This window comes from Triticum aestivum, chromosome 5A (assembly GCF_018294505.1).
Source record: "Triticum aestivum cultivar Chinese Spring chromosome 5A, IWGSC CS RefSeq v2.1, whole genome shotgun sequence".
Taxonomy (NCBI): Eukaryota; Viridiplantae; Streptophyta; class Magnoliopsida; order Poales; family Poaceae; genus Triticum; species Triticum aestivum.
In genome coordinates, this window is record NC_057806.1 from 268,425,622 (window position 1) to 268,497,710 (window position 72,089).

Consider the following 72,089-nt stretch of genomic DNA (forward strand, 5'->3'; position numbering starts at 1 on the left):
ATATCAAATGGAGTCCAAACGGAATGAAACCTTCGGGAACGTGATTTTCAGAACGAACATGATCCAGAGGACTTGGACCCTACGTCAAGCAACCAACAAGGAAGGCACGAGGTAGGGGGCGCGCCTACCCCCCAGGCGCACCCTCCACACTTGTGGGGCCCATGTTGCTCCACCGACGTACTCCTTCCTCCTATATATACCTACGTACCCCCAAACTACCAGATACGGAGCCAAAACCCTAATTCCATCGACGTAACTTTTTGTATCCATGAGATCCCATCTTGGGGCCTTTTCCGGAGCTCCGCCAGAGGGGGTATCGATCACGGAGGGCTTCTACATCAACACCATAGCCTCTCTGATGAAGTGTGAGTAGTTTACTTCAGACCTACAGGTCCATAGTTATTAGCTAGATGGCTTCTTCTCTCTTTTTGGATCTCAATACAAAGTTCTCCCCCTCTCTTGTGGAGTTCTATTTGATGTAATCTTCTTTTGCGGTGTGGTTGTTGAGACCGGTGAATTGTGGGTTTATGATCAAGTTTATCTATGAACAATATTTGAATCTTCTCTGAATTATTTTATGTATGATTGGTTATCTTTGCAAGTCTCTTCGAATTATCAGTTTGGTTTGGCCTACTAGATTGATCTTTCTTGCAATGGGAGAAGTGCTTAGCTTTGGGTTCAATCTTGCGGTATCCTTTCCCAGTGACAGTAGGGGCAGCAAGGCACATATTGTATTGTTGCCATTGAGGATAACAATTTGGGGTTTATATCATATTGCATGAGTTTATCCCTCTACATCATGTCATCTTGCTTAAAGCGTTACTCTGTTCTCTTGAACTTAATACTCTAGATGCATGCTGGATAGCGGTCGATGTGTGGAGTAATAGTAGTAGATGAAGGCAGGAGTTGGTCTACTTGTCTCGGACGTGATGCCTATATACATGATCATACCTAGATATTCTCATAACTATGCTCAATTATGTCAATTGCTCAACAGTAATTTGTTCACCCACCGTAATATTTATGCTCTCGAGAGAAGCCTCTATTGAAACCTATGGCCCCCGAGTCTATTTTCCATCATATTAATCTTCCAATACTTAGTTATTTCCTTTGCCATTTATTTTACTTGCATCTTTATTTCTCTTTATCATAAAAATACCAAAAGTATTATGTTATCATATCTATCAGATCTCACTCTCGTAGGTGACGGTGAAGGGATTGACAACCCCTTTATCGCGTTGGTTGCGAGGAGTTTATTTGTTTGTGTAGGTGCGAGGGACTCGTGCGTGGCCTCCTACTGGATTGATACCTTAGTTCTTAAAAACTGAGGGAAATACTTACGCTGCTCTATTGCATCACCCTTTCCTCTTCAAGGGAAAACCAACGCGGTGCTCAAGAGGTAGCAAGAAGGATTTCTGGCGCCGTTGCCGGGGAGTCTACGCAAAAGTCAACATACCAAGTACCCATCACAAATCCTTATCTCCCGCATTACATTATTTTCCATTTGCCTATCGTTTTCCTCTCCCCCACTTCACCCTTGCCGTTTTATTCGCCCTCTCTCTCTCCATCCTCTCTCTCTTTCTCTATTTGCCTCTTTTTGCTCGTTTCTTGTTTGCTTGTGTGTCGGATTGCTTGCTTGTCGCGATGGCTCTAGATAATAACAAATTATGTGACTTTACCAATACCAACAACAATGATTTTATTAGCACTCCGATTGCTCCTCTTACCAATGCTGAATCTTGTGAAATTAATGTTGCTTTGCAGAATCTTGTCATGAAAGATCCGTTTTCCGGCCCTCCTAGTGAAGATGCCGCTACCCATATAAACACCTTCGTTGATTTGTGTGATATGCAAAAGAAGAAAGATGTGGAAAATGATATTGTTAAGTTGAAGCTATTTCCTTTTTCGCTTAGAGATCGTGCTAAAGCTTGGTTTTCGTCTTTGCCTAAAAATAGTATTGATTCGTGGAATAAGTGCAAAGATGCTTTTATCTCTAAGTATTTTCCTCCCGCTACGATCATCTCTCTTAGAAACGATATTATGAAATTTAAGCAACTCGATCATGAACATGTTGCACAAGCTTGGGAGAGGATGAAATTAATGATACGTAATTGCCCTACACATGGTTTGAATTTGTGGATGATTATACAAAAATTTTATGCCAGATTGAATTTTGCTTCTAGAAATCTTTTAGATTCGGCCGTGGGAGGCACTTTTATGGAAATCACTTTAGGAGAAGCTACTAAACTTCTAGATAATATTATGGTTAATTATTCTCAATGGCACACTGAAAGATCTACTAATAAGAAAGTGCATGCGATAGAAGAAATTAATGTTTGAGTGGTAAGATGGATGAACTTATGAAATTATTTGCTAATAAAAGTGTTTCTTCTGATCCTAATGATATGCCTTTGTCTACTTTGATTGAGAATAATAATGAATCTTTGGATGTGAATTTTGTTGGTAGGAATAATTTTGGTAACAACGCGTATAGAGGAAACTTTAATCCTAGGCCGTATCCTAGTAATTCCTCTAATAATTATGGTAATTCCTACAACAATTCTTATGTAAATTTTAATAAGATACCCTCTGATTTTGAATCTAATATTAAAGAATTTATTACCTCGCAAAAGAATTTCAATGCTTTGATTGAAGAAAAATTGCTTAAGATTGATGAGTTGGCTAGGAATGTTGATAGAATTTCTCTTGATGTTGATTCTTTGAAACTTAGATCTATTCCTCCTAAGCATGATATCAATGAGTCTCTCAAAGCCATTAGAATTTCCATTGATGAGTTCAAAGAAAGAACTGCTAGGATGCATGCTAAGAAAGATTGCTTTATAAAAGCATGTTCTTCTAGTTTCCATGATAATAAAGATGAAGATCTAAAAGTTATTGATGTGTCCCCTATTAAATATTTGTTTTGTAATATGAATCTTGATAATGATGGGACTGAATATGATGCACCTTTACCTAGAAGGCGTTCCAAAAATTTGGAGTCTTTAGATCTTGATGCTAAAATTGTTAAAAGTGGGATTGAAGAAGTCAAAAATTTAAATATTAATGAACCCACTGTCGGTGTCAAAACCGGCGGATCTCGGGTAGGGGGTCCCGAACTGTGCGTTTAGGCCGGATGGTAACAGGAGACAAGGGACACGAAGTTTTACCCAGGTTCGGGCCCTCTCGATGGAGGTAAAACCCTACGTCCTGCTTGATTAATATTGATGATATGGGTAGTACACGAGTAGATCTACCACGAGATCGGAGAGGCTAAACCCTAGAAGCTAGCCTATGCTATGATTGTTGTTGTGTATGTTGTCCTACGGACTAAAACCCTCCGGTTTATATAGACACCGGAGAGGGTTAGGGTTATACAAAGTCGGTTACAATGGTAGGAGATCTGCATATCCGTATCGCCAAGCTTGCCTTCCACGCCAAGGAAAGTCCCTTCCGGACACGGGACGAAGTCTTCAATCTTGTATCTTCATAGTCCAGGAGTCCGGCTGAAGGTATAGTCCGGCCATCCGGACACCCCCTAATCCAGGACTCCCTCAGTAGCCCCTGAACCAGGCTTCAATGACGACGAGTCCGGCGCGCAGATTGTCTTCGGCATTGCAAGGCGGGTTCCTCCTCCAAGTACTTCATAGAAGATTTTGAACACAAAGATAGTGTCCGGCTCTGCAAAATAAGTTTCCACATATTGCCATAGAGAGAATAATATTTACACAAATCTAATCTGCTGACGTATTCCGTAGTGTGACACACCACGGCCAAGCCTTTATCCGAGTCGTTTCATTATCCCACCTCAGCGCGTCATGCGAGGCGGTTTCCTTGGCACGTCTTGTTAAAGCAGAGATCGTGTCCCCTTATTCCGGGATTCTCATCAATACGGGCGTGGGTAACCCAACCGCGCCATTGATTACGGCGCTTGGAGATAAGCGAGTTTTACCAGGCTGGTGGGGACACGTAGTTGCGTCCACCCATATAAGGGGATAAGGATCCACCTTTTCACCTACGCCTTCTTCCTCCCTTGCTTATCCATTCTCGCGCACTCGAGCTCCAGCGCCCAAGTCCGCACTCCCCACCTCAACCTTCTCCAGCCATGTCCGGAGCGGGAGGCAAGTGGATGGTCTCCTCCGTCACGGAGGGACACATCAAAAAACTGAGGAAGGCCGGATACTTGTCTAACGACATTGCGTACCGGCTTCCCGAAAAGGGGCAGCTCATCCCCACCCCTAGGCCCCATGAGAGGGTGGTGTTCCTCCCCCATTTCCTCCGCGGACTGGGCTTCCCTCTTCACCCATTTGTCCGGGGGCTCATGTTCTACTATGGCCTGGATTTCCACGATCTGGCCCCGAACTTTGTCCTCAACATCTCGGCGTTTATCGTCGTGTGCGAGGCTTTCCTCCGCATCCGCCCCCATTTCGGCCTATGGCTCAAGACTTTCAATGTCAAGCCGAAGGTGGTGCGCGGCAACCAGGCGGAGTGCGGAGGCGCCATGGTGGGCAAGATGGCCAACGTCTTATGGCTCGAGGGCTCCTTTGTGGAGACCCTGAAGGGGTGGCAATCGGGGTGGTTTTACATCACCGAGCCGCGCGACCCCGAATGGGTCGCAGCCCCCGAGTTTCGATCCGGACCCCCTACGCGGCTCACCTCCTGGAAGGAGACGGGCCTGTCGTGGGGTAAAAAAGGAGAGCTGACCGGACTCCAAACATGCGTCCAAACCCTGGTGGACAAGAAGCTCAAACTTGTCAACGTAGTCCAGGTTATGCTCATCCGCCTGATCCTCCCGTGTCAACAACGGGCTTTCAACCTGTGGGAGTTCGACCCGGCGCGGCACCAAACTCTGAGCAGGCTCTTCGACACGACGTACGAAGATGCCTGGAAGGTGCTTTTCAAGGGCGCCGAGGCCCCCGCATCCGCTACCGAGGATCGCGGATTCAGTACGCAGCGTCACGCTCATGCGGTAAGCTGTTTTTTCCTTTTACAGGGTATCAGTTTTTCATAGTTTGACTCCATGCGGGATCTAAGCTCCCTTACCTTTGACAGGATTGGCAGGTGACGTCCGGACAGATCAACTGTCCGGCTCCTTTGCCCGAAGGCCCAGCGGACGCTCGCTTGGCGAAGCTGCTGGTTCCGGCACCCTATGTGGTGCCGGAGAAGAAGGCCGCGAAAAAGGCCACGGGGACTCGAAAGAGTGCCCGGCGCCAGGAGGTGTCGGATCCATCATCCGACGGTTCCGAGGCGCATTCCTCCCGTGAAGACGAGGAGGAAGAAGAAGAGACCTCTCCCCCTCCAGCGGGAGGAGAGAAGAAAAGGAAGGCCGCCCTCTCTGGGGAGGCCGGAGGGTCCAAGAAGGGGAAAACCCTTCCTCCGGACTACTCCACCGACGCCGACGACGGCGGAGAGGAGTGGCCGCCCAGGGCCAAGCCCCTGGCAAAATCGTAAGTATCCGGATACCAGAGTAATTCATAGTATTCGTTTATTGCACAGCTTTCCCTTATGTCGAATATGTTTATGCAGCCCACCCAAAGACCGGCTCGACGCGTCGTCGAGCGGCTCACTGGACTCGTCGGATGTGAACTCGCTTCCGACGGCTTCCTCCCCCCGCCCTACGGACGACACCGAAGTGTTGTCCCAACAGGTTCCAAGCCGGGAGGAGGTGGTCCTGGAGGCGCCGCAAGGCGACCTCCCGGACTCCAGGAGTAAAGGGGATGAAACCCCCCAGGGCTCCAAGTCCGGCTCTAGGCCGGACACCGCTCCGGAACCTTCAAAGGTTCCAGAGTCCGGCGGGGGACCTCCTTCCAAGAGGAGCAAGCCCACCGTGCCGGTGACCCCCGTCCAACCGGAGGCGCCGGACAATCTGTTGGAGGCGCTCCAAGGCGCCTCCATCGACGAGGAGCACCGCACCATTATGAGTGCGGTGGTCCAGAAGGTTCAGTCCGCCAAGAGCGGACTGACTGAAGCTTGTACTAGCCTTTTAACAGGCTTTGAGGTAAGTAAAGAATGTGTAAATAATATTACCGCATAGACAGTAGCCCCTGATGCTCTGTTTGGCGTTCGGGAAGAAAAGCCGAATAGAGGATCAAATAAAATTCGCAGGAGTCTAACAAAAAGGAGTCAATATGCGTATGCAGGCTTCTCTGCTTGCGTCCGCCGCACTGACTGCGGAAGTGGACACGCTAAAGCAGAACCTCGAGCGGTCCGAGCAAGAGCTCGGGCGTGCCAAGAAGCAGCTCGAGGACAATGAAGGTAAGAAATACCTTGTTTAAATATATATAAAAAGGTGCAATTGCAAAAAATGACAGGATTATCGTGGCTATTGTAGGGGCCACGTCTGAGGTGGCGACCCTTAAGCAAGCGCTGGTCGAGGCCGAGAAGAGGGCGGCCACGGAGCGCACCGAGCGGGAGAAGTATGAGGCCGAGGTTGGCAAGGTACGGCAAGAGCTCCAGGCTCTCATGGAAAAACATGAGAGTTTGGAGCTTGACTCAAAGACGCGAGCGTCCGAGCTCGCGGTGGCTATTGAAAATGCCAAGTCTGCCAAGGCCGAATCCCAGAAGACCCTCCAGGAGTTGGATGAGGTGAAGAAGATAGCGGCGGGTAAGGCATTCTTTATGCAAAGCAAACACATAAACGTGAGTTACTTGTTACTTACCCGAATCCGGAGCTCTCCAGGAGCGTTCGCAGATCTTCCCCGGAGTGTGTCCGATGCCGCCGCATTCTATCGAGCCGAGGAGGGCAGCTCGACAGAGAAGGTGTTCTGGTCTCAGTATGCTGAGGCCGGACACCCCGTGCCCCTGAGCGACCAGCTGAAGCAACTGGTCGAGCTCCACAAGGCGGCCGAACAGGCCATGAAGGGCCTCATAGTTCGGCTGTGGCCTGGAGGGCTCTGCCTGGGAGCTATTTCGGGCTGGTGCGGCGGCTGGTGGAGGCCTGTCCAAGGCTCGAAGTCATCAAGCGCTCCGTCTGCATTGAAGGTGCCCGTAGGGCCCTTGCCCGTGCTAAGGTGCACTGGGGCAAGCTGGATGCTGAGAAGCTTGTGAAGGACGGGCCACCGCCGGGGAAAGAGCATCGCAAGCCCGAGAATTATTATAAGGATGTTCTGAAGGGTGCCTGCCTTGTGGCGGATGAATGTTCTAGGGATGTAATTTTTGAGTGAAACTTGCTCGTTTTGTCCTGTGCGCTGAAAACTTGTTCATATGCGCTAAGCAATGCTGTTGGAATTTAAAATATTACCTTCTGTGCGGCTGTTTATCAATTCTGAGAGATGGCAAGTCGTCGGCTTCTGCCCCCGTGCCGCTAGTGCTGGGGTGTTCGGGGATAAACCTGAGCGCTCTTTTTCCCATGTTTGGGTCCTTCGAGGGAGGCGCTCAGCCCAACGAACAAGGCAATCGGACTATAATGCGTGAACACTCTCACTTAGCCATAGAATTCTATAATTTTAAATTTCGGCGAAGCCCCTGGTATTCGGAAGACCGAGTTCGGGGCGCTATCCACGCCTTGGCCGGACAGAGCCGGCTCCTCGCTCTAAGCGGCATAAGTCGTTAGGGACTCGAAAAACCTCTCGAACAGCGACCAGCTCTCACTTCATCATGACAGTCAGTTTTAGCTTTCTCCACTGAGGTGCTCGACCCAGCTCAACTGGGGCACAATCGCAGTGGTTCTCCTAGTGCTACCTTAGCCGATATAGCGGAACGTAAGGCACCAAAACATAGGAGCCGGGCAAACCCAACTATTGACCCAAGACATGATTCGGAGTCGATGCATATAATGCTATAAGTTCGGGGTGCCGCACTTGTTAAAGTGTTCGGACTTCTCACACCATATTGAGGGGTACTAAAGCCCCTGGCGTATTTAGGCCGTACCAAAGTGTACGGGTGCAATATGTCGTTAAGGAACATATATATATATATATATATATATATATAAGAGTAATGCAAAAATAGACAAAAGCTATGCACTGTTTATTAAAGAGGGCTGCGATCAAAGCAGAACGATACAAATAATGCGATAAGCAAAAGGTTGGACTATGTAACATGTCCGTTCCAGGGGCAAGCTGCGGAATAGTATGCGAAACAGGTATACTGCTCGTGATAGAGACCACCTGGGAGTTCCGTAATGCGGCGTGGCTTGTCTGCTTCCCTGGTTCTTGCATCGTTTGTGCGGCAATTGAACTGCCGAACAGGCCTTCCGAAGAGTGGAGTCCTGAAAGTAAGAGAAAATTAAAAAATCGGCAGCCCCTGGTGCGGTTTAAGCCGTGTTTCGGGCGTGCCGTGATGGTGCCCCTCCCCTGTACCCATGGTATTTCTAGAGCGTAGTTATGTACGCGAAGTACTGGTGTCGCATTTTTGCGAGGGCTGGGGTTGGGGCCGCATTGCTACGCCTGCTCGGATCGTGCCAGGCGGTCTTGTTGTAGGTTACTCCGGGCGCGCTTGACGGTGTCCGGTCGTTTAATGGCCGGACTGGAGAACTGCCTGGAGAGGCTGCTTTGTACTTCCGCTGCAAGGGCCGCCGTGTGCTCCTCCGTTCGGAGGGAGCGTTCGGTGTTTCCATTGACCGTAATTACTCCTCGAGGGCCTGGCATCTTGAGCTTAAGGTATGCGTAGTGCGGTACCGCATTGAACTTGGCGAATGCGGTTCGCCCGAGCAGTGCGTGATAGCCACTGCGGAATGGGACTATGTCGAAGATTAACTCCTCGCTTCGGAAATTATCCGGAGATCCGAAGACCACTTCAAGTGTGACTGAGCCTGTACAGTTGGCCTCTACACCTGGTATTACGCCTTTAAAGGTCGTTTTGGTGGGCTTAATCCTCGAGGGATCTATGCCCATTTTCCGCACTGTATCCTGGTAAAGCAGGTTCAGGCTACTGCCGCCGTCCATAAGGACTCTAGTGAGATGAAATCCGTCAATAATTGGGTCTAGAACCAATGCGGCGAATCCGCCATGACGGATGCTAGTGGGATGGTCCCTTCGATCAAAGGTGATCGGGCAGGAGGACCATGGGTTGAACTTTGGGGCGACTGGCTCTACCGCGTATACGTCCCTTAACGCGCGCTTCCGCTCCCTTTTGGGGACGTGGGTTGCGTATATCATGTTCACCGTCCGCACTTGTGGGGGAAAACCCTTCTGTCCACTGTTGTTCGGCGGCCGGGGCTCCTCGTCGTCATCGCTATGCAGCCCCTTGTCTTCATTTTCGGCGTTTAACTTGCCTGCCTGCTTGAACACCCAACAATCCCTGTTGGTGTGATTGGCCGGCTTTTCGGGGGTGCCATGTATCTGGCACAAGCGGTCGAGTATTCGGTCCAAACTGGACGGGCCCCTAGGATTCCTTTTGAATGGCTTTTTCCGCTGACCGGATTTAGAGCCTCTGAATCCGGCATTAACTGCCGTATCCTCAGCATTGTCGCCGTTAATGCGGCGCTTCTGCTTGTTGCGACGCGACCTGCCACTACTGTCCCTGGTATCCGAATTACCAGGGTTCTTGGTCATATTGTTGCTACGAGCAAGCCAGCTGTCTTCTCCCGCGCAAAAGCGGGTCATGAGTGTCGTGAGTGCTGCCATAGACTTCGGCTTTTCCTGTCCAAGGTGCCGGGCAAGCCACTCGTCACGGATATTGTGCTTGAAGGCTGCTAGGGCCTCAGCGTCCGGACAGTCGACTATTTGATTTTTCTTTGTTAGGAACCGTGTCCAGAATTGCCTGGCCGATTCCTCTGGCTGCTGAATTACGTGACTTAGGTCATCGGCGTCTGGGGGTCGCACATAAGTGCCCTGGAAATTGTCGAGGAATGCGGCTTCCAGGTCCTCCCAACAACTGATTGATCCTGTTGGCAAGCTGTTAAGCCAATGCCGAGCTGGTCCTTTAAGCTTGAGTGGGAGGTATTTGATGGCGTGGAAATCATCGCCGCGGGCCATGTGGATATGAAGGAGATAATCCTCGATCCATACCGCAGGATCTGTTGTGCCATCATATGATTCGATATTTACGGGTTTGAAACCCTCGGGGATTTGATGATCCATTATTTCGTCTGTGAAGCATAGTGGGTGTGCGGCGCCTCTGTACTGGGCTATATCACGACGTAGCTCCAATGAGCTTTGTCTACTGTGTTCGGCCCTGCCGAATTTGTGGCCGGCGTGACGGTTACCGTCTCGAGCCGTGGGGCGCCCACGCGATCCGTAGATCGATCTTGTTTGCCTTGCCTTGTCCTCCAACATATCTCGTAAGTCCGGCGCATATTCCCGTGCCTTGGTACGGGGTGCGGCTTGAGTGGAGGGCCGAGAGGCCTCTCTGTCGCGGCCACGAGGTGGCCGGTCGGCCGCATCAAGTGCTTCCTCCTCTAATCGGGGTAGCAACCTGCGCTTTGGGTAGCTCTTGGAGGGGCGTTCGAGTTTATGCTCTTCGGCCGCAAGGACTTCAGTCCATCTGTCGACTAGCAAATCTTGATCAGCTCTAAGTTGTTGCTGTTTTTTCTTGAGGCTTCTTGCCGTGGCCATAAGCCTGCGTTGAAAACGCTCTTGCTCGACGGGATCCTCTGGCACGACGAATTCGTCGTCGTCGAGGCTTGCCTCGTCTTCGGAGGGAGGCATATAATTATCGTCCTCGACCTCTCTGTCTGCCGCTCTCTCATGAGGGCTGGTTTCTCCATCCTCCTGTGCTAAATCTTGCTGGAGGGGGTTTTCTTCGGCACTTTCCGGAGTATTATTATCTCCCGTGCTGGAATCACCGTATTTGTTTTGGCGGGATTTTGAGCGGCGCCGCTGACGCCGGCGCTTAGGCTGTTTCTTGGAGGGGTCATCCTCCGCTGTTCCATCGCCATCTCCTTCTTTTGGGGTGTCCACCATGTATATGTCATATGACGAGGTGGCTTTCCAGGGCCTGATAGGCGCTGGTTCTTCATCGTCTCCTTCATCGGCGTCCATACCGTCGATGTCTTCGGAGTCGAAGTCGAGCATGTCGGTTAAGTCGTCGACAGTGGCTACAAAGTGGGTGGTGGGTGGGCTTTGAATTTCTTCATCGTCCGAATCCCAACCTTGCTGACCGTAGTCCGGCCAGGGCTCTCCTGATAAAGAGAGAGACTTCAGTGTCTTCAGAATATCGCCGAAAGGCGAGTGCTGAAAGATGTCCGCGGCAGTAAACTCCATGATCGGCGCCCAATCGGATTCGATTGGCAGGGGCGCGGAGGGTTCGGAGTCCGGAGAGGAGTCCGGCTCCTTGGGAGTCACGAGTCTCGCAGAGTGCGGGGCTGGTGTTCGGCTCGATCGCCGTTGGATCGCAGCCCCCGAGGCGGCGTCCAACCACCCATCCTCGATCGGCGCAGTTGGCTTCGAATTAAGGGTCGAAGCCGATGCGGGTGCGGCCTCCAGGGCACTGTTCGCGGCAGAGCTAGATCATGCTCGTCGTGACAGTGCGGCGCGCTCGGCAGTGGCTCGAATCCGTCGAAGATCAAGTCCCCGCGGATGTCAGCCATGTAGTTTAAACTTCCAAATCTGACCTGACGGCCAGGGGCATAGCTTTCGATCTGCTCCAGATGGCCGAGTGAATTGGCCCGCAGTGCGAAGCCGCCGAAGACGAAGATCTGTCCGGGGAGGAAGGTCTCACCCTGGACTGCATCGCCATTGATGATCGTAGGAGCCATCAAGCCTGACGGCGACGACACAGAGGAACTCTCAATGAAAGCACCAATGTCGGTGTCAAAACCGGCGGATCTCAGGTAGGGGGTCCTGAACTGTGCGTCTAGGCCGGATGGTAACAGGAGACAAGGGACACGAAGTTTTACCCAGGTTCGGGCCCTCTCGATGGAGGTAAAACCCTACGTCCTGCTTGATTAATATTGATGATATGGGTAGTACAAGAGTAGATCTACCACGAGATCGGAGAGGCTAAACCCTAGAAGCTAGCCTATGGTATGATTGTTGTTGTGTATGTTGTCCTACGGAATAAAACCCTCCGGTTTATATAGACACCGGAGAGGGTTAGGGTTATACAAAGTCGGTTACAATGGTAGGAGATCTGCATATCTATATCGCCAAGCTTGCCTTCCACGCCAAGGAAAGACCCTTCCGGACACGGGACGAAGTCTTCAATCTTGTATCTTCATAGTCCAGGAGTCCGGCTGAAGGTATACGCCGGCCATCCGGACACCCCCTAATCCAGGACTCCCTCACCCACTATTTTGGATTTTAAGGAATTTAATTATGATAATTGCTCTTTGATAGATTGTACTTCCTTGTTGCAATTCGTGCTAAATTCTCCTCATGCTTATAGTCAAAATAAATCCTTTACCAAACATATCGCTGATGCTTTGATGCAATCTTATGGAGAAAAACTTGAGTTGGAAGTTTCTATCCCTAGAAAACTTTATGATGAGTGGGAACCTACTATTAAAATTAAGATTAAATATCATGAATGCTATGCTTTGTGTGATTTGTGTGCTAGTGTTTCCACGATTCCAAAGACTTTGTGTGATTTGCTAGGTTTCCGTGATTTTGATGATTGCTCTTTAAATTTGCACCTTGCGGATTCCACTATTAAGAAACCCATGGGAAGAATTAATGATGTTCTTATTGTTGCAAATAGGAATTATGTGCCGGTGGATTTTATTGTTCTTGACATAGATTGCAATCCTTCATGTCCTATTATTCTTGGTAGACCTTTCCTTAGAATGATTGGTGCAATTATCGATATGAAGGAAGGGAATATTAGATTCCAATTTCCGTTAAGGAAAGGCATGGAACACTTCCCTATAAAGAAAATTAAATTACCTTATGAATCTATTATGAGAGCCACTTATGGATTGCCTTCCAAAGATGGCAATACCTAGATCTATCTTTGCTTTCATGCCTAGCTAGGGGCGTTAAACGATAGCGCTTGTTGGGAGGCAACCCAATTTTATTTTTATTCCTTACTTTTTGCTCCTGTTTAGTAATAAATAATTTATCTAGCCTCTGTTTTGGTTGTGTTTGTAACATCCCAAATTTCCAAATTTGGAATGTTATACACTAGATCATCATTGCATATCATATTTATTGCATTTTGGTTGATCCTAGAAATTTTTTGCAACTCAAGGACCCTCGGAGAGAGTTGGGGATTTCGTTATTTTCATATTTGAGTTGTCTCAAATTTTGAAAAATAGGATCATTTGATTTTATTTATTTATTCTTCAATAATTTCCATTGCAAAAATATGAGAGAGGGAATAAAATGACTTTCCCAAAATAAATAAATATTGAGGATTTAATAAAAAATTAAATAAGATTTTATTTGGTTTTATTTGCTATTTTATTTGAATTTAGGAAAATTCGCGTTTTTAAAAATTGCATTTAGGCCCCAAATAAATGTTCATCCTGTGCGGCTTGATTTTAGAAGCCGGGGAAAATTTATTTCGGAATTTTTGGAGTCCATTTAGTATTTTTTTTATTTGTTTTTCTGCGTGTTATTATTTAAAAAAACGCGAACCGACTCCGGGCTGTACCCGAACGGGACTCCGCCCGGGGCAGCCTTTATAAGGCGCCCGCCCGAGCCGGCCATCCCACCAGCGCCCAGCCCGCCTCGAGCCCCGCGTCGCGCCCTAACCCTAACCCTAGGCCGCCGCCGCCTCGCCACCCCGCGCCGCCTCGCCCAGCCGCCCCGCCGCCCGCCGGACCCGCCGCCGAGGTAGCCGCCATCGCCGGCGGTTTTCTTCCCGTTTTTTTAAAAGCCACGGTTTATTTTTTTTAGATCCGTTTTTTTCTAGAACGTTTTTTCGGTTTAGGCTAATTAGTGAGTGTTCGCTCATTCGTTCGTTTTAACGAACGTGTTCGCCGTTTAATCCAGTTAACGAATGTTCGTTCGTTAAACTGTTCGTCGTTTTTCTTTTTCTCGGATTAATCCGCGATTTTTCTGATCGCGATTTCTGATCCGATTTTCGTTTTAGTATAACTTCTCGCTCGTTTATTGGAATCAGGCGACTCAAGCGCCTGGAGTTTTGTCTCGAAACCCTCTTTCCGTTTAATCAACTCAAACAAGTTTTTTCCACTATAAAAATTGCCCTAGATCCAGAATAGTAATCGAAGCCTGTTTCTTTTGCCGTTTGTCTTTCGTTGCTTCGTTCGATTTGATTCTTTTTGCCAACTGGAGTTCTTAAGTTGAACATTCTGGTTAGATATCTTATTTGAGCTTTACCTGTGCATTAGTTGAGTACTTATTGTATGCTTGTTTGTTTGCAACAGAGTACCCAGAGTGCGTCGCTTGTTACTTTGAATCACTAGGTTTCCCGGATCATCAGCAAGGCAAGTAACACTTCGATCATACCTTCTACTACCCAGTTTTATTACATTAGATCAATCCCTACACATTGCATGATTAGGATCTAATTAAATTGTGGGTTTGGGAAGTAGTTGAGGTAGTACCTATTACCTATTTATTATCAAACCTTTGGGAGTTACTTCTACGTTTGCTTATTATTGCTATGCTATGCTAGTAGACGTGGATTGGGTGAGTGATATCCATGACAGATGTGAGATTTTTAAATCAATGGTTTATCTAAGGTGGCAACTTAAATACACATCTGGGTGGATTGAGGTACCTGGGTATTCCAGGATTGCCTGTTTTCTTTTGGACCGCCACCCAGGCTCAAAGGGATCATGAGATTTTTCATGCTAGAAACTTCCGTGTGCAGCCACAAGCTATTATGGGCTCTAGCATAGTTGACTAAGTCGTGTGAACTCTTACAGTGGTAGACTAGTAGATGTAGGGGATGTAGGTGGTATGGTCTACCCATCGTAAAGTGCTAGCGCTTCTGAAAGACTATGTCTCGGTCATCCGTTTCTCAAGCACCATGTAGTGCGAGAATCCCAGCGGAGGAGATTGAGTCTTGTGGGGAAAAGTGTGCAAACCTCTGCAGAGTGTATAAACTAATCATGGTTAGCCGTGTCCCCGGTTATGGACATCTTGAGTATCTAGTACCTGGATTATCATGTGAATCTCAACATGTTACTATAAAATTAATTTTGATGGGTTTGTTTAATGATGATGCTTAATTGGGATTGAGAATGCTGTCAGCCATTCTCAATGTTTAACAGCCACCATGATAGTTAAACAAATTTATTCCTTTGCAGTAGGGAAAAATTGGCTTTACGCAAAACTGTAACCATAGAGCTTTCCACCAGCCAAATATGCATATAGTATAGCTGTTTCATTCCATTACTCTCTATGTGTTACATTGCCAGCATATTCCATGTGCTGACCCGTTTTCGGGCTGCAATGTTAATGTTGCAGACTTTTCAGACGATGATTAAGGAGTTTTAGGTCGTGGTTCTATACTCAGTGATGCCGTTGGAGTTGATGGACTCACTTATCTTCCAAGCCTTCCGCTGTTATCGTTATTAGATGGCCTTAAGCCATATTTATTGTAATAAGATCTCTATTACGACACTCGATGTAATAAGTGTGTGATTGCTACTCTGTTATAAATCCTTCAAGTACTGTGTGGTGTCAGCATTACTGATCCAGGGATGACACCGGAGCACAGAGATTGGACCGTTTGAGGTCTGGTCGCTACAAGATGGTATCAGAGCACACGCTGACTGTAGGACACGACCACTAAGCTAAAGACCTAGATCACTACTCACTCTCTTCTCTTTTGACCTCTCATCTTTTCTACTCTTTAGGATGGCGGATGCAAGGAACAAGTTCACGCAACCAGATGAAGATACACCCTTTGGACATCACTTGAAGGAAGTCACTAGATACCTGAACATAGGAGTACCAAGCTTCACCGGAACCTACAATGCCACTTTACCTGAAGAAGAGCGCTGGATGATTCAAGTTCAAGTTCCAGGAAGGACATTTATGCCAGTCACTGAGCCCATAGAGTTTTCTTTTGATGCACCAACTTGGAGTCTAGGAAAGAGCATGGCAGCTCACATCGCCATGGGACACATTGGAGAAGCCTACCGCAATGATCTCAAGGGTACTATCTACCAGATTTGTGGGCGCCGAGATGAGCACTGGGAGATGATCAACACCAGAAAGGATAGATCAATTGCAGCTTTTATCCATGAGTTAAACCAGCACATTCAACGTCATGAGAACCAGATGTGCGCCGACATGATAGACCTGAAGAAGGCAAGGACAAAAATCAAGGAACTGGAGGAAGAACTCAAGGCTACACGTGAAGATTATGAAGAGGAAATTGAAGTATTAGTGGATAAGAATGCCGACCAAACAATGAAGATTGGAATATTTATGGGAGGCCCTACGCGAGTAGATGAAGATGAAGAACCCAAGGAGATTTGCCCGGAAGACTACATCATCATTGATGACACCGACTCGGATCCAGATGATAGCGATGATGACTATGTTGATGAAGCTGGAGCAGATATCATGGAGTCTGCAACCGAAGAATATTTCTCGTAGACCACCTCATCAGTAGTAGTCCACCATGTAAATATAGTAGTCCGAGCACTTTTGTGATAGTTAGATCGATTTTATGCCCTTGTTTGATTGAATGAAGTGAATTATTTGCTTTTGCCCCATGTGCATATGCGTAGTGTTTTCTCTTTAGACCCCCTCTATTCTTAAATCTCATATTTTGTAAACCCTCAGATGCCTCCGAGATGTGACCCCAAATTTACCTTTCCACCGGAGCTCACCCAGTTGATCCAGCAGCAGAACACGTTGATGCAGTTGCTAGTCCAGAATCAGAATCAGGGGAACAACAACAACAACCCACCACCACCTGTTGATCACTTAGCCCATTTTCTTAGGCTGAATTTGCCGGTGTTTTCCAGTAGCACCGAGCCAATAGTAGCGAATGATTGGCTCCGCAAGACAGCTAGAGAGTTGACCACAGCAGGATGCATGGATGCGGAGAAGGTGAAGTTTGCCGCACATCAGCTTGAAGGACCCGCAGCATCATGGTGGGAGAATTTCACAGCCACTTTCCCTGTCGATACTGTCACATGGGGCCAGTTTCAGCAGGCTTTTCAAACTGCCCATGTTTCATCAGGAGCTATGGCCATGAAGAAGCGAGAGATTTGCAACTTGCGCCAAGGAGGATGGACAGTTGGCCAGTATGTGGAGGACTTTAGTAAGCTAGCACGTTATGCCCCAGATGACGTTGCTACGGATGCAGCTAAGCAAGAGAAGTTTCTGGAAGGACTAAATGATGAGTTGAGCATGCAGTTGATGGTAGCCACCTTCAACAACTACCAGGAGTTGGTAGATCATGCTCTTATGATTGAAGGGAAGCAGCAGCAAATTGAAAATCGCAAGAGGAAGTATGCACAAGGAAAGTACAATTCAGGAGCTCAGCAGAAGCCACGATTTAACCCTAGACCGGGAGGACATTTTCATCATACCCATGGAGGAGGTAGCATGCACAATCACAATGGCCCCAGGAATGGTAATGGGAATGGAGGAAGCAACGGCCAGAACCGCACCAACCCATCAACCCCAGCCAAGAAAGACCTGAGCCAAGTCACTTGCTTTAAATGCCAGAAGACCGGACATTATGCCAATGAATGTCCTGAATCACAGAATGGAAATGGCAATGGAAGCTCTAGGAAGAAGCTGAACCCTTTCAACAGGGGACAGGTGAACCACGTTAGTGTGGAGGAGGTTGAAGAGCAGCCGGATGCAGTAATCGGTAAGTTTTTGGTTAAGTCATTTACTGCACTCATTCTTTTCGATACTGGTGCATCGCATTCATACATATCAAGGGGATTTGTGGATAAGTATAAACTGCCAACCCAAGCCCTTAGGTCACCCATGTTAGTAACCTCGCCTGGAGCAGAATATATGGCTAGTCTATGGTGTGATCGGTTACCATTAAGGATTGGTAACTATGTTTTTCCCTCAGACCTAATAGTATTGGAATCCCAAGGATTGGATGTGATATTAGGCATGGATTGGTTATCAAAGTATGAAGGGAATATTGAATGTGCTAGTAAGTTAATTTTGCTTACCACCCCAGAAGGGAGAAGGATCAAGTATGTATCCCGACATGTGCCAAAGAGGACTCAAGTAAATTTCTCAACAGGAGTTGTGCAGGAGGAAGTACCAGTAGTGAAGGATTTCCCCGAAGTATTTCCAGAAGAGTTGCCGGGCATGCCACCGGATAGAGATATTGAGTTTTTGATTGAGTTATTGCCAGGCACAGGGCCAATATCAAAGAGACCATATAGGATGCCTGCAAAGGATTTGGTGGAAATTAAGAAGCAAATTAAGGAGTTACTGGATAAAGGATATATTCGCCCAAGTTCTTCACCTTGGGGATCGCCATTACTTCTAGTGGAGAAGAAGGATGGATCGTTAAGGATGGTTGTCGATTATCGAGGATTGAATGAAGTAACCATCAAGAACAAGTACCCACTACCGATGATCAATGATCTGTTTGATCGATTGCAAGGAGCTAAGGTATTTTCCAAGATTGATCTGCGATCAGGATACCACCAGTTGAAGATTTGGGAACAGGATATACCCAAGACGGCTTTTACCACCAGGTATGGGCTGTACGAATATACCGTTATGTCATTTGGTCTGACTAACGCACCTGCATATTTTATGAACATGATGAATAAGGTGTTTATGGAGTTCTTGGATAAGTTCGTCGTAGTGTTCATTCATGATATCCTGGTTTACTCGAAGAATGAAGAGGAGCATAAGGAACATTTGCGTTTGGTTCTTGGAAAGCTCAGGGAACATCAACTATATGCCAAGTTTAGCAAATGTGAGCTTTGGTTGAAGGAAGTTGGATTTCTCGGACACGTTATATCCGGAGAAGGTATAGCAGTAGATCCCACTAAAGTTGATACCGTGACCGAGTGGGAAGCACCAACCACCGTGGGAGAGATCCGGAGTTTTCTTGGACTCGCATGATACTACCGAAGGTTTATTGAGAATTTCTCAAAGATTGAGAAGCCTACGACAGAGTTGTTGAAGAAGGATACCAAGTTCATATGGACGGAGGAATGTGAGGCTAGTTTTCAAGAGTTGAAGAAACGTTTGGTTACTTCACCAGTGTTGATTTTGCCAGACCAAACCAAGGATTATGAGGTGTATTGCGACTCTTCACGTCGAGGACTTGGAGCAGTACTTATGCAGGAAGGGAGAGTTGTTTCATATGCCTCACGACAGCTTAAGCCTCATGAGTTGAATTATGCTACACATGATTTGGAGTTAGCAGCCGTAGTGCATGCACTGAAGACTTGGAGACATTTTTTGATTGGAAACCATCGCGAGGTGTATACGGATCATAAGAGTTTGAAGTATATTTTCACACAGAAGGAGTTGAATCTCAGACAAAGGAGATGGTTCGAGCTCATCAAGGATTATGATATGAAATTGCATTATCACCCCAAAAAGGCTAACATAGTAGCTGACGCATTAAGCTGTAAGAGCCATGTCAACACCCTAATGACGGGAGAATTACCAAGGGAGTTAGCCGAAAATCTTCGAGAGTTATGTTTAGAAATAGTCCCGAGAGGCTATGTAGCAGCATTGGAGATTCAGTCTACATTGATGGATAAAATCAGAGAAGCTTTCTATTAAGGAGAAAATTAGCAAAGGAAAAGCTAAGGGATTTCGTGAGGATGAGCACGATACCATATGGTTTGAAGACCGTGTTTATGTGTCAAATGATTCGGAGATTAGGAAGCTAATTCTGCAAGAGGCCCATGATTCACCATATTCGATTCACCCAGGAAATACCAAGATGTAGTTGGATTTGAAGGAAATTTTTGGTGGACCGGAATGAAGAAGGATATTGAGGCGTATGTAGCAGTTTGTGATGTATGTCAGAGAGTGAAGGCAGAGCATCAGAAGCCAGCAGGATTGCGACAACCATTGCCGATACCCGAATGGAAGTGGGATAAGCTAGGCATGGATTTTATTACAGGATTGCCCAGAACACGTTCAGGCTATGACTCGATATGGGTTGTAGTCGATCGTTTGACAAAGGTAGCTCATTTCATTCCAGTGAAGACTACCTATACCAGTGCAAAGTTGGCAAAGATATACATGACCAGGATCATATGTCTGCATGGAGTTCCAAGGAGCATTGTACCAGATTGTCAGGACCCCGATTCCAAGCCACATCGATCTAGCCGGTAACACCTCATATCACTTTGCGGCCTCACGCATGGTATCCCACGGGTGTCGCCTTACCATGGCCCAGGACCGTTTGCACCTTTTGGCTCACGTATATGATAGTGTCGCTAGCATCCATATGACGGAGAACCCGGGCCGACATGGCTAGTCGTGAACCCAAAGCGGCACATACCTATGGAGACAGGCATACATGAATCACGTCGAGCATGTCGGTCATCAGCGAGTGATTCCGGGCTGTAGCACTGGGCTAACAGGACTCCGGGGAACCCGGGCTGTAGCAGGCTAGGCAGGACTCCGGATGTCACCGCGTGACATTTCCCCGAAGGGACAGACATAGGAACGACGTGAAACACATGCCGGCCGGTCAAGTGTCCTGAGCAGTAGTGCTGGGCTAGCAGGACTCCGGTGAACCGGGCTGTAGCGGACTACTATGGCTCGAGGAACACTAGACTACATTTCCCCATAAGAAAGGCTGCCAAGGATAAACAACTAGATTGTCGGATCCCACTCATACCATGCATTTCAATCATACACACAATATGCCCGATATGAGTACATACAACATGGCATCACAACAAAACTCTACAACTCAAGTACTTTATTTAAAGGCTCCAGAGAGCCATACATAACATGTTCATATAGATAGGGGTCACATGACCCGACACTCAAGTCATACAATCATACAAGCACAAGCGGAAGCAACTAGTCTGAGTACAGACACTAGAAAGAAAGAAGGCTTCTCGAAGCCCGTCTATCTACATATGGCCCTCCATGGCCAGGATCACCACCTGGGTGGCTAGTCACTCGTCGACGTCAAGGTCTACGTAGAATCCATCGGAGGGGGCGGTGTTGTCGTCTGAAAACAGTAATTAAGCAAACATGAGTACAAAAGTACTCAGCAAGTCTTACAACAGAACCTACTTTACATGCTTATTCTCAAGAAGGTGGTGGGGTTATTGCAGCAAGCCAGCTTTGACTCTTGGCTAAGCTATCCTACGGAACTACACTAGTAAAATAGTTTTCGCACACGAGTCCACTACTCACCAACACAATACTCCACCGGGGATCTTCTCTCGTCATCCTACGAGAGGGCCATCCTCGGTACTCACACTTATCTCGAGTCTTTTAGTAGTAATCATTAACTTGTCTATGAACTGTATAGGCAACCAAGTAGTCCTTTACTGTGGACGCGGCTATTCGAATAGTTTTATACCCTGCAGGGGTGTACTTCGTCATACATGCTTTCACCACTTACCACTGTTTACACGACATGTACTCGACAATCCTTCAAGCGGAAGCCCAGCAAGGGTGTCGGCCACTGTCACGACCGGTTTTCCAATAAAAATATTTATTGAGAAACCAATCTTTTGAGTCCAGTATGAGAGAAATCCTCCTCACTGGTAGACAAATTCTTGATACAATAAGTCAGTAGCATAAAATATATTACAGGGTCGAACTACGGTTGCTCAACCAAATTATTACAAGCACGCCAATAATTATACATAATGGCGGACATGACACAGTGGTGTGGAGGCATACTACTGACTCAAGGATAGGGCGGTGGTGGAAAAACATAGCGGGGAGAGAAATACAAGACTCTAAGTCTGTCATCTCATCGAGCGTCGAGGTGAGGCTCGATGAATTTATTTGGTAGCGGAAGCGGATGTAAAACAGTGACCAAATCCAGGGTCGCACGAGACTGACTAGGACTCCTCTAGGTGTCGGACTCGCTATCAAACTCTTCATCCATGAGATCACCTTCGTCAGCATCTGGCCAAATCAACAAGCCAGTGAGTACTTTGAAAGTACTCGCAAGACAGTTCGGACGTAAGATATAACAAATGCATGCATGGATGCGTCATGAATAATTCACCAATGTACATTTCAAAAATTAGCATAACAAGGTAAGTAAAAAGGGAAACGGCGGTAGTCCGCCTGAAATCCCAACAGAACATAAATAACTACCGATCGGGTGTCTGAAGCGACGCCTCGAAAGGTGAACAAATAAATATAAGGAAATGATGCCACAGTCGGGCGTCTTAGCGACACCACATAAAGGGCTTTAAAAGAAATACCACAGACGGATGTCGGGGCGACATCACAGAAAGGGCTTTAAAAGAAATGCCACAGTCGGACGTCGGGGCGACATCACAGAAAGGGCTTGAAAAGAAATGCCACAGTCGGACGTCGGGGCGACATCACAGAAAGGGCTTGAAAAGAAATGCCACAGTTGGACATCGGGGCGACATCACAGAAAGGGCTTGAAAAGAAATGCCACAGTTGGACGTCGAGGCGACATCACAGAAAGGGCTTGAAAAGAAATGCCACAGTCGGACGTCCGGGCGACATCACAGAAAGGGCTTGAAAAGAAATGCCACAGTCGGACGTCGGGGCGACATCACAGAAAGGGCTTTTATAGAAAAGAAAAATACAACAATGCCACAGTCGGATGTCTGAGCGACATCGCAGAAAGGGCTTTTATTCACAGGTAAATAATACTCATAATAAACATTTAATTCATAAGAATAAATGGGTTAGTCCATCCACAGGGATAATCATTTAACCGGAGTTAGCACTCAAGCGAATCACCGGAGTCTCTGCCATCAAAACTGACATTTGATTAGGATAAGATAATATCGACCTGGGACAGGGAATAGATGATTTGGAGGAATATATGACTCTGCAGAGTTTGTACAAAATTTTTCCCACAGCCAACGGATTTCCGTAGTCACGAAGGACTAGTTCCGTTTACGGTATTTCGGAAGAAAACACAGCTAACCAGTACACACCCATCCTACCTCTCGATGCTAGGAATCACCCTAGACATCGTCCAAGAAAAACTTTTGAGACGGGGAGATCACAATCTCGAATAGCATGGGATCAAATTTATATATGCGCGCTCTAAGGGGTGCCCCCCTCTCGGTCCCAACCGGAAACACCCATGCCCCCTGACCGGATGACTGGCTTTAATCCAGGGCCATGGAACCATCATCACGGCCTCTCCTTTTTGGTGTGTACCAGAAAAGCGGTTTGCAACTTACTAAACCATATTCCTAGCGGAAAACATGTGGTAGTACAGGGAAGGAAATGAGAGGAACTGGACCGATACGGTTTGACACTGAAGTCACATAGTCTGGCGTAAGACTGGCATGCTACGACACTGCCATCTCACCCATACTCATGCCAACACATGGCCATTCATCCTCACATCCATTCACATATGGATCATCGAACTCACTTACCTCATTATCACATAAAATAACGATCATCGATATGCTTCTCAATATGCCATAAAACTAACTAAGTGCAAAACATGCCAAGACACTCATCATATCAAAAGTTCAAACATGCTTGCCTGGTTCAGAGTAGTCGGAGCCTAGCTCGGTGAAGTTCGCGGCTCCGTCACCTCCTTCGGTATCTACGGTATAAAGAAAATATATGCGCTATCGTAAATACCAAGGAGTGCACAGAAAGTATACCAAATATTTTTCAAATAAATCTGATAAAAAACTAGACAAAATTTTAAAGAGAACAGAAAAAGAATCAATCAAAAATACTTTTCTGTTTAAAAGTTATAAGGGTTTTTGCCCAGGGACTCATCTGTAATGAAACAGAAGTTTCCAGGGGCTAGCTTATAAAAACAGAAAACGCTTCGGCAGAAACTACGCCAGCCCAAAGGGAAAACGTATTTGCCCGAAGGCGCTTCCAGAAAACGTTTCAACAGAGAGGGCAGAGAGGCTGACGGTGGGGTCCCACACGTCAGGTTTGAACTTTCAAAAAAAAGGGGAAACGAAGCTCGTCGGCGCCCGAGAGCCGCGGTGGTCGCCGGCGGCGATCCACGGCGAGGCAGGGGGATCGGAGGGTACCTCCGTGCTCAGGGCGCCATTCCGCGTCGGTTGGTGGTGGTGGTGGTCGCCGGCGAGTACCACGTCGACGGCGAGCTTTGCTCCGGCGGACGGCGGCTCGGGTGGTCGAGGGACTCGTCGGAGAGGGCTGCAGAGGTCAAATTGAAGAGGGGGTTAGGCTCCTGGTAGCTAGAGAGGGTAACGGACGGGGTTTGGGCGCCGGAGATGGCCTCACCGGAGCGAATCGTGGTGGAGGCCGAGGCGGATCGGGGCGGCCGGAGTTGGGGGAGGAGGCCTCCTCGAGGTCCTCCGAGTGGCCTGGCGTGGCGTTGGTGAGGAGTGGTGATGATGCGTGCACGAGGGTGAGCTCGGGGGCCCTTTTTATAGGCGGCCCGAGGCGGTTGCCGTGAACGGGGATCTCCGGCGAGTGATTACGGCGGTGCCGTGGATGTGCAGGGGGATTAGGGGCTTGGGCATCGCCGTTGAGGTCCACCGGTCCCATTTAGGCGCTAAACGGGCTGGGGTTTGGTGCTATGGGTGAGCTCGACGGAACGGGGGTGGCGCGGCCCGTCGGCGGCAGGGAGCACGTTCCGTGCTTGCCGGGCCACGGCGACGGTGCCACGGGCGTGCGCTGGCACGGCAGGGACACGCGGAGAGCCAGGGGGTGTTGGGCGGCGCCGGGTGGCGTGGCGAGAGGGCTCGGGCCCTTGTTGGCCGCCACGGGAGGTGCAGCCACCGCAGAAGCTCCCAACGCCGGCGAGGCTCGCTGCTACCGACGCCAGGAATCGGCCAAGCGTGCGTGCGGGGTGCTGGCCAGGGAGAAGAGGCTGCGTGCAACGCGCCAGGGCGCACTGTGGCCGCGTGACCGAATCTGACGAAGGAAGAAAGATAACTGAATCTCTGAACTTTCTGAATTTGCAAAGGGATAGTCCAGTTCAGGTGTTCGACAGAATGTTTTTGGCCTCTGGAGATTTTTCCTTGAGCTGTTTTTTGGTGGAGTGGCTTCTCATTGCTCAAGAAGGCTGCCTGAATTTTGGTGGAATTTTTGGAGTAGTGTAGATATGAATTTCATCAAATTTGGCAAATCTGGTCCAAACTTGCAGAGACTGAATTTTGAAATTTTTTGAAAAGAGGAGGAGTGGATCAAGATGGTTCTGGGTTGTGGGTACAAAGGACTATCCAGGAGAGTTGGTTTGAGGTCAAAACTCAAATGCAAAAGAGTACTTGCTTTGAAAATCCCTCAGGCTCCAAATAATTTTCAGAATTGATTTGAGAGGAAAAATAATTAGAATAAAATCCAAAACTTGTTTGGATTAGTTGGGACAGAGAACTTAGGTTGATCACAAGGTGTAGGGGAGGTTTTGGAGGGGTTTTACCACATGGGCAAAAATGCCAAGTCATGGGTGGTTTTCAAGATATGAAAATCCCAAGTTTTCATAGATTTCTTTTTAAAAGAAAAAGATTAAACTCCAAAAATGAATTTGAGAGGGAACCAACAGAGAAGAAGTTTCAAAAGATTCAAACACCAAAGTTTGAAAAAAATAAAATCCTTGCCAAAGCAAAGGATGTTTTTAAGAGGAAGGTTTTCTGAAAAAAAAATTAAATGGCCTCTTTTCAAAGAAAACCACAAGGTTTTTGATAAAAACCAAATTTAAATTTTGGAGTGTCACAACACCTACCCCCTTAGGAAAAATCTCGTCCCCGAGATTCCAGCTGATCCTTAAATAAGTGTGGATGCTCTGTCCGAAGAAAATCCTCGCTTTCCCAAGTTGCTTCACTGTCGGTGTGATTGCTCCACTGGACTTTGAAAAACTTGATGGTCTTCTGTCGGGTCCTCCTTTCAGACTCCTCTAATATTCTTACGGGACGTTCCCGATAAGTGAGGTCTGGCTGCACGTCAATGTTTTCATGGGATACTTGTTTCTCTGGGTTGCTTACGCACTTCCTTAATTGAGAGACGTGGAACACGTCGTGAATGTCGGACAAGTCTTCGGGTAAGTCTAGCTGGTAGGCTACAGTGCCTCTTCGTGCCACTATGCAGAATGGTCCAATGAATCTTGGTGCTAACTTTCCTTTAATCTTAAACCGTTGCAATCCTCTCATAGGGGACACTCTCAGGTATACGAACTCACCGGGTTCAAAGCTGACCCTTCGATGTTTCTGATCATAATAACTCTTCTGTCGACTTTGAGCGGTCTTAAGTCGGTCTCTGATTAGCTTGACCTTTTCCTCGGCTTCTCTGAGCATGTCTGGTCCGAAGATGCGGCTGTCTCCGGTCTCTGACCAATTTAACGGGGTACGACATCTTCGTCCGTATAAAGCCTCAAATGGTGCCATTTGTAGGCTGGCCTGGTAGCTATTGTTATACGCGAACTCGGCGTATGGCAGGCTTTCTTCCCAACTGGTTCCATATGTGAGGACACATGCTCTCAGCATGTCTTCTAAAATTTGGTTTACGCGTTCAGTCTGTCCATCAGTCTGTGGGTGGTATGCGGTACTGAAGGCTAGTTGGGTTCCCAGGGCCTGTTGTAAATGCTCCCAAAATCTTGAGACGAACTGAGTGCCTCTGTCGGATATTATAGTCTTCGGGACACCGTGCAGACAAACTATACGGGAGAGATAAATCCTGGCAAGCCTCTGAGTGTTGTAGGTCGTCTTCACTGGAATAAAGTGTGCCACTTTGGTCAACCTGTCAGTGATGACCCATATGGCATCATTCCCGTGTCGTGACCGAGGTAGTCCGACAATAAAATCCATCCCTATTTCATCCCATTTCCACTCAGGTATTTTGTTTGGTTGCAGTAGTCCGGCTGGTCTCTGATGTTCAGCTTTTATGCGTTGACATGAGTCGCAACATGCAATGAAGGTGGCTATGTCCCTCTTCATACCGTGCCACCAAAATCTTTCCTGAATATCCTTATACATTTTGGTTCCTCCAGGGTGAATTGAATATGGAGTGGTGTGTGCTTCAGCTAAAATTTGCTGCTTAAGGTCTTCTATGTTTGGCACGCAGAGCCTTTCTCCGTACCATAATATTCCTTCATTGTCTATTACGAATTCCGAGGCCTTGCCCATACTCAACTTTCTTTTGATGCCTTCGATGCTGGTGTGACCGGGCTGAGCTTCTTTAATTTTCTCCACAAGGTTGGGTTGTATTTCCAAGTTTGATATGGTGCCTTCTGCTACCATTATCAAGTTGAGCTTGGCAAATTCTTGTTGGAATTCGGGCCTCAAGCTGTGCAGATTGTTTTCGGCGGAGCTGGGGTTCCGACTAAGGGCATCGACCACTACATTTGCTTTCCCTGGATGGTAATGGATACCAACATCATAATCCTTTACCAACTCCAACCAACGTCGTTGCCGTAAATTTAGTTCTAGCTGCGTGAAAATATATTTGAGACTTTTGTGATCCGTATATATTTCACATCGATTCCCAAGTAAGAAATGCCTCCATTCCTTGAGTGCATGAATAACTGCTGCCATTTCTAAGACATGAGTGGGATAATTTTCCTCATGCTTGCGAAGTTGCCTTGAAGCGTAGGCGACAACCTTGCCTTCCTGCATCAATACGCATCCGAGACCCTTTCTGGACGCGTCACAATATACTTCAAAATTCTTGTGTATGTCGGGTACAATTAATACCGGTGCTGTCGTTAACTTCCGCTTTAGCTCTTGGAAACTTTTCTCGCAGGCTTCTGTCCATTCAAACTTCTTATCTTTCTTGAGCAACTGTGTCATAGGCTTGGCTATGGTGGAAAATCCTTCAATAAATCTGCGGTAATATCCTGCCATTCCCAAGAAACTCCGAATGTCCGTTACGCTGGCTGGTGACTTCCAGCCAAGTACGGCCTTGACTTTCTCTGGGTCCACTGCGATACCGTCTTGGGTCAGCACGTGGCCTAGAAAGCCTACTTGTCTTAGCCAAAATTCGCACTTGCTGAACTTGGCATACAATTGGTGTTTTCTTAGCTCTCCTAGCACAATCCTGAGATGTTCTGCGTGCTCTTCTGGTGTCTTGGAGTATACCAGAATATCGTCGATGAATACCACGACGAACTTGTCCATAAACTTCATAAATACTTTGTTCATGAGGTGAACAAAATATGCTGGGGCGTTAGTTAATCCAAATGGCATCACTGTGAACTCGTACAGTCCATATCTGGAGGTGAAGGCTGTTTTGGGGATATCTTCCGTTCGTACCTTCAATTGATGGTATCCTGACCTTAAGTCAATTTTTGAGAATACCTTGGCCTGAGCGAGTTGATCAAACAAATCGTTTATCCTTGGCATCGGGTATTTGTTTTTGACTGTGACCATGTTAAGTGCTCGATAGTCAATACACAATCTCAGCGTTCCATCCTTCTTTTTGGCAAATAAAATTGGTGATCCCCAAGGTGAGGAGCTGGCTCGAATGTATCCTTTTTCCAGTAATTCCTTTATTTGCTTCTTCAACTCGATCAACTCGGATGGTGCCATTCGGTATGGTTTCTTGTATATGGGGGTGGTTCCTGGTGCTAGCTCAATGCGGAATTCTATTTCTCGGTCTGGTGGCATGCCTGGTAGCTCTTCAGGGAATACATCTGGAAATTCACACACTACTGGAACCTTGTTTAGCTCAGAAACGTCCACCTTATTTAATCTCGGTTGCCGGGGTATTTTTCCTTCCTTGGCTGATACTCTTATTGTCTTCCCTTGGTGGTGTGTGAGAATTACGGTCCTGTTGAAACAGTCGATAAAACCCTTATTGGTGGTTAGCCAATCCATCCCTAGGATGACATCCAGTCCTTTATTTTCCAACACAATAAGATTTGCGTGAAACTCCAATCCTTCGAACTCAATGACCACATTCTGACAGTAATTCTGAGTAACTTGCTGAATCCCAGGGGACTTGATGATCATGGATTTCTCCAAGGGAAGCATCGAAAAATTATTTTGCAAAGCAAAACTTTTCGAAATGAAAGAGTGAGAAGCTCCAGAATCAAACAAAACCATTGCAGGTATTGTGTTGACAGGAAACGTACCGAGTACGATATCCGGAGCATTTTGTGCCTCCTCTTTGGTTACGTGGTTCAGATGACCCTTCCTGTGGTTATTGTTGGGATTGAAATTGTTTCGCTTGGGCGCGGAATTGTTGCCCGTTGTTCGGCTTTGGGGTTGAATTCCTTGGCTTGGGGCACTGTTTGGCATAGTGCCCTTCTTCTCCACAAGCGTAACAAGTAACGCCGGGGCGATAGGTGAATTCCTTGTCCCTTGCATGAAAATTCTTGATTGGGCGTGAGACATTGGATGAGGATTTGTGTGTCCCACCCTTTTGAAAATCTGTCTTGCTTCGGTGATTGCGAGCATGGTTAGTCTGGTCCCTTTTTCGCTTGCGGATATCTTCCAGACTGCGTCTCTCATTTTCCAGAGTAATGGCTTTGTCCACCAGTGTTTTAAAATCAGGAAAAGTGTGCACGACCAGTTGGCATTTAAGCGCGGGCGCCAGACCGTCAAGGAATTTCTCCATCTTCTTGATTTCAGTCATACGCTCTTCATTGGCGTAGCGGGACAATAGAGTAAATTGACTGTTGTAATCTGACACTGTCATGTTCCTTTGTTTGAGGTCATCGAATTCTCTCTTCTTGATTTTCATAATACTCTTAGGAATGTGTGCACCACGGAAACCTTCCTTGAAATCATCCCAGGTTATGTCATTTTCGTTGGGATGCATGTGCAGAAAATTCTCCCACCACGATGCGGCTGCTCCTGTGAGATAGTGCGGAGCATATAATACCTTCTCGGGGTCTGAACATTTTGCAATAATTAATTTTCTCTCCATATCTCGAAGCCAGTCCTCGGCTTCAAGAGGTTTGTCAGTGTGAGAAAATGTTTGAGGACGTGTCTTCTGTAGCTCAGATAACTTGGAATGCTGCTGATACTGTCCATGGTGATTTCCCATGTTGATGACTTGGTTCATCATTTCCCGATGTTGTTGCTGACTCTGCTCATAAAGGCGGCACATTTGTGAAAGTGCCGATTCACTGCCCTGTTGGCTTGACTGTCCCTGAGTGAACTCGTTGCTGGGTTGTGCATCATAATTTCCTCTGGTGGAGTTGGCATGGAGCGAGTCCAAGGACGAGACATTTTTCACTCTGGGGAATATTTTTGTAAAACTCATAAGAAAAGCGGAAAGAGTCGCAAAAACAAATCCATAAATGCATAAAGCTGGCAAATAAATTAAATAACTCAGCTTACTTAAGAAAAACAAATCGACTTGCGCACGGAGAAGGACTGCTCATTACATATCTTACACGCGGGCGGTAATTATACAATACATCACTCAGGATATGCGTACATAATCCTGACATGTTATTTAGGCTAGTGCACTTCTCCAGATCCTACATGATGCGCAAACAGGCTACTTCTCACAACCTATGTACATATCTTACAAAGCGGTACATTACATGGCAGCTAGGCGTACTCAGGCAGAAATGTTGACGACCTCCTTTGCCCTGCCGAGGGCGAGGCGTAGCGAGGTTGGGGACTCGACTTCCTCCTCGCTAATGGGCTCCATACGTGTAGTGTTGCGCAGAGTGGACGGAGCGGTTGCCAGGGGCGGAGCAACACGTACAGGAGTGGGCGCGAAGGGTGGTGCAGTGCGCGCTGAAGTGGGTGCAATGACTTGGTTGAATTCTTCGGTAGAAGGCAGGCGACGAGTAGGCGTAAAAGATGCTGATGACGAGACAAAAGTCAGTGGCGGTGCGATGGGTAGGAGCTCCCTCCTGTTGGCAGCACAGCCATGAACTGAGTCCATGCGGGTAGCTACGAAGTCGTCCACCAGGTTGTCGAAGGCTGCCTCCAGGGCCCGGAGATACTCAATGAGCATCTCAAAAGCCTCGTCTCGTTCTCCTCTGGGGCAGGAGTATGCGTAGTGACAGGTGTAAGGCACATGGCACGGAAGATAACGGTAACGACGAGTCTTCATCACGGGAAGGACATCCCTGAGACGAGCTATCGCCTCACGGGCTGCCATCTGCATAGCATGCCTCTCCGTAGGCATGGCTCTTCCCACGAACCGGAAGCGGCGTAACTCACCACGCCCTCCCTTGAACTGCACCGCGGCCTGGTGCATGGTCAGACTGTCGTTGACTCGGTGCTGGCAGAGTGTGAAGACTGGGCGCACGGATGGCCCCATCGCGACCTGAACGATGAAAGAAAGAAGCTTGACGAACCCATCGGGCACGTTGGCGAAGGTCTGAGACTCGCAGCTGTTGTCGGCCATCTACAAAAGTAGGCAAAAATTCTGCAGGGTCAGATCATAAATTTATGCTGACTGACAGAAAATGACTACAATTGCAAAAATATAATTTAGCTCTATCATGCTAATAACCAATTAGCGATCGCACCTAGTGGCTTCCTACAGTCAGCCTGGCTCTGGTACCAAGCTTGTCACGACCGGTTTTCCAATAAAAATATTTATTGAGAAACCAATCTTTTGAGTCCAGTATGAGAGAAATCCTCCTCACTGGTAGACAAATTCTTGATACAATAAGCCAGTAGCATAAAATATATTACAGGGTCGAACTACGGTTGCTCAACCAAATTATTACAAGCACGCCAATAATTATACATAATGGCGGACATGACACAGTGGTGTGGAGGCATACTACTGACTCGAGGATAGGGCGGTGGTGGAAAAACACAGCGGGGAGAGAAATACAAGACTCTAAGTCTGTCATCTCATCGAGCGTCGAGGTGAGGCTCGATGAATTTATTTGGTAGCGGAAGCGGATGTAAAACAGTGACCAAATCCAGGGTCGCACGAGACTGACTGGGACTCCTCTAGGTGTCGGACTCGCTATCAAACTCTTCATCCATGAGATCGCCTTCGTCAGCATCTGGCCAAATCAACAAGCCAGTGAGTACTTTGAAAGTACTCGCAAGACAGTTCGGACGTAAGATATAACAAATGCATGCATGGATGCGTCATGAATAATTCACCAATGTACATTTCAAAAATTAGCATAACAAGGTAAGTAAAAAGGGAAACGGCGGTAGTCCGCCTGAAATCCCAACAGAACATAAATAACTACCGATCGGGTGTCTGAAGCGACGCCTCGAAAGGTGAACAAATAAATATAAGGAAATGATGCCACAGTCGGGCGTCTTAGCGACACCACATAAAGGGCTTTAAAAGAAATACCACAGACGGATGTCGGGGCGACATCACAGAAAGGGCTTTAAAAGAAATGCCACAGTCGGACGTCGGGGCGACATCACAGAAAGGGCTTGAAAAGAAATGCCACAGTCGGACGTCGGGGCGACATCACAGAAAGGGCTTGAAAAGAAATGCCACAGTTGGACGTCGGGGCGACATCACAGAAAGGGCTTGAAAAGAAATGCCACAGTTGGACGTCGGGGCGACATCACAGAAAGGGCTTGAAAAGAAATGCCACAGTCGGACGTCGGGGCGACATCACAGAAAGGGCTTGAAAAGAAATGCCACAGTCGGACGTCGGGGCGACATCACAGAAAGGGCTTTTATAGAAAAGAAAATACAACAATGCCACAGTCGGATGTCTGAGCGACATCGCAGAAAGGGCTTTTATTCACAGGTAAATAATACTCATAATAAACATTTAATTCATAAGAATAAATGGGTTAGTCCATCCACAGGGATAATCATTTAACCGGAGTTAGCACTCAAGCGAATCACCGGAGTCTCTGCCATCAAAACTGACATTTGATTAGGATAAGATAATATCGACCTGGGACAGGGAATAGATGATTTGGAGGAATATATGACTCTGCAGAGTTTGTACAAAATTTTCCCACAGCCAACGGATTTCCGTAGTCACGAAGGACTAGTTCCGTTTACGGTATTTCGGAAGAAAACACAGCTAACCAGTACACACCCATCCTACCTCTCGATGCTAGGAATCACCCTAGACATCGTCCAAGAAAAACTTTTGAGACGGGGAGATCACAATCTCGAATAGCATGGGATCAAATTTATATACGCGCGCTCTAAGGGGTGCCCCCCTCTCGGTCCCAACCGGAAACACCCATGCCCCCTGACCGGATGACTGGCTTTAATCCAGGGCCATGGAACCATCATCACGGCCTCTCCTTTTGGTGTGTACCAGAAAAGCGGTTTGCAACTTACTAAACCATATTCCTTGCGGAAAACATGTGGTAGTACAGGGAAGGAAATGAGAGGAACTGGACCGATACGGTTTGACACTGAAGTCACATAGTCTGGCGTAAGACTGGCATGCTACGACACTGCCATCTCACCCATACTCATGCCAACACATGGCCATTCATCCTCACATCCATTCACATATGGATCATCGAACTCACTTACCTCATTATCACATAAAATAACGTTCATCGATATGCTTCTCAATATGCCATAAAACTAACTAAGTGCAAAACATGCCAAGACACTCATCATATCAAAAGTTCAAACATGCTTGCCTGGTTCAGAGTAGTCGGAGCCTAGCTCGGTGAAGTTCGCGGCTCCGTCACCTCCTTCGGTATCTACGGTATAAAGAAAATATATGCGCTATCGTAAATACCAAGGAGTGCACAGAAAGTATACCAAATATTTTTCAAATAAATCTGATAAAAAACTAGACAAAATTTTAAAGAGAACAGAAAAAGAATCAATCAAAAATACTTTTCTGTTTAAAAGTTATAAGGGTTTTTGTCCAGGGACTCATCTGTAATGAAACAGAAGATTTCCAGGGGCTAGCTTATAAAAACAGAAAACGCTTCGGCAGAAACTACGCCAGCCCAAAGGGAAAACGTATTTGCCCGAAGGCGCTTCCAGAAAACGTTTCAACAGAGAGGGCAGAGAGGCTGACGGTGGGGTCCCACACGTCAGGTTTGAACTTTCAAAAAAAGGGGAAACGAAGCTCGTCGGCGCCCGAGAGCCGCGGTGGTCGCCGGCGGCGATCCACGGCGAGGCAGGGGGATCGGAGGGTACCTCCGTGCTCAGGGCGCCATTCCGCGTCGGTTGGTGGTGGTGGTGGTCGCCGGCGAGTACCACGTCGACGGCGAGCTTTGCTCCGGCGGACGGCGGCTCGGGTGGTCGAGGGACTCGTCGGAGAGGGCTGCAGAGGTCAAATTGAAGAGGGGGTTAGGCTCCTGGTAGCTAGAGAGGGTAACGGACGGGGTTTGGGCGCCGGAGATGGCCTCACCGGAGCGAATCGTGGTGGAGGCCGAGGCGGATCGGGGCGGCCGGAGTTGGGGGAGGAGACCTCCTCGAGGTCCTCCGAGTGGCCTGGCGGGGCGTTGGTGAGGAGTGGTGATGATGCGTGCACGAGGGTGAGCTCGGGGGCCCTTTTTATAGGCGGCCCGAGGCGGTTGCCGTGAACGGGGGTCTCCGGCGAGTGATTACGGCGGTGCCGTGGATGTGCAGGGGGATTAGGGGATTGGGCATCGCCGTTGAGGTCCACCGGTCCCATTTAGGCGCTAAACGGGCTGGGATTTGGTGCTATGGGTGAGCTCGACGGAACGGGGGTGGCGCGGCCCGTCGGCGGCAGGGAGCACGTTCCGTGCTTGCCGGGCCACGGCGACGGTGCCACGGGCGTGCGCTGGCACGGCAGGGACACGCGGAGAGCCAGGGGGTGTTGGGCGGCGCCGGGTGGCGTGGCGAGAGGGCTCGGGCCCTTGTTGGCCGCCACGGGAGGTGCAGCCACCGCAGATGCTTCCAACGCCGGCGAGGCTCGCCGCTACCGACGCCAGGAATCGGCCAAGCGTGCGTGCGGGGTGCTGGCCAGGGAGAAGAGGCTGCGTGCAACGCGCCAGGGCGCACTGTGGCCGCGTGACCGAATCTGACGAAGGAAGAAAGATAACTGAATCTCTGAACTTTCTGAATTTGCAAAGGATAGTGCAGTTCAGGTGTTCGACAGAATGTTTTTGGCCTCTGGAGATTTTTCCTTGAGCTGATTTTTGGTGGAGTGGCTTCTCATTGCTCAAGTAGGCTGCCTGAATTTTGGTGGAATTTTTGGAGGAGTGTAGATATGAATTTCATCAAATTTGGCAAATCTGGTCCAAACTTGCAGAGACTGAATTTTGAAAAATTTGAAAAGAGGAGGAGTGGATCAAGATGGTTCTGGGTTGTGGGTACAAAGGACTATCCAGGAGAGTTGGTTTGAGGTCAAAACTCAAATGAAAAGGGTACTTGCTTTGAAAATCCCTCAGGCTCCAAATAATTTTCAGAATTGATTTGAGAGGAAAAATAATTAGAATAAAATCCAAAACTTGTTTGGATTAGTTGGGACAGAGAACTTAGGTTGATCACAAGGTGTAGGGGAGGTTTTGGAGGGGTTTTACCACATGGGCAAAAATGCCAAGTCATGGGTGGTTTTCAAGATATGAAAATCCCAAGTTTTTCATAGATTTCTTTTTAAAAGAAAAAGATTAAACTCCAAAAATGAATTTGAGAGGGAACCAACAGAGAAGAAGTTTCAAAAGATTCAAACACCAAAGTTTGAAAAAAAAATCCTTGCCAAAGCAAAGGATGTTTTTAAGAGGAAGGTTTTCTGAAAAAAAAAATTAAATGGCCTCTTTTCAAAGAAAACCACAAGGTTTTTGATAAAAACCAAATTTTAATTTTTGGAGTGTCACAGCCACGGCCTACCTAAACACTTAAGTCTCTAGTCCAGGTTTATCGCCTATCCAGGTTCCATACGCAGGGAGTCCGGCCGAGGTTTCCACATACGGCCCCGAATGATGTGAACAGGGTTCCCGAGACACCAAACGGGTGACTCGGTACACCGTGCCACGCTGTATCTACCGCAACATAGCCCACCCCTAGGGTCAGCGCTACGCACGGCCGCCAACACATAACCTACAAACACCATAAACTATTTGCAACTCCTAGACAGAGTACTAGGGTATTTAAGAAGCCGAGAGGGTCCATTGGTTTCGGGCCCAAAGTACGGTAGTAACTGCATCTTAAATCACACATACAGATCTTAGTTCTTATGGGTGGTCTCAATGAAACAACCCACCATGTACTCCTACATGGCCTCTGATCGATACCTTTACCAAAACATGTTTAACACATCCCTCACATTACCGACATAAACATTTCACTCTAGCCCATCACCCAGATGAACCAGACCTGATGCAACTCTAAGCATAGCAGGCATAGCAAGGTAGGAATCAAATACGTGGCTCAATCAACTCCTACACATGCTAGTGGGTTTCATCTAGTTACTGCGGCAATGACAGGTCATGCAGAGGATAAGGGTTCAACTACCGTAGCACACAGCAGTTTGAATCGCGTTGTCTTAATGCAGTAAACAAGAGCAGAAGCGAGAACATGGGTTTGTATCGGAATGATCAATGGGTTGCTTGCCTGTTGTAGAGGTAGTAGGGTACTGCCCTTCAGACGGATACTCGGGGTTATCCTCGGAGGCAGAACCTACCACGAAAGACACACCGAACATAATCAACCCATGGCAATATGCAACAATATGATGCATGCTATGACATGGCAAGATGAAAGTGTCTTGGCCTAATGCAAGCTAAAACAGAAGGGGATGAACTCATTTGAATCAAAGATTCAAATATTAGCTCATTAAACACGGCCTTATTAGTGCATCACCTTATTCTGCTTAAACAGCAAGGTTAACTTGTTTTGTCATGCATGAAACCAGTACAGATGGATATATTGAATTTTTTTGATCATTTTTCATATATAAATCTTTGCATTTGGAGCTATGGTTGATTTTCTATGATTTTTAGAAGTTTTGACTATTTTCTGGAATTTCCTATTAAAGAATAAATCCAGTAATTGAATTAATGCGTCAGCATGACATAGGTGTGACGTCAACGGGTCAACTGGGTCGGCCAGGTCAAACCTGACTGGTGGGCCCTCTCTGTCAGTGACTCAGCTAATTAACAGAGTTAAATTAACTCTAATTAACTGTTAGTGGGGCCTGGGCCCACATGTCAGTGACTGAACTAATTAAACTTAGTTAAAACTAATCCCAAACTAATTAGCTGTAACGCCCCATGACCGTTGCGCCAGGTGTCTTCCAGTTATTTGTTGTTGTTGCCATGTCTTCCGCTTGCGTGTTGCATCTTGTCATGTCATCATGTGCATTGCATCATCATGTTTTTCAAAACTTGCATCCGTCCTGGTCTCCTTGTTCCTTCCGTTGTCCGTTCTGAGCCCAGACACACTTGCACGAGCCCGCGGCATGTCCGAAATATTATTTTATAAGTGGCCGGAAAATGTTCACGGAATTGGATGAAAGTTGGCATGCGGTGTTTTTATGTTGTAGGTAGGCCGCCTGCCAAGTTTCATCGCGTTCGGAGTTCGTTTGATAGCCCAACCGTTAAACTATAGCGGCATTATAGCCGGTCTAACGTCGGACGTTTTCGGTCTCTGGAAATAGTCGCCGGGCCTCTCTTTCTCTGTTCTCTTTTCTCAGCCTGAAGCTTTCTGCACAGTCCGCTGTCAACCGCCAGGCCTCGAAACCCTCTCTGCACAGTGCATCGAACCCCTCGCGCGCGTCCGAAAGTTGTCCCGAACCCGACCTGGACAGTCGTTTCCGTTGTGTCCGGATCATCCCCAAACATCTACCAAACATCACAGTTTTCGTATTTGGACTCCCTAGCTATTTTATTCGCGGTCATTCGATTGGGATCGGAGGGACGATATACCCCTACCCTAACCTACATGCTATATATATAGACACCTAACCCTAAATGCCGTCCCATCCGTCAAATTTTCCCCCTGCCAAGTCGGCCGCCGCCACCCTCTCCCTTGGGATCGCTCCCGATCCAAAAATCCCCTCAGCCAACCACATCTCCTCGATCCAAATCCTCATCGTTTTCTCCACCCAACCAACCACCGCCGCAGCTTTCGACCACCTCCCGCAATTTTCGTGCCGACCACCCAAGCAGCAGCAGCAGTCTGGAGCGCCGCCCTCCACCCCGCATCTAGCCGGCGCTCGACCCAGTTTGAGATCGAGGCCACATCCTCGACGACCGAGCGCCCTCGACTCTCCCCGTGCGAGTTGTCGCCACCAGGCTGCTGCTTCCCCTGCCTCGCCAGCCTCCCACGCCGCCGGCCACCTCTCCAAGCAGAGCCGCCGGACCAGCAGGTCCTTGTCTCACGTCCTTTCCTTCCCTCCTGCTCCGTTTAGCTCTCCCTCCCTTAATTTCTTAACTCTCTCTCTTTGTTCGTCGACAGGACCACGCCGTCGCCATGGCCTTCATCGCCTCGCAGGCCCTCTGCTCTCCTGCGCCTCGCCCACATTGACCCGCGCCCGTCCGCCTCGGAGCCGGCCTCCTTCGCATCTGCATCGCCTCGCCGGAGCTCCGTGCGCGTTGCTGCCGTCATCTCCGTGCTGCAGTCCCAAGCGTTGCTCCGCACCGTGCTGCCTCCTTCTGTCGGGAGCAGACAAAGGAAGCCGCCCCCGCCGCGTTGACCGCCAAGTCCAATCGCCGCCCAGATCCGTCGAGTCCCGGCCATCTCCGCTATTCTCGGTCCTCCCCGTCACCCAAGACCCTCGCCGGAGTCGCGCCCAAGTCCCCTGCCTCACCATCCCCTGCTGCAGCCTCTGCTTCCTCTACAACGAGCAGGTCGCTCGTCCCGTGCCCGCTCGCGTTGACCAAGCCAGCGCCAGGCTCAGCCTGCTTCTTCACCAAGGCCCAGCGCCTCTACATCCCCCAGCCAGCCTCAAAGGCCCAACGTGAGCACCCCAGATCCAGCTAATCCGGCCTGTAGCATTTTTTTCTCCTTAGCTGCGATTTTATCCATTTCCAGGGTTTTGCACTTTTGCAGAAAAACCCTCTAACTTCATGCATATAATTACTCATGAACCATGCATCCATTTAAAACATGTCATATATGTAACTTGACTAGAATTTCATCTAGTTTAATAATTTACAACTTTCATCTATGTTTAAAATGTTTAAAATGATGTGTGTTTAAATTTGCTCCTATGCCATGCTAATATGATTTAATTCATAACTAAATAACCGTAACTCGGAATTCAATAAACTTTATATGTAAATGAGGTAGAAAAATGCCTAGTTCAACATGGTATACTTGTTTTGCATGCTTAACAACTCTAAAATTATGTTTAGGGCAGAACAGTACCAAACCTAATATATGCATATGAGGAGTTTCCGGAATTGTTGTTCGTTGTTTCCGTCCTCATTTAAACTTGACTAGATAGGTAGTTTTCATTTGCTTCACTCTCTTGCCATGCTAACAACATTTAATCTTGTTGGGTACATAAACGAGAGAGAACTAACTAAGTCCTGTGGTGTTTTCTTCAATATGTAACTCTGTTGCATAATGAGCTCCACTTAATTTGTAGTATTGTTTGTGCACTTTGCCATGCCATGCATATTTAAACCGGACATGCATCATAATTGTTTTGCGCATCATGCCATGTTATGTGATGGTTGTTTACCATGATTGTTTGCTTCTTTCTGGTGTTGCTTCTTCGGGTTGGTTCCGGTAACGTCGCGTTTGTGAGGATCCGTTCGACTACGCCCTTTTGTCTTCTTCATGGGCTCGTTCTTCTTCCTTGCGGGATCTCAGGCAAGATGACCATACCCTCGAAATCACTACTATCTTTACTTTGCTAGATGCTCGCTCTTTTGCTATGCTTATGCTTCGATACCTACCACTTGCTTATCATGCCTCCCATATTGTTGAACCAAGCCTCTAACCCACCTTGTCCTAGCAAACCATTGTTTGGCTATGTTACCGCTTTGCTCAGCCCCTCTTATAGCGTTGTTAGTTGCAGGTGAAGATTGGAGTTTGTTCCTTGTTGGAACATGGAGATGTTGTTCCTTGTTGGAACATGTTTACTTGTTGGGATAACACAATATATCTTATTTAATTAATGCATCTATATACTTGGTAAAGGGTGGAAGGCTCGGCCTTATGCCTGGTGTTTTGTTCCACTCTTGCCGCCCTAGTTTCCGTCATATCGGTGTTATGTTCCCGGATTTTGCGTTCCTCACGCGGTTGGGTTATAATGGGAACCCCTTGACAGTTCGCTTTGAATAAAACTCCTCCAGCAAGGCCCAACCTTGGTTTTACCTTTCGCCACCTAGCCTTTTTCCCTTGGGAGTCGCGCATCCCGTGGGTCATCTTATTTTAACCCCCCCTCGGGCCAGTGGTTGTCTAAGTGTTGGTCCAACCCAGAGCACCGTGCGGGGCCGTCCCTTGGCAACTTGGGTTAAGTTGGCTCCCGTACGCTTAGCTTATCCGGTGTGCCCTGAGAACGAGATATGTGCAGCTCCTATCGGGATGTCGGTGCATCGGGTGGTCTTGCTGGACTTGTTTTACCATTGTCGAGGATGTCTTGTAGAACCGGGATACCGAGTCTGATCGGAATGTCTCGGGAGGAGGTCTATTCCTTCGTTGACCGTGAGAGCTTGTCATGGGCTAAGTTGGGACACCCCTGCAGGGATTTGAACTTTCGAAAGCCGTGCCCGCGGTTATGGGCAGATGGGAATTTGTTAATGTCCGGTTGTAGATAACTTGAACCTTAACTTAATTAAAATGAGTCAACTGCGTGTGTAACCATGATGGTCTCTTTCCGGCGGAGTCCGGGAAGTGAACTCGGTTGTTGGAGTTATGCTTGACGTAGGTTGCTATAGGATCACTTCTTGATCATAGTTTCTCGACCACGCTTTGCCTTCTCTTCTCGCTCTCTTTTGCGAATATGTTAGCCACCATATATGCTAGTCACTTGCTGCAGCTCCACCTCTTACCTTTACCTTACCCATAAGCTTAAATAGTCTTGATCGCGAGGGTGCGAGATTGCTGAGTCTCCGCGGCTCACAGATACTTCCAAAACCAGTTTGTAGGTGCCGATGAGTCCGTGCAGATGACGCAACCCAGCTCAGGAGGAGCTCGATGAAGATCTTGTCCTTTGTATTGTTTCCGTTCTAGTTGATCAGTAGTGGAGCCCAGTTGGGGTCGATCGGGGACCTTTGTCGCATTTGGGGTTCTTCTTTTATTTAGGCTCCGTAGTCGGGCCCTGATTGTATTTGGTTGTTGTAATGCTTTATTCATGTATTTGTGTGAAGTGGCGATTGTAAGCCAACTATGTATCTCTTTCCCTTATGTATTACATGGGTTGTGTGAAGATTACCTCACTTGCGACATTGCTTTCAATGCGGTTATGCCTCTAAGTCGTGCTTCGACACGTAGGAGATATAGCCGCATTGAGGGCGTTACAAACTCGAGGGCTGGTTTTAGTTGTACGGATTGCTTATCCGATTGTGCCCTGAGAACGAGATATGTGCAGCTCCTATCGGGATTTGTCGGCACATTCGGGCGGTGTTGCTGGATTTGTTTTAACCTGTCAAAGTGTCTTGAAGAACCGAGATACCGAGTCTGATCAGAATGTCTCGGGAGGAGGTCTATTCCTTCGTTTACCGTGAGAGCTTGTCATGGGCTAAGTTGGGACTCCCTGCAGGGATTTGAACTTTCGAAAGCCGTGCCCGCGGTTATGGGCAGATGGGAATTTGTTAATGTCCGGTTGTAGATAACTTGAACCTTAACTTAATTAAAATGAATCAATAGTGTGAGTTACCGTGATGGCCTCTTCCCGGCGGAGTCCGGGAAGTGGACATGGTGTTGGAGTAATGCTTGCCGCAGGTTTGCCCTCTTTAGTTATGCGTTCGCGCTTTGCCTTCTCTTCTCGCTCTCTTTTGCGAACAGGATAGCCACCATATATGCTAGTCGCTTGCTGCAGCTCCACATATTTACCTTGCCATACCTATTAAGCTCAAATAGTCTTGATCGCGAGGGTGCGAGATTGCCGAGTCCCTGTGACTCACAGATTACTATTAAACCAGATGCAGGGCCTGATGATTCCGCTCCAGGTGACGCGCTCGAGCTCAAGTGGGAGTTCGACGAGGACTCTCAACGATACTATGTTTCATTTCCTGATGATCAGTAGTGGTGCCCAGTTGGGGGTGATCGGGACCGTGTCGCATGTTGGGTTATCTTTTATTTTGGCGCCGTAGTCGGGCCATGAGTGTTTGGATGATGTAATGTTATTTATGTATCTTGATTGACGTGGCGAGTGTAAGCCAACTATGTTATCTCCCCTTTATTATTTATATTACATGGGATGTTGTGAAGATTGCCTAACTTGCGACATATGCCTTCAATGCGATTATGCCTCTAAGTCGTGCCTCGACACGTGGGAGATATAGTCGCATCGAGGGTGTTACACACACTTCTAGGAATAGCCCAACGGATTGATTGGAAAGAATAAATTTGAGGTGGTTTCGTACCCTACCATAATCTCTTCGTTCATTCTCCGCTATTAGTGACTTTGGAGTGACTCTTTGTTGCATGTTGAGGGATAGTTATGTGATCCAATTATGTTATTATTGTTGAGAGAACTTGCACTAGTGAAAGTATGAACCCTAGGCCTTGTTTCCTAGCATTGCAATACCGTTTGTGCTCACTTTTATCATTAGTTACCTTGCTGTTTTTATATTTTCAGATTACAAAACCATTTTCTACTATCGATATACCACTTGTATCACCATCTCTTCGCCGAACTAGTGCACCTACACAATTTACCATTGTAATGGGTGTGTTGGGGTCACAAGAGACTCTTTGTTATTTGGTTGCAGGGTTGCTTGAGAGAGACGTTACATTAGCCGCATCGAGGGCGTTACATTAGCAGACCGGCCCCACCTGTCATAGACTCAGGGGGGTCTACCTGGGCCCGCATAGGGGTCAAACTGAGTCAAACTCGCCGGCGGCTTGACACCGGCGACGACAGACGCGGCGGAGGGCTCGGGTTTGCATCTCCGGTGACTAAATCGACGGCGGAGAGCAGCTACGTGACGCGGGGAGCGAGCCGCGTCGTTTGGTGGAGAGAGTGGAGCTCGGGGAGGCTTGGAACGACACCGGCGATGACCTTGGCGGTCGCCGGAGTTCGGGCGTGGATGAACCCGACGCTACGGGGCACGGCGAGGCACGGGGAGTGGTGCGTTAGGCTCCTGGGAGCGCGTGGAAGACGAAGGCGTGCTCGGATTCGAGCTTACGCACCTGTGGCCACGGCGGTGACATGGCCGGCGGGGCCGAGCTCTCGGCCTCGATGGCAGAGAGGGTTGGAGGACGCGGATGAGCGCGGGGAGAGGGGCGTAGGAAAGATGGGCTCACAGGGAACTCGCGGAGCAGGCTAGTGAGCTCGGGGAGGACTTGAGGCCGACGAATCGAACGACGGCATCCGGCGGCCGTAGATGGGGAAGAAGGTCACCATGTCGTCTTGGGGTCGTCCGAGCTTGCGTGGGTCGACGGAGAGGTCGAGGACGGCAGCGTGGACCTAATGGGCTTGTCGGAGAGGCGAGGCAGTGGCGGTGGGCACGGCAACGGCGTGCAACGGCGTGCAGCGGCGACAATGGCTCTCGGTGCATGCGAGAGGAGAGCCAGAGGAGGGAGAGGAGCACAGTGAGAGTGAGGGAGGGAGAGAGGGGGACATGGGGTCGGCGTGGCACCCCTAGACGCCTCCAGGGCGTCGGCAGAAGCAGGAGGTGGCCGGCGTGTGGCCGCGGGCACCGGCCACGCGCTCCTCGTCCTCCTGGCGGGAGGAGGAGGACGACTGCAAGGCCAGTCGATTGGGCCGAGCCAGGTGGGCTGGGCCGGCACAGGTGAGGCCCAGGTGGGTTTCCCTCTCTCTCTTTTTCTTATTTGTTTTCTGTTTTCTATTTTTTCTGCAACTGTTGGGCTTTATTAAAAATAATAAAACGTTTCCAAAAATCCTGAAAATAATTGTGGGCTCTGTTTAGAATATTTCCAACAGCCCACACTTATTACCAGAATTATTTCAGCATTTAAATTATTTTATAGCATTTAAATGCCCAAAATCAGATACTTATGATTTAATTCAGTGACCTTCTGTTGACCTAGAAAATTGTGCACCAATTTTGCCAGAGGTTCTAACCCAAGACAAAGAGAGTGAACTTTTTAGAAGGGCATTTCAGGTTCATTGAAAATAATTTTAGTAAACCCTAGTTGTTTCCAGGGGGTGTTGGGGTTTCTGTCTTCCCCATTTCAAATTTAAGAGGAATTTAAACATGATGCACACTCTAATGCTTGAACTAGCTAGGGTGTGACAACTCACCCCCACTCTAAAGAATCTCGTCCCGAGATTTAGGATCATCTGGGAAGAAGGTGGGGTACTCGAGTCAAAGACGATCCTCCCTTTCCCAAGTGGCTTCTTTCTCGGAATGGCGTGACCATTGAACCTTGAGAAACTTGATGTTATGGCGTCGAGTGGTACGCTCGGCTTGATCAAGGATACGAATGGGATATTCCCGATATGAGAGGTTATCTTGTAGATCAAGCGTTTCTTGGTCCACTCCATGGATAGGATCCGCGAAGCAACGCCTGAGTTGAGAAATGTGGAAGACATCGTGAACTCTGGAAAGATGCGAAGGCAGTTCCAATTGGTAGGCAACTTCTCCTTGTTTGGCAAGAATGCGAAAGGGTCCAATGTAACAAGGAGCCAATTTGCCTTTGATACCGAAACGATGGGTTCCCTTTAATGGAGTAACCCGAAGGTAGGCCTTCTCGCTGACTTCATAAGTCATAGGCTTATGTTTACGATCATATTGACTCTTTTGACGAGATTGGGCTGTTTTCAATTTCTCACAAATAACGCGAACCTGCTCTTCTGCTTCCTGAATCATATCCGGGCCAAAGAGTTGTCTTTCCCCGGTTTCTGACCAGTTAAGAGGCGTTCGACATTTTCGTCCATAGAGAACTTCGAAAGGAGCCTTGCCCAAGCTGGCTTGATAACTATTGTTATAAGCAAACTCCGCGAAAGGAAGACATTTCTCCCAACACATTCCGAACGAGATGACAGAAGCTCGGAGCATATCTTCCAAAATTTGATTGACTCGCTCTACTTGACCACTTGATTGAGGATGGAAGGCGGTGCTAAAAGAGAGACGAGTTCCCATAGCATTTTGGAAACTTTCCCAAAATCGAGAGGTGAAGAGACTCCCATGGTCTGAGTTAATTTCCAATGGAACACCATGAAGAGACACTATTCGGGAGATGTATAAATCGGCTAGCTGGCTAGCGGTGATACTCTCACGAACAGGTAGAAAGTGGGCTACTTTGGAAAGTCGATCGATCACGACAAAGATGGCATTATTCCCTCTTTTCGTCCTGGGAAACCCAGTGATGAAATCCATACTAATTTTATCCCATTTCCACTCGGGAATAGCCAAAGGTTGAAGGGTGCCAGCAGGCCGTTGATGCTCTGCTTTAACATGACGACAGACGTCGCAGCTAGCAATGTATTGAGCGATTTCTCTTTTCATCCTAGTCCACCAAAACCTCTGGCGTAGGTCTTGATACATTTTAGTACTACCGGGATGAATGGTGAGAGGGGATTCATGAGCTTCCTTAAGGATCAGCCGCCTCAGGTTTCGTGCCTTTGGAACCACTAGGCGATTTCCAAAGTATACGACACCTTGATCATCAATGGAGAAACAATTCGCGACTCCTTTCTTAATGCTTCTCTTAATACGGGAGATTCCCGGATCTACCTTCTGTGCCTTGATGATCTGATCCCTAAGGGTAGGTTTCGCCACCAGGGTGGATAGGAATCCTCGAGGAACAATGTGAAGATTAAGCTTACGAAATTCCTCATAGAGAAGTGGTTGACTTTGTTGTAACATCAGGTTGTTACAATAGGACTTACGACTTAGTGCATCAGCCATGACATTGGCTTTGCCCGGGGTGTAAGTTATTCCTAAGTCGTAATCCGAGATCAACTCGACCCAACGTCTTTGCCTGAGATTCAAATCCGGTTGGGTGAAGATATGTTTCAAACTTTGGTGATCGGTGAAGATCTCGCAACGATTACCGATGAGGTAATGTCACCAAGTTTTAAGTGCATGGACTACAGCTGCAAGCTCTAGATCATGTGTGGGATAATTTTCCTCATGTGGATGTAATTGCCGTGAAGCATAGGCAATTACCTGACGATCTTGCATGAGTATGCAACCTAGTCCTTGTCGCGAGGCGTTGCAATAGATAATAAAGTCCTTGGAGAAATCTGGTGGTACCAATACGGGAGAAGATGTCAGGCGTCTTTTCAGTTCCTGAAAGCTGAACTCGCACTGTGGAGTCCACTCGAACTTTTTATCTTTCTTAAGGAGTTCAGTTAGAGGTTTAGCAACCTTGGAGAAATTCTCGACGAAGCGGCGGCAATAGCTCACTAAGCCAAGGAAGCTCCAAACTTGCTTCACCGTCTCAGGTGGTGTCCAATCAAGGACGGCTTGAACTCGCTCGGGATTGACAGCAATACCCTTGCCAGAGATTACATGGCCTAGATAGGTCACTTCTGGCAACCAAAATTCACACTTGGAGAATTTGGCATAAAGGCGATGCTCTCGAAGTTTCATCAATACCAGCCTTAGATGTTCGGCATGTTCCTCTTCATTCTTGGAGTAGATGAGTATGTCATCGAGGTATACTACGACGAATTTATCCAAGTACACCATGAAAACCAAGTTCATTAACCGGGAGAAGGTAGCTGGGGCATTGGTTAAACCGAAGGACATAACGGTGTACTCGTATTGGCCATAACGAGTAACAAAGGCCGTTTTGGGAATATCCCCGTTTCTGATTTTGATCTGGTGGTAGCCTAACCTCAAATCCATCTTGGAAAAGACTGAGGATCCAGCGAGCTGATCATACAGATCGTTGATCCTGGGAAGCGGATACTTGTTCTTGATGGTGACCAAGTTGACAGGTCGGTAATCTACAACCATTTGATCTGTTACATCCTTCTTCTTGACGAAGAGGACGGGGCAAGCCCAAGGAGAGGAACTAGGACGGATGAAACCCTTTTTCAAGGACTCATCGAGTTGGTTCTTCAGCTCGGCTAGTTCTAAGGGTGCCATCTTGTAGGGTCTTCTAGAAATTGGAACGGTTCCTGGAACAAGGTCTATCACAAACTCGACCTCCCTGTCAGGTGGAACACCTGGCAGTTCTTCTGGAAAGACATCCAGAAAGTCTCGGACTACCGGAACATCTTCAAGGTCTGGAAGGGGGTTGGCATTTAGGGAGTAAAGTTGGCGCTTGGCCACTCGAGTTAAGACATTGACTGTCTTGCCCGATGGGTGAGTAAGTTGAACGGTTCTAGTGGCACAATCAATCTTAGCATAATGAGCTGACATCCAGTCCATACCCAAGATGATGTTTATGTCCGAGGACTTGAGAGCTATTAAGGGTGCAAGGAAGACAAGTCTATCGACAAGAATTTCTTTCCCATGGCTTACTCTAGAAGTTTGCCATTTGGAACCCGGAGTTTGAATTACCATGGAAGTGGGCATGTCACAGAATGTCGTGTTATGCAATCGAGCATAGTTCTCGGATATGAATGAATGAGATGCTCCAGTATCGAAAAGAACAGATGCCGGATGGCACTTAACAAGGAGCGTACCAAGGACGACATTAGGATCCTCATGAGCCTCCTTGGCTGAAACATAGTTGACATGGCCACGGGCAGTGGTGACCGGCTTGGCGTAGAATGTCTTTCCCGCGGGCTTACCACGGCCAACAGACTTTCCAGTTTGATTGGGGTTGTTGTTCTGGGGACACTCTCGGCTATAGTGACCCGGCTCTCCACACTTGAAACAAGTCACAACATTGGGGCGTGGAGCAGCATTAGCAGCGGGGCCGCCATAGGGCTTCGGCGGTGCAAACTGCTGGTTGGGACGAGGCGCCTCAAAGGATGGCCTCAGGATGAACCTGGGTGGCAGTGCCGTGCTTGGGATCCGCACCCGGCGCTTCTGAGCTCCAGAGCCGGATGAAGAGCCAAAATCACGGGAGTGCTTGCGTGAAGCGTCATAATCAGTCTGGCCTGTCTCAGCACTGATGGCCTTATTGACCAACTTCTGAAAAGAGGTGCACTCGTGCAGACGAAGATCGTGGCGAAGCTCAGGGCTGAGTCCCTTGCGGAACCTTGCCTGCTTCTTAGCGTCGGTAGATACCTCTTGAGGGGCATAACGTGCCAGATTCCCAAATTCTCAAGTATATGCATCCACAGTCAGTCTTCCTTGGGTGAAATTGTAGAACTCCTCCCTCACGCGATCCATGAGACCTTCCGGAATGTGATGCTCACGGAAAGCCTCACTGAATTCAGCCCAAGTAGTGATTTGGCCGACCGGGCGCATAGCTTCAAAATTTTCCCACCAGAGGCTAGCAGGGCCTTCAAGATGATAGGCAGCATAAGTAACCTTGTCGGCTTCGACTACGTTGGCAAAACGTAGCTTGTGGGTGATGCTGCGAAGCCAGTCATCCGCGTCGAGGGGCTCGACAGAATGGTTAAAATTTGGTGGGTACAGCTTGATAAAGTCATTGATTGACACCAAGTCATTTCGCGGATGGCGTGCAGTGTTCTGCTCAATCCGCTCCAGCAGGCGGTTAGTCTCACGCTTGTTTCTTTCCGCCTCCAGCATTACTTCGGCCAGAGAAGGCGGGTGAGGCAGATTTTCACCCCTAGCTGCACTGGCTTCCCCCTGCTCCGGGGCAGCAGGGTTGCTGCGGGTGTTGACCATCCTAGGGAAAAAACAAGACAACGGTTTAGATAAGGATGGCCCAAACTTAGCAAGGAAGTGCAGAATGTAATGGATAACATGGAATGCAGAGATGTTCATCGGTTTGTCATGGTAATATAATACTGCCATATATATACCAACGGTCATACACATCATACATAGTTTAGTACAAGCCCAGGCTACAATACAACTATGATGAAAGACGTTACATCTCATCGGAGGCATTCCAAGCTCCTATACATTATTTGTCTACACCTCCGGAATTGATTACACACAAAGTCATATTCCACAAGTCACGCAGGACAGTGAAGATACAACTCGTACAATACTAGTGGTACTACTACTAACTCAGACAGCTCCGTAGTAGTCCTCATAGAAGTCACCTCCATAGCCTGGAAGTTCAACGTGATCATCTGGGAATAGACGGTCCTGAGGAGCCTGTGCACCATAGGGGCTAGGATGAGGTCTTGCACCAACAAACGGTGGCCTGCGGGGACCAAGAGGTGGGGTGATGCCTCCCACATCACGCCAATCCACCATGTCTAGCAGAGCAAATCTCAAAGGATATAGATCCCTTGTATCCATACATCCAGCTTGCACCGCAGGTGCAAACCGAGTCAATGTGGCCAAATGATCAGCACGGGTATTGAAAAGCTCCAACCTCAAGGCCCGATTCTCTCGGTCCTTATCTTTGAGCATCTCGGCAGTGGTACGAGTTAATGAGTACTCCTGAGTAGAGTCAGCATAGATAGCCTGAAGATACCCTTGCACTCCTGGAAGTGAAGCTGGCATGTAACGGAAGTCGGTGTTCTGAAGCAGGCCAGTCCGGACTCGCATGATGGTCATCATGGAATAGGCAGCATCCTGCACAGCCATCTCAATAGTAACCCCGAGTCCATAGGAACAGTGAAGGGGCTCAGTAGATCCAGGATAAGAAGGAAATATCCTGATGGTGCAGAAATATTGGCTTTGATTAAAGTCGCGGAACTGCTCTTCGACAGTGTATTCGGGATACCAACGGTAACCCGTCTCGATCATTACCCGGACTAACATAGCAGTATGACTGGGCACGTCGAGGCACCGTGTCAGGCGAACCACTTGGTTTTGAGCACGGTTGGCCATCTGAAAGCACAACCACAATGCAAAGACATTAGAATTTCTAGGGAAAATTGGACAGCATAACAGCTGTAAACACTCAGAAAAAGATTTGAGACATCCACAACAATTTGTAATACCACTCAACAACATCATATCAAGGTTCTGATTCAATTTGCAACATACTAAATATAGTAGAAACTGTACTGAGGCTTGCAACACAATCCTATAAGCTACTACAGATTAGTAACACGTGAACCTAATAGAAGAAGAGAGCCTAGTCCTTAACCCACGTTGAATGAGAAGCGAATGACTCAGATCAGAGGGCATAAGGTAAAGTAGTAAAAGAGCCTTACGTTCCCTCCCACAATCAATTCCCCTACATATAACTAAAGCATTTCTAGACTCGACATCGACCAGTTTGGCTCAATGAACCTACAGGCAGTCCGGCTCTGATGCCAACGCTGTCAGGACCCCGATTCCAAGCCACATCGATCTAGCCGGTAACACCTCATATCACTTTGCGGCCTCACACACGGTATCCCACGGGTGTCGCCTTACCATGGCCCGGGATCGTTTGCGCCTTTTGGCTCACGTATATGATAGTGTCGCTAGCATCCATATGATGGAGAACCCGGGCCGACATGGCTAGTCATGAACCCAAAGCGGCACAGACCTATGGAGACAGGCATACATGAATCACATCGAGCATGTCGGTCATCAGCGAGTGATTCCGGGCTTTAGCACTGGGCTAACAGGACTCCGGGGAACCCAGGCTGTAGCAGGCTAGGCAGGACTCCGGATGTCACCGCGTGACATTTCCCCGAAGGGACAGACATAGGAACGACGTGAAACACATGCCAGCCAGTCAAGTGTCCTGAGCAGTAGTGCTGGGCTAGCAGGACTCCGGTTAACCGGGTTGTAGCGGACTACTATGGCTCAAGGAACCCTAGACTACATTACCCCATAAGAAAGGCTGCCAAGGATAAACAACTAGATTGTCGGATCCCACTCATACCAAGCATTTCAATCATACACACAATATGCCCGATATGAGTACATACAACATGGCATCACAACAAAACTCTACAACTCAAGTACTTTATTTAAAGGCTCCAGAGAGCCATACATAACATGTTCATACAGATAGGGGTCACATGACCTGACACTCAAGTCATACAATCATACAAGCACAAGCGGAAGCAACTAGTCTGAGTACAGACACTAGAAAGAAAGAAGGCTTCTCAAAGCCTGTCTATCTACATAGGGTCTTCCATGGCCAGGATCACCACCTGGGTGGCTAGTCACTCGTCGACATCAAGGTCTACGTAGAATCCATCGGAGGGGGCGGTGTTGTCGTCTGAAAACAGTAATTAAGCAAACATGAGTACAAAAGTACTCAACAACTCTTACAACAGAACCTACTTTACATGCTTATTCTCAAGAAGGTGGTGGGGTTATTGCAGCAAGCCAGCTTTGACTCTTGGCTAAGCTATCCTATGGAACTCCACTAGTAAAATAGTTTTCGCATACGAGTCCACTACTCACCAACACAATACTCCACCGGGGATCTTCTCTCGTCATCCTACGAGAGGGCCATCCTCGGTACTCACACTTATCTTGAGTCTTTTAGTAGTAATCATTAACTTGTCTATGAACCGTATAGGCAACCAAGTAGTCCTTTACTGCGGACGCGGCTATTCGAATAGTTTTATACCCTGCAGGGGTGTACTTCGTCATACACGCTTTCACCACTTACCACTGTTTACACGACATGTACTCGACAATCCTTCAAGCGGAAGCCCAGCGAGGGTGTCGGCCACGGCCTACCTAAACACTTAAGTCTCTAGTCCAGGTTTATCGCCTATCCAGGTTCCATCCGCAGGGAGTCCGACCGAGGTTTCCACATACAGCCCCGAATGATGTGAACAGGGTTCCCGAGACACCAAACACGTGACTCAGTACACCGTGCCATGGTGTATCTACCGCAACATAGCCCACCCCTAGGGTCAGCGCTACGCACGGCCACCAACACATAACGTACAAACAACAGAAACTATTTGCAACTCCTGGATAGAGTACAAGGGTATTTAAGAAGCCGAGAGGGTCCATTGGTTTCGGGCCCAATGTACGGTAGTAACTGCATCTTAAATCACACATACAGATCTCAGTTCTTATGGACGGTCTCAATGAAACAACCCACCATGTACTCCTACATGGCCTCTCATTGATACCTTTACCAAAACATCTTCAACACATCCCTCACATTACCGACATAAACATTTCACTCTAGCCCATCACCCAGATGAACCAGACCTGACGCAACTCTAAGCATAGCAGGCATAGCAAGGTAGGAATCACATACGTGGCTCAATCAACTCCTACACATGCTTGTGGGTTTCATCTAGTTACTGTGGCAATGATAGTTCATGCAGAGGATAAGGGTTCAACTACCGTAGCACACAGCAGTTTGAATCGCGTTGTCTTAATGCAGTAAACAAGAGCAGAAGCGAGAACATGGGTTTGTATCAGAATGATCAATGGGTTGCTTGCCTGTTGTAGATGTAGTAGGGTACTGCCCTTCAGACGGATACTCGGGGTTATCCTCGGAGGCAGAACCTACCACGAAAGACACACCGAACATAATCAACGCATGGCAATATACAACAATATGATGCATGCTATGACATGGCAAGATGAAAGTGTCTTGGCCTAATGCAAGCTAAAACAGAGGGGGATGAACTCATTTGAATCAAAGATTCAAATATTAGCTCATTAAACATGGCCTTATTAGTGCATCACCTTATTCTGCTTAAACAGCAAGGTTAACTTGTTTTGTCATGCATGAAACCAGTACATATGGATAGATTGAATTTTTCTGATCATTTTTCATATATAAATCTTTGCATTTGGAGCTATGGTTGATTTTCTATGATTTTTAGAAGTTTTGACTATTTTCTGGAATTTCCTATTAAAGAATAAATCCAATAATTGAATTAATGCGTCAGCATGACATAGGTGTGACGTCAGCGGGTCAACTGGGTCGGCCAGGTCAAACCTGACTGGTGGGCCCTCTCTGTCTATGACTCAGCTAATTAACAGAGTTAAATTAACTCTAATTAACTGTCAGTGGGGCCTGGGCCCACATGTCAGTGACTGAACTAATTAAACTTAGTTAAAACTAATCCTAAACTAATTAGCAGACCGGCCCCACCTGGCATAGACTTAGGGGGGGTCTACCTGGGCCTGCACAGGGGTCAAACTGAGTCAAACTTGCCGGCGGCTTGACGCCGGCGATGACAGACGCGGCGGAGGGGCTCGGGTTTGCATCTCTGGCGACCAAATCGACGGCGGAGAGCAGCTACGTGACGCGGGGAGCGAGCCGCGTTGTTTGGTGGAGAGAGTGGAGCTCGGGGAGGCTTGCAACGACGCCGGCGACAACCTTGGCAGTCGCCGGAGTTCGGGCGTGGATGAAACCGACGCTACAGGGCACGGCGAGGCACGGGGAGTGGTGCGTGGAAGACGAAGGCGTGCTCGGATTCGAGCTTACGTGCCTGTGGCCACGGCGGCGACATGGCCGGCGGGGCCGAGCTCTCGGCCTCGATGGCAGAGAGGGTTGGAGGACGCGGACGAGCGCGGGGAGAGGGGTGAAGGAAAGATGGGCTCACAGGGAACTCGCAGGCTAGTGAGCTTGGAGAGGACTTGAGGCCGGCGAATCGAACGACGGCATCCGGCAGCCGTAGACGGGGAAGAAGGTCACCACGTCGTCTTGGGGTCGTCCGAGCTTGTGTGGGTCGACGGAGAGGTCGAGGACGGCAGCGCGGAGCTAATGGGCTTGTCGGAGAGGCGAGGCAGTGGCGGTGGGCGCGGCAACGGCGTGCGGCGGCGACAATGGCTCTCGGTGCATGCGAGAGGAGAGCCAGAGGAGGGAGAGGAGCACGGGGAGAGTGAGTAAGGGAGAGAGGGGGACGTGGTGGTCGGCGTGGCACCCCTAGACGCCTCCAGGGCGTCAGCAGAAGCAGGAGGTGGCCGGCGTGTGGCCGCGGGCGCCGGCCACGCGCTCCTCGTCCTCCTGGCGGGAGGAGGAGGACGACTAGCAAGGCCAGTCGACTGGGCTGAGCCAGGTGGGCTGGGCCAGCACAGGTGAGGCCCAGCTGGGTTTCCCTCTCTCTCTTTTTCTTATTTGTTTTCTGTTTTCTATTTTTTTCTGCAACTGTTGGACTTTATTAAAAATACTAAAACGTTTCCCAAAATCCTGAAAATAATTGTGGGCTCTGTTTAGAATATTTCCAACAGCCCACACTTATTACCAGAATTATTTGAGCATTTAAATTATTTTATAGCATTTAAATGCCCAAAATCAGATACTTATGATTTAATTCAATGACCTTCTGTTGACCTAGAAAATTGTGCACCAATTTTGCCAGAGGTTCTAACCCAAGACAAAGAGAGTGAACTTTTTAGAAGGGCATTTCAGGTTCATTGAAAATAATTTTAGTAAACCCTAGTTGTTTCATGGGGGGTGCTGGGGTTTCTGTCTTCCCCATTTCAAATTTAAGAGGAATTTAAACATGATGCACACTCTAATGCTTGATCTAGCTAGGGTGTGACACAGATAGAGGAACCCAGTTTACTTCAAAGTTCTGGAATTAGTTGCATGAGACTTTGGGAACCAGACTAGAGTTTAGAACAGCTTTCCACCCGCAGACAGATAGACCGACTGAGAGAGTCAACCAGATCTTGGAGGATATGCTAAGAGCTTGTGCGCTAGATTATGGATCTAGTTGGGATGAGAATTTGCCATATGCAGAGTTCTCTTACAACAACAGCTACCAAACCAGTTTGAAGATGGCCCCTTTCGAAGCCTTGTACGGAAGGAGGTGCAGGACCCCATTGTCCTGGGATGAAGTTGGAGATCGCCAGTTGTTTGGACCGGATCTGATAAAGGAATCTGAACAGAAAGTGAAATTAATTCGCGATAGGCTAAAGGTAGCTCAATCCAGGTAGAAGAGTTATGCAGATTTTAAACGCAAGGAGACAGTTTACGAAGTCGGAGACTGGGTTTATCTTCGAGTATCACCACTTCGAGGAGTTAAGCGCTTTGGAGTTAAGAGAAAGTTAGCGCCACGTTTTGTAGGCCCATACAAAGTATTGGAACGTATGGGAGAAGTAGCCTACAAGTTGGAATTTCCCGAAGGATTGTCAGGAGTTCACGACGTATTTCATGTATCCCAGTTGAAGAAGTGCCATGCGGAGATGGCTGACATACCACTGAGAGATACGGTACCACTGGAAGCAATTCAGTTGGACAGTGATTTGACCTATGAGGAGAAACCAGTTAAGATTCTAGAGTATGCCAGTCGAGTCACCTGCAACAAGGTTATCAAGTTTTGCAAGGTTTAGTGGAGCCACCACACGGAGGATGAAGCCACCTGGGAATGAGAGGAAGATTTGCTGAAGGACCACCCTCACCTATTTTCTAGCCAACCTGAATCTCAAGGGCAAGATTAATCTTAAGGGGGATAGGTTTGTAACATCCCAAATTTCCAAATTTGGAATGTTATACACTAGATCATCATTGCATATCATATTTATTGCATTTTGGTTGATCCTAGAAATTTTTCGCAACTCAAGGACCCTCGGAGAGAGTTGGGGATTTCGTTATTTTCATATTTGAGTTGTCTCAAATTTTGAAAAATAGGATCATTTGATTTTATTTATTTTATCTTCAATAATTTCCATTGCAAAAATATGAGAGAGGGAATAAAATGACTTTCCCAAAATAAAGAAATATTGAGGATTTAATAAAAAATCAAATAAGATTTTATTTGGTTTTATTTGCTATTTTCTTTGAATTTAGGAAATATGCACATTTTTTAAAATTGCATTTAGGCCCTAAATAAATGTTCATCCTGTACGGCTTGATTTTAGAAGCCGGGGAAAATTTATTTCAGGATTTTTGGAGTCCGTTTAGTATTTCTTTTATTTGTTTTTCTGCGTGTTATTATTTTAGAAAAAACGCGAACCGACTCCGGGCCGTACCCTAGCGGGACTCCACCCGGGGCAGCCTTTATAAGGCACCCGCCCGAGCCGGCCAGCCCACCAGCGCCCAGCCCGCCTCGAGCCCCGCGCCGTGCCCTAACCCTAACCCTAGGCCGCGTCGCCGCCTCGCCGCCCCGCGCCGCCTCGCCGGAGCCGCCCCGCCGCCCGCCGAACCCGCCACCGAGGTAGCTGCCGTCACCGGCGGTTTTCTTTAGAAAACCGCCTAGTTTTTTTAAAAGCCGCGGTTTTTTTTAGATCCATTTTTTTCTAGAACGGTTTTTTCGGTTTAGGATAATTAGCGAGCGTTCGTTCGTTCGTTCGTTTTAACGAACGTGTTCGCCGTTTAGATCCAATTAATGAACGTTCGTTCGTTAAACTGTTCGTCGTTTTTCTTTTTCTCGGATTAATCCACGATTTTTCTGATCATGATTTCTGATCCGATTTTTGTTTTAGTATAACTTCTCGCTCGTTTATCCGAATCAGACGATTCAAGCGCCTGGAGTTTTGTCTCGAAACCCTCTTTCCGTTTAATCAACTAAAACAAGTTTTTGCCACTGTAAAAATTGCCCTAGATCCAGAATTGTAATCGAAGCCTGTTTCTTTTGCCGTTTGTCTTTCATTGCTTCGTTCGATTTGATTCTTTTTGCCAACCGGAGTTCTTAAGTTGAACTTTCTGGTTAGATCTCTTATTTGAGCTTTACCTGCGCATTAGTTGAGTACTTATTGTATGCTTGTTTGTTTGCGATAGAGTACCCGGAGTGCGCCGCTTGTTACTTCGAATCACTAGGTTTCCCGGATCATCAACAAGGCAAGTAACACTTTGATCATACCTTCTACTACCCAGTTTTATTGCATTAGATCAATCCCTACACATAGCATGATTAGGATCTAATTAAATTGTGGGTTTGGGAAGTAGTTGAGGTAGTACCTATTACCTGTTTATTATCAAACCTTTGGGAGTTACTTCTACGTTTGCTTATTATTGCTATGCTATGCTAGTAGACGTGGATTGGGTGAGTGATATCCATGACAGATGTGAGATTTTTAAATCAATGGTTTATCTAAGGTGGCAACTTAAATACACATCTGGGGTGGATTGAGGTACCTGGGTATTCCAGGATTGCCTGTTTTCTTTTGGACCGCCACCCAGGCTCAAAGGGATCATGAGATTTTTCATGCTAGAAACTTCCGTGTGCAGCCACAAGCTATTATGGGTTCTAGCATAGTTGACTAAGTCATGCGAACTCTTAAAGTGGTAGACTAGCATATGTAGGGGATGTAGGTGGTACGGTCTACCCATCCTAAGGTGCTAGCGCTTCTGAAAGACTATGTCTCGGTCATCCGTTTCTCAAACACCATGTAGTGTGAGAATCCCAACGAAGGAGATCGAGTCTTGTGGGGAAAAGTGCGCAAACCTCTGCAGAGTGTATAAACTAATCATGGTTAGTCGTGTCCCCGGTTATGGACATCTTGAGTATCTAGTACCTGGATTATCATGTGAATCTCAACATGTTACTATAAAATTAATTTTGATGGGTTTGTTTAATGATGATGCTTAATTGGGATTGAGAATGCTGTCAACCATTCTCAATGTTTAACAACCACCATGATAGTTAAACAAATTTATTCCTTTGCAGTAGGAAAAAAATGGCTTTACACAAAACTGTAACCATAGAGCTTTCCACCAGCCAAATATGCATATAGGATAGCTGTTTCATTCCATTACTCTTTATGTGTTACATTGCCAGCATATTCCATGTGCTGACCCGTTTTTGGGCTGCAACGTTAATGTTGCAGACTTTTCAGGCGATGATTAAGGAGTTTTAGGTCGTGGTTCTATACTCAGTGATGCCGTTGGTGTTGATGGACTCACTTATCTTCCAAGCCTTCCGTTGTTATCGTTGTTAGATGGCCTTAAGCCATATTTATTGTAATAAGATCTCTATTGAGACACTCGATGTAATAAGTGTGTGATTGCTACTCTGTTATAAATCCTTCAAGTACCGTGTGGTGTCAGCATTACTGATCCAGGGATGAAACCGGAGCATAGAGATTGGACCGTTTGAGGTCTGGTCGCTACAGTGTTTTTTGTGTTTAATTAGTGTTTGTGCCAAGTAGAACCATTGGGAAGACTTGGGGAAAGTCTTTTTAATCTTGCTGTAAAAAACAGAAACTTTAGCGCTCACGAGAACTGCTGCCATTTTTATTTGGAAAGTGCTATTTAGTTAATTCTTTTTGCAGATGATTAATATATAAATTACTCACGTCTAGAAATTTATTTTAGAATTTTTGGGGTTCCATATATTGCGTTAGCTACAGATTACTACAGAATGTTCTGTTTTTGACAGATTCTGTTTTTCATGTGTTGTTTTCTTATTTCGATGAATCTATGGCTAGTAAAATAGTTTATAAACCATAGAGAAGTTGGAATACAGTAGGTTTAACACCAATATAAATAAAGAATCAGTTCATTACAGTACCTTGAAGTGGTGTTTTGTTTTCTTTCGCTAACGGAGCTCATGAGATTTTCTACTTTAAGTTTTGTGTTGTGAAGTTTTCAAGTTTTGGGTAAAGATTTGATGGATTATGGAACAAGGAGTGGCAAGAGCCTAAGCTTGGGGACGCCGATGGCACCCCCAAGATAATCTGAGGACACCTAAAAGCCAAAGCTTGGGGATGCCCCAGAAGGCATCCCCTCTTTTGTGTACTGTTATCGGTAACTTTACTTGGAGCAATATTTTTATTTACCACATGATATGTGTTTTTCTTGGAGCATCTTGTATTATTTGAGTCTTTATTTGTTAGTTTTCCACAATCATCCTTGCTGCACACAACTTTTTGAGAGAGACACTCATGATTCGGAAGTTGTTAGAATACTCTATGTGCTTCACTTATATCTTTTGAGTTATATAGTTTTTGCTCTAGCGCTTCACTTATATCTTTTAGAGCACATTGGTAGATTTGTTTGTTCTCTCATGCTTCACTTATATTATTTTGAGACTCCTACAAAACAGCATGGTAATTTGCTTTAATTATGTTAGGCATTCAAGATTAATAATAAAATTTTCTTATGAGTGTGTTGAATACTATGAGAAGTTTGAAACTTGATAATTGTTTTGAGATATCGAGATGGTGATATTAGAGTCGTGCTAGTTGAGTAGTTGTGAATTTGAGAAATCCTTGTGTTGAAGTTTGTGATTCCCGTAGCATGCACTTATGGTGAACCGTTATGTTAAGAAGTCGGAGCATGATGTAATTGATTGTCCTCCTTATGAGTGGCGGTTGGGGACGAGCGATGGTCTTTTCCTACCAATCTATCCCCCTAGGAGCATGCACGTAGTACTTTGCTTCGATAACTAATAGATTTTTTCAATAAGTATGTGAGTTCTTTATGACTAATGTTGAGTCCCTGGATTATACGCACTCTCACCCTTCCACCATTGCTAGCCTCTCTAATACCGCGCACCTTTCACCGGTATCATAAACCCACCATATACCTTCCTCAAAACAGCCACCATACCTACCTATCATGGCATTTCCATAACCATTCCAAGATATATTGCCATGCAACTTTCCACCGTTCCGTTTACTATGACATACTCCATCATTGTCATATTTCTTTGCATGATCATGTAGTTGACATTTTAGTTGTGGCAAAGCCACCGTTCATAATTCTTTCATATAAGTCACTCATGCATCATTGCTATCCCGGTACACCGCCGGAGGCATTCATATAGAGTCATACTTTCACTACAAAAAAAGACACATCCGTGACATTTTGGACCGAACGAATTTTTTTTGTCATACATATGACATTTCTATGATGATAATTGTGACAAAACCCGGTATCATCATAGATGTGGTGGGCTCCTACTTCTATGACAAAAAAATCATGACAGAAAATGGGCTTTTCGTCCTGGGCGGGCCGGAGACGCAGCTGCATGACATTCTTTGGGCCGTCCATGACTGAAAAAATCGTGGTAGAAGCGAGGGGGAGGAAAATTTTGGGGAGTTCCCGGTTATGGTGGGAGGTCGGGGGCCGAGCGATGCGCGTTTCTCTCGTACACATACGCGCGTGTGTGCGAGGCGTTGGCTCTAACTGAACCCGAGCGAGGCGTTGGGCTCTAACTGAACCCGAGCGATTGAACTGCAGGCTACGCGTTACTAAAGCCGAGCGATCGATCGATGGCTGTTAACTGAACCCGGTCGATGAACAGTGAGTGGTGGCATTGCCTCTGGATGAACAGGACCCTGTGGTGTGGTGGAGGGCTGGATGAACAGTAGACGGTGGAGGGGTGCCCGTGGAGGGGTGGATAAACAGGACCCCGTGGTGTGGAGGGCTGGATGAATAGTAGACGGTGGAGGGGTGGTTGAACAGGACCCCGTGATGTGCAGGGCTGGATGAATAGTAGACGGTGGAGGGGTGTCCGTGGAGGGGTGGTTGAACAGGACCCCGTGGTGTGGAGGGTTGGATGAACAGTAGATGGTGGAGGGGTGGTTGAACAGTAGCCGGTGGAGTAGCGCACGGTGGAGGCTGGATGAACAGGAGCCCGTGGACGAACAGTCGCAGATGGAGGCTGGAGGAGGTCGACGGTGGATGAACAGTAGCTCGTGGAGGCTGGAGGGGGTCGACGATGGAGATGAACAGTATCCCGTGGAGTCCTGTTTTGCGGTACGCCACACCCCTCCCGATGAACAGAACCCCCGCTTCGACCGTAGCGCTCCAACACAAGTCCGTTTCGTCCATTTTCCGGTACGCCACACCCCTCCTGATCAACAGGACCCCCGTTTCGACTGTAGGAGGTCAGTTTCCTCTGTTTTGCGGTACGCCAGACCCCTCTCGATGAACAGGATCCCGTTTCGTACGTGGCCGGTCGAACACAAGGCCGTTTCCTCCGTTCTGCGGTATGCTAGGCCTCATTTCCATTGCCTGTTCTGTCCAAGCCCTCCCGATGAACACAACGCATTCCATTGCCTCCCCATGAACACGACGCATTCCGTTGCCTCCCCATGAACACGACGACGACGCTGTTTCTCCGTTCCGACCCAGCCATGTACACGAGCCCTGGCCGTACGTATGCGCAAGTAGGCGTTCATGACCCCACCCGTATGTACACATACGTGGCCGTATTTTTTTTCTTGCACCCTGGCCGCTATACGTACGTGTACATGCTACGTGCGCGCCTCTACTACGACACGTGCGCGCCTCTACATCAACCAGTATATATGTACGTACACGTTCACGACCAGAATGACAACGCTACGTACGCTTCGACCAGGTGGGTCCCGACTGTCAGGCACTTCCTTGCGTGCGAAGATGTAGCTGGAGGGTCCCAACAGTCAGGGGGGCGAATCGTTTTGTTTTTTTGCCCGGATGCACTTCCTTGCGTGCGAAGGTGTAGCTGGTGGGTCCCAGCAGTCATGGGGGAAATGTTTTTTTTCGCTAAATACGGTGGCCCGTCCGGTGGGTCCCCGCTGTCAGGTGGAGGAATAATTATTTTGCACGTAATAAGGAGGCACTTCCTTGCTGCGGCCGTGGACCAAGCTGTCAGCCTCTCCACGTACAGTCCACGTCCGATGGAAGTCGTTCCTTGACCACGCTGACCACGCCGCGCCGAGAGCACCAGGGCGGTGGACGACGGCGAGGCCTAGGAAGGGGACGACAGGGAGCCGGGGAAGACACGGTAGTGGAAGCCCGCGCGGAGAGGAGTACGAGGGTTCACCGGTTTGGCTGCGGTGTGAGGCTACCGTCGCCGCAGGGCCTGGCCAGCGGTGGGAATAGTAGGGGCGGTGAGGCCTCCACGGCAGCACAGCCGGCCACGGGAGGCAGGAGCATGCGACACGACCGGCGCTGCTTTGGCCCGCTGGAGCAAGAAGATCAGAGGTTGAAGAAGCACTATGACCGTTGGATGGACATCGTACGGTCACTGGAGCTAGAATCGTTGATATTGACTAAAGTTGACAAAGGCCCCCGTCCCAGTCAACTTAGTAGGCCCACAAGTTAGCCTCCCACCATGGTGGGTCCCAGCTAGCGGGGCGAGTATTCATTTTTTGTGCGTAATAAGGAGGCACTTTCGGTGGGTCCAAGCTGACAGCAGGGGGAACGTTTTTTCACGAAATACGCTGGCCCGTCCGGTGGGTCCAAGCAGTCAGGGGGAAAACGTATTTTTCGCGAAATAAGGTGGCCCGTCCAGTGGGTCCCTGCTGTAAGGTGGAGGAATAATTATTTTGCGCGTAATAAGGAGCCACTTCCTTGCGGCCGCCTGGACCCAGCTGTCAGCCTCTCCACGTACAGTAATCTTCCGATGGAAGTCGGTCATTGACCACGTTGACCACGCCACACCGAGAGCACCAGGGCGGTGGTCTGTAGGATGGCGAGGCCTAGGAAGGGCATGACACGGAGCCGGGGAAGACGCAGCAGCGGAAGCCCGCGCGGAGAGGAGTACGAGGGTTCACAGGTTTGGCTGCGGTGTGAGGCTGCCGTCGCCGCAGAATAACAGGGGGTCTAGGTGAGTGGAGGGATGACCTGGCCACAGCCCGCCCAGTTAATACCCTGCTCTCCTGTGAACAACAACGAAATCATCGCCAAGAAAAACTCTGCAGTGCTCACGCCTCAAAAACACAAATACTGCTCGAGCTGCTTGGTCCCTGCTGTCGGCCGCACCTTGTGCAATTCTCTCGTTTATATTGACTACATAGGTTGACAATGGTGTGGGACTGTGATGTCACGAAACCAGGAGAAAGCAAAGAAAATATAGTTGTATATAATAAGGAGGCACTTGCATACGTACGGCTATGGCCCTAGTGGGTCCCTAGTGTCATCCAGTCAAAATAAAATCATCTCCTGAATCCTCATGTTCGTTGACGATGTTAATAATGCTCGGCGCCACGGCGAGCGCAACAACTCGAAGGACAACGGAGAGGGCCTCGCGGGCCCTATGGATGGTCTGATACAGCGCCCGCTACTCATTCAGGAAGCCAGGATCATCGGACACCTATGAGCATCTTCGAGAAACTGAGACGGCATAAAACGGTTTATTTCAAACCTGTATTAACATACAAGTGTAATTTACTCGTCATCAAAAACAACACATAAAATACAGGTGTAATGAAACCAAGGGCTCGAGGTCTGTAAGTAAAACCGGCGGGTTACGCGTGTAATTTGAGAGACCAGTGTATATTTTACGAGCACTGCTATATGGACGACATTACCAGACGATACATGCACGATGTGCGTATCATGCCATCGATGGGCAAGGCTGAAATAGCAGCTAACATCTGGATTAGCAATCGTCCGAGTGTCGTTCAGCGTTTTTATCATGTGTCAAGTACTTCCGATATTTTACTAGTCGAAATCGACCAACCAAGCGCCTTCGCCCGAGACCATCTGCTTTAATTTACAAGCGACAGTTTTACAAGCGTCTTTGGTTGGAAAACGATGATCCAATCACGGCCTAATACTATGAGTTGGTCAGAAGATCATATGGTTTCATGTCTAACCTACCCGACTTGTCGTATAGGCTATGAATGAAACATCGGACAATGAACTTCTTAAGCACAGAAACAACAGAAGAGGATGATCTTCTTAATAAGCAAATCACTGGCATTAGATCGACATGAAAAACAATACAAAGCATTATTCTCAGGAGGCATGGTGAACAGCTCATGATGCCGCATGCCACAACATTCCAAGCTCAACTATGCAATCAAACACAAGGCATGGCATTATATAGACAATATTCAGAACAAACTCTTAAAACAGGAATATCTCAGCAGAGTAACTATTTACTTATAAATTGAACACAGGAATAGGAAAAAACACTTGACGCTGCTCACAGCAAGGGCGTCCCACTCAAAAATATCAAATGCATGTCTTCTGGCTAACATCAATGAGCAAATTTTGACAAGGTTTTCCAATTCCAATATATTAAACTAACGTCTTCTTGCTAACATCAATGATTAAACTTTGACAAGCTTTTCCCATTCAAAATATGTAATGCCTATGATCGTGGAGTCCTGTCGTAGCTTTTATACTTGTTTGGGCACTTTTTGCCCAGGGCACTCTATGTATTGTTAAATTGCCAATGGTCTCTGCAGACTAGTCATGTCACCGGTGTCTAATAATACTCTGTAAAGCTTCTCGGTCATTCCTTCTGTAATGTAGTGCAAACAGTGACTGCTTCTTTCTGCAAAGTGGAACAACCAACTAGACCCAGTAATGCAGCAGTTTGCCTTACACATTGGCTCCTTTTGTGCAGTTCAACTAAAATCGAAGTCGGAATAAAACCGAGCTTTAATTTTGATATCCCTGTAAGCAACAATAGGTATAAGGGAAACAATTACTAAGAAATAACGCTTGATGACTTGTACTCCCAGAAGAAAAGCATCTAATGATCTACTTTATCTTAATGGGAAACAAAGCAGGAGAGTAGCAATTCTCCATCAGTATGATTCATTCATATTGACTGAAACATTATCTTAACAATGCCTTGTTTCAACATGTATAAAGAACGACAAAGCTTATAAAGGGGGTGATGTTGAATTTGTTGTAACAAAGCAACAAGCATCATGTCTGGGTTGGTCCCATTTTTGTTCACTATTTAATGGGAAAAGACAGCAATACAATATCTTCAATTCATCATTTATTTAAAATAGTACCAATACAAGTAGCACAACATCTCAAAACACAATGCACGATCATGTGGATGAAGGCAAGTACCAACCTGTCATGACGCACACAAGATCACGTACGAATCTGCCAACACGAATAGGAAATCCAATCTCGTTTTGTGCAGTTGCACTGAAATCAAGCAAAGTGTTTCGCGTAGCGAAGAAAAATGTCACAATAGCAATAAGTTGAATAGATATCCCTGTATAAACAGAGGCAAAAAAGGAATCAATTACTGGCTAATAAAGGAGGATGAAACATGCGGCCACAAAAATGGTAATCCCGCCAATCCCTAACAAGTGTTGTAGTTTTGAAATAAGATTCAGTAGTTAATTCTGAGAGTGGCATCAATTACTGGCTTATAAAGGGGGTGATGCTGAATTTGTTGTAACAAAGCAACAAGCATCATGTCTGGTTTGGTCCCATTTTTGTTCACTACTTAATGGGAAAAGACAGCAATACAATAGCTTCAATTCATCATTTATTTAAAACAGTACCAATATAAGTAGCACATCATCTCAAAGCACACTGCACAATCATGTGGATGAAGGCCTGTACTGACCTTTCATGAGACGACCAACATAAAATACGAATCTACCAACACAAATAGGAAATCCAATCAAGTTTTGTGCAGTTGCACTGAAATCAAGCAAAGTTGCCGGTGTGACATTTAAGTTTTCTATAGCAACAAGTTGAATAGATATCCCTGTTTTAAGAGGCAAAAAAGAAAACAATTACTGGCCAATAAACGAGGATGAAACATGCGGCCACAAAAATAAGCATCTACCTTATCTTGATGGAAAACAAAGTATAGGACAGTGGCATTTCTAAAATGGTTGCATTGATTCATATTAACAGAGAAATTCTTTTAAAACAGATCAGTAGTTAATTCTGAGATTAACAACAACAAAATAGCTGCATGGGACATGCCAGCACCATGTGTGTCCACACATATAAATGGGTGAGGCAGAGTATGTAGCCAAGCAGCATATATGCGCTGGTCCCATATTTGTTCTCTTTGAACCTTCTTCCTATGTGAGGGAAACAAATCTAGTCGTGCACAAACTACCCGACCCCCAAGTTTCTTTCCCTTTTCAACAAAGAGATCGGTTCCTTACAGATGTGTGTATTGGGTTACCCCCTTTTTCCCTTTTCGACCTACAAAGCGGTTGGATAGTCAGTCTATACTACTTTCCGCCCCTCCTTTCCTCATTGAACCACGTCCTAGATTCTTGCTCCAGCCCACCGCACCCTTCATTCCTCTTTGAACCAAGACCTAGATTCGACTACAGATCGAAAAAGATCCACATGCAGCTAGAGCAACGACGGTTTCAAATAAACTTATACCTTAGGGTCGTCGGGATGTGGCAAGGCGTGCGGCGGGAGGCCGGATCTGCCCACACTAAGTACGGCAGCGAGGAAGAAGGGGTCGGTGGCCCTCCCGCACAGGCGCTGGGTGAAAGAGAACAGCGCAGCCGACAGTCGATTGCCTCCCTCGCCGAAGGCGATAGAGTGAACGCTGCACCTCCTCCCCTTCCCGGTGCGACGGGATACGGACGCCTCCTTCACCAGCTGTGAGGGGGGAGAGAGAGACAAGAGGCCAACACAGTCTTGTTTAGATCTGGTGAAGAGAGGGTGAGAGACTGTGAATATAGCAAACCCTAGCAAATGTATATAGACTCATTTTAGTGCTAGATACCTCCGTATCTAGACAAATCTAAGACAAGTAATTCGGAACGGAGGAAGTAACATATATGTAGTGCGGCAAGCGTGTGGAGAGTGCAAACCCTAGCGAACAAGCATTGAGGCTCCCACTTATATATATACTACTGTAGTACGGACTGAGCTCCGGTGCCTTCACTGCACCAACTTTTGGCTATATGACAGGTGAGCCAGCCACATTTTGGACCCACCTGTCGTAAAACCCTAGCGAAAATTGCACCAATGTGAAAGACGACTGCGTCTCCAACGCAACCAAGGTGAACTGATGAAGGATATCATCTTTGTGCGTAACAAGCAAAGAGCACTAATGGAAGACAGCTTGTTTTTCGTCGAAAATCGATCAGCTTCACCATCCGACGCAACCATGAGGCACAACCATGAGCATCGATAGGTCATCGTGGTGATGCATCATCCATTTGGCATCAAGTTTGGGTGAGGCACCTAAGAAGTTCGACAAATCGTCACTGTGGTCTGTTTCTTCTCAGTAATCAAGCTCGAGGAAGGAAGAACCACGTGGCAGAGGTCAGTGAGGCGGAACAACAATGGCCATCCAATTTTGTGCAGTTCCACTAAAATTGAGGAAGACATGCCCGGGTATGGAGACACGCATCGCTGTTTCCAAAAATATAAAAAAGGGTTAGCAACGACATCTCAATTGTCAATAAGAATTAATGAAAAGTACACCAACAAACAGAAGCATCATAATTATCTTGATGGGCACTAAACCAGGATACCCGAGAAAAAAAGCATTTCTTCATTTAACCAGTGATAGTACTACCACCATATGGAGAATGACCGCACAACCACCATGTACTTTTTATCGAAACAACATGTATACCTTCACCGAGGCATAAATCAGGACAACTTTTTGAGTGGCATTTCCTCTGTAATAGTACTAGTAGGTGATGTTGGATCAGCCGACGAACCCTAGCTACTATGCATGGGGAGCTGGGGAGTAGTCACATAAAAGAAAACCCGCACGCAGTGACCTGGGGAACTGGACCAGTACAAGAAGTTATGCCTCAGGTGAGCGAGATGTCGTTTAGGTGGGCGGGCGGGATCTGCCCACACGACGGCAGCGAACAAGGGCGCGGAGGATCTTCGTCCGCGCCAGCGCTGGCTCCGAGAGGACGGTACGCATCGGCTTCCTCCGTCACCGACGGTGACAACATCAATGCTGCACCTCCTCACCTCCCGCAGCGGACGGGATTCGGCAGGATCTGTGACCACCGGTGAGGAGAGAGATATAGTGGACACTGTCATCTTGTTTTGATATGGAGAGGGTGAGAGAGCGAGACGCGAGAAACTCTGTCAAACAAGAGTCTATGATGGAGTAAAAAAATCTCTCCATAGCAGTGGTTTTAAATAGAATACACGTGTTCTCGGAAAAAAGAAATGAAAACTGGCGGACAATTTTTTAAGAGTATGTCTAGGACACATCTAGATGTGACATAGTTATGTCACATATAAGTTGATGTCCACTCTGTTTGTGGTCTTTTCCTAGTTTTTTTTGTTTCTTGTTGCTACATTATATACTTGTGGGAGCTTAGATGTGATATCCTTAAATAACATCTAGATGTGAATTAGACAAACTGATTTTCTAACGTACCAAGAAAGAAAACTCAATCAAAAACACGCCACTGCTTCCAGGTCGCGAGAGTCGTCGCGCACACACACATAGACATAGACATGCATATCCGTGTTTACGTAAAATTCCATTTCCATCTCCATCTCCAATCATATTTGTCCAACTGGCACATTATTTACGTTGTTAATTATATATGCAGCAATATTAACGTACAACAACTCTTGTTTGCGCACGTTTGGACCGCTACCACGGCCGGTCCTGACCAACCCGAACCCTCTTCATCACCCGCGCGTGCTTCCCGCCCGAAACGGTCAGTGCCGCATTCATTCCCGGCCAGAGCGGACGCGACCTCTCACTGGCGTCAGCATTGATTGTAGCGCGTTGGCCGAGAGAGCGTCGCCCGCACCGCTTCCGGGTGCCCGCGGTTGCTCCGCGTTCAAAGGTCGCAATAGCCGACTACAACATGCGCGATCTCTTCCAGTAGTAAGTTCTTGGGAGTCCGTGCTACAGCTAGCTGTCCTCCCCCAACTCGTCAATCTCTTCCAGTAGTGCTAGTACTCCATGGCGTGATCCATCGACAAGCAGGCGGGAAAGTTATGGTATACTACTCGGTTTGCGGTGAGTGGCATGCCAAGCGACCGTGTGGGGTTGAGCCGTGGAGGAGGGTGAGACACGAACACGACAGACGTGATTTAAACGTTGGTTTTGCTCGATGGCATGATCCAACGAAACCAAACATTGGTTTCTCTCCGTTTCCATTTTTGCTCCGGAAAAACGGAAACTTTTCCACTCCATTTTCATTCCTATTCCAAGGTTGCCCCGTTACAACATTCCATCAAATACAAAGGAAAAATAACACGCATGCTGATGCATCTCAATGATTCACAGATCATAGCCAATATTTACTTCACAACTAAAGAAAAAAGTTGTGAGAGCGTGTACGATAGAAAAACTACTGATGGGGTCACTATGACTTAAACCCTAAACCGTAAACATGATTTAATTTCCTGGCCAGGTAGAACCTGTCGAAGGAAAGATGGCTGGCACCCTCGGATCATACGATGCTTTTGTGCAGTTCCACTAAAATCGACCTGAGCATCCCTGATGGCAAAGATATTGAAGAAGTGTGATTAGAATAATACTACCGGCACTAGTTCATGAGACATAAAATCATCAAAAGTAGAAGCCGGTAGAAGTAGAGAAAGATCGACATGGAGATGGAGCTACGGCAGTGGAGCAAGCCGGCTCCAAAAGGAAGATGGACTACCTAGGACGTCGGGCTGTAGCTAGAAGGGCGGTTGGGACGCGGCATCGGCCCATACCACGGTGACCCCCTGTCGGTGTACTAGAGTAGGGGTACCCTATTACCCTGAACTCGTGCACGGGCAGTTGCAGCGCCCCGCGGCAAGGCTCGCCGGGTGACCACCAGGACCCTCCGTGGTTCCCTTGAAGACCATTCAAGAACAAAGTATTCAAGTCGAGGCCCCGGCAAGAGGAGCTTGCCGGGAAGGACAACCGAGGCCCCGGCAAGAGGAGCTTGCCGGGAAGGCCAACCAAGGCCCCGGCAAGAGGAGCTTGCCGGGAAGAGACAAGACCCCGGCAAGAGGAGCTTGCCGGGAAGGCCACTCAAGACATACTAAGAAAGCTTGCTGCGACGCGCCCTGCGTCCCGGCAAGATCCGGCGAGCGACAAGCTTCCGGACGCGACAAGACGAAGGCCGCGGCAAGGAGCTTGCCGCGGGAAACCCCACTGCGTGCCCGCGCTCCAGCTCACCTGCTAACGTGTCGCTCTGGGACTCTCCTAGAGCGCACGTGGCGGGAGGCCGTGCAGCTAGGGGTACGTGGTGGCAAGCGGAGATGAAGAGAAGCCCATCGTGGCAAACGGTGGCACTCCTAATGGTCACCTTTTGCACTGTTTAGGAGACTCAGATAGGCATTTAATGCCCTTGTCCCCTGCCGTCAGAATTAGGTAGGGCGCACTGTATCCACAGTAGCGGTAGCTATACCTACCATATCCTTTTCCATTTTTACCCTTCTTGTCTACGTTGCCCCCTGTCGGTGACCCCTTGAGTATAAAAGGAGGCCCAAGCGCAACGTAGAAAAGGTTCCGCAGGTCGGGGAGTTCAGAGACTCGGCTAGCTCGGCTCGTTCAACCCCAAAGACACTCTTACGCTCAGTCTGGCAGCGTCCATCGCTCCTGAGCAAGAATCCAATATACACAAACAAGCAGCAGTAGGGTTTTACGCATCCGTGCGGCCCGAAGGTGGGTAAAAATCCCCCCGCGTGCACTGCCTCGATCCGCTCTTTGTGCGCTCTCCGCCCCCCACCGAACCGAAAAGGGGCCCTGTCCCCATAGGTGTTGGCGGGAATCAGCATCGCCCCCGGCACCCCCGATTGGGATGCACCGACTGTGGGTTTTCTCACTCGCCGGTGTCGACCGCGTCTACGCAGAACATTGTTCCCTTCCCCCGGCTGCGGAATCAGGCCCGTCGTTCTATGCTTGTGAAGAGAGCAACCTAAGCAAGCAGGCTTGTAGCTTAGGCTCCTGCTAGTGTATATATAGTGGTTTTCTTTTTCTCTCCATATGAACCATTTTATATTGCGTACGTGTCATTCAAGAGTGAAATGATGGTTGCTTCTTCCGACTAACTTACTGTGTGATTGAACTGCTCCTTAGTGGCCCCTACACGTACTCCCCCCTATGTGTATGCAACAGTCACACGTACACATGGACGCAAAAATGCGCACGACGCCCTAATGCATGCATGTCCGAGCACACGACGGAACACACACGGTCACGGTCAAGTGCTCAACCTACACGTGCATGCACACACATACTCAGTCAGGGTGAGCTAGTGACCGTATGAACACCGGAAAATATATATATTGAGCGCAATGAGCGTATTATGAAGTCCACTAACCGTATTTTTACAAATATACAGTGATAGACAGTGTATTTATCTCGTCTGAAATTAAACCATATTAACCGAAGAGGAGGCAGCATGGACTAGCATTATTTTGCTGTGTCCCGTCAACTTGCCGAACGAGGAGAAGGTTGCAGGGCGGGAGAAGCTTGCGTGCGGTGGCTCACAGGACAAGGAGAAACTTTTGACTAATGCAAGCTCTCCCTCGCTCAGGCGATGGACGTGCAACAGTTAATTCGGTGTCAGATTGCCAGAAGCATACACTATACTACTAGTGCTATTATTGTTCGACTTCCCGAACAGCCAAGCGCAAAGTTTACTAGTACTACTACTATAGTCCATAAAGGTACGTACTATACTAGTACTAGGAACCGGATGGAGGAGCGTCTGCACTCTTATTATAATTTTAAAATGTGATAAATCAATCTTCAACACATTTGGTTCTCTTTGAGGGTTCTCGCATGTGATAATGGAAGTTGATTGCATGGAACACTCGCCATAATTCTCGCTTAATTCTGGCTCATATCCTGTTACAAATAGTACCGCTCAGTAATATTTCCTCTTTTTTGTTATTCAGCATGTAAACAGGTCAGCAAACCTTGCGGCGCATCTTCGTGCGAACCGTGCTTGCTGCACTTTGAATGTGGCCGAGAGCTGGCTTGATGAAACACCTCGCTTCCTATTTTTTGCGGGGTACCTCGCTTCCTAGTGACCAGTGTCTTGGCTGATCGTCCTAAGAATGCTTATATATGAATAAAGCTCTCTCATTTACCCGCAGAAAGATTAAGCCATATTAACCGGAAAGGAGGGAGTATGGACTAGCACTACTTTTTGGTGTGTCCCTTCAACTCGCAGAACGAGGAGAAGCTTGTAGGACAAGGTGAAGCTCGCTTACACCTTTTGACTAATGCAACCTACCCTCGGTGCACATGCATCAGTCCATTCGGTGTCAGATTGTCAGAGGCATACACTGTAGTACCCAACATGCGGAGTACCATCATTGTTCGACTTCACGAAGGGGCAAAGAGCCAAGCGCAGTAGTACGCGTACTTGGTTTTGCACCTTCATACTACTCCACCCTCCATCACAGTTTACAGGGTGCGCTTCATTATGATGCATTTCTCTCAATCATTTCCACCACCAGAGAGACTTTAGACGCGTTTGGTATAATGCTCAATTAATTAGGGCGTGATAACCGCAATCAAGTCCACAATTTTCTCTCCATGTACTGTACTACTAAGGAGTGCATGCATGTGTGTACCCGGGGTGGAAGCACTGCGTGCATGTGTGTATGCATTATTCCCTCTAGTAATAGACGCCATGCTATAACTAACAATGCTATTTTTCAGGCTGACCGCTAGTCGCCTTGGTCCCATAGATTTTTTTTCTTTTTTCTAAAGCGCGCTGTATAAACAGTGACAGATGGAGTAGTACGAGCGGATTCAAAGAAGATTGTATTGATGGCTGCTTCTCCAGAGCAACTTATAGTGGGAAAGGTGGGGCTTATGATTTGACTGCTCATTACTCACTATTAATGCGG